This window comes from Adiantum capillus-veneris, chromosome 5, assembly GCF_014529385.1.
Source record: "Adiantum capillus-veneris isolate H3 chromosome 5, ASM1452938v2, whole genome shotgun sequence".
In the NCBI taxonomy this organism is placed as follows: Eukaryota; Viridiplantae; Streptophyta; class Polypodiopsida; order Polypodiales; family Pteridaceae; genus Adiantum; species Adiantum capillus-veneris.
Genome location: NC_140935.1, coordinates 8,880,433 through 8,941,380, shown reverse-complemented (window position 1 = coordinate 8,941,380; position 60,948 = coordinate 8,880,433). Strand labels below are relative to the sequence as shown.

Genomic DNA, 60,948 nt, shown 5'->3' with positions numbered 1-60,948 from the left:
ACCTTGAAGGCATGTGGCATTACACATGAATTCATGATCATATTGTTAGATTCGGGTTGTTCAAAGAAAACGTCGTGCATAGCACCATCTTGGTCGACATGTATCAATAAGTGTGGTGCACTTCATAAAGCACAAAAAATGTGTGAGGAGCCTCCTAACTGGGATGTCGTCTCTTGGAATGCACTAATTGCGGGATATGTCCAACTGGGCAGGGCCAAGAAGCTCTGTGCTATTTTCGACAGATGTACCAAGCGAGGGTGTCTCTCCAGATGCAATCACGTTCGCTTGGATCTTGAAGGAAAACATGGCATGGAAAAGGGGTGTCACAAGCAACTTGATCCTTCGAATTTAGGCCCTTGAAGAAGTACGCACTCCATCCCAATAAACGGAAGCCAGTAGGAATCAAACCTGCACGTGGGCAAATATGAACTGAACATGTATGTTGAGGTAGCTAGCCTAGCCATTTTTTCTTGAGCTACACCTTGCGCATACTTGACTAAACAATGGCCTACATAAGATTATTAGAGGGAGTGTGTGGTCCTCTAGTTAGTGACCCTCTTGTTTTATGACCACCACATCAGAAACAGATCAGACAAAAACTTTGCCATCTTTAACTGTACCGGGTGGCACTAATCAACATGCTAAGAGTCCTAAAGCCTTCTCTAGGCGAAAATTAAGAAACTCAACCTTCAATCTTCCCGTTGTTCAAAATCAAGCCGCAAAGAAAAAAATGCAATTTGAGCACCCGTGACCCCAAGCATTCCTCGTTCCCAAGGGTCTGATGAATTATGTGCTTGTGGGCATTGCTTCTGTGCGTCTCGTTGCTCGCCGCTTCGTCGGAGGGAAGCGTTGGTGATCGAGATGAAAAATTCAGGTGCCTCTCTCTCTCTCTCTCTCTCTCTCTCTCTCTCTCTCTCTCTCACACACACACACACACACACACACACACACACACACACACATTGTAGTTCCAGAAATCAGCTGAAAATTATAGAATCTCTGCAATTATACATACATAGCCCAAGCCTTCTTTCAGCACGTTCAAGGAAGAGGGGAAATCAGAAGAGGGGAAGAGAGTGCTATGCAAGCCTCTCAAAACTCCAGTCTACTTTTAGACCCTCATCACATAGTTCCCAATTATGCAATGTAGAATGGGCAATAAAATTCATGGATCCCTAACAATCAAAGTGGGTGTTTAATGTGCGTCATAGATTAGATGGCTAGAGTATTGATAACTAAAGCTTACATTGTCCATCCCAACAAGTACAGATAATATTTTGTTCTGTCATTGGACGGGTGACTAGAGCATTAAGAAGGAAGTATTCCCTGGATAAGTCCTGGTGCATTATTGGAAGAGCGATATGTGATGAAAATAGTGATGCTGAATGAATGGGGTGTGAGTGTGTGAAATGCTTTTTTAATGTTATTTGATGTTGGAGGTATTGTCTTGTTTGGGGAATACCGGCTTTTTGAAAGAAACTAGCATGGTTATAAGACTAAAACCACTTGCCAATATGGCTGATGCGATTCAAAAAATGTGTGGTGTGCTTGACTGACAAAAGTATTTCAAAATACAAATATGCTAGCTTGGTGGTTTTGTTGGGCTAAGTGACATTGAAAGCTCCCACTGATGGGAGATCTTACATTTTAACTGTGTGGTCGATCAAAACTTACTTACATCAGCAACACGTGGGTGGGTCTGTTGACACCTCTATAACCCATCTGGTCTAACTTTGTGTTCCCCTTTGTTGGGATGGATGCATGTACTAGAACACAAGAAAAAAAGAGAACCCTCATTGGCTGAGCTGTTTTTCAGGACTTGTACAAAACAATGCCAGAACACAGGATGCATCAATTTTACCTGCTTTGAAAGCTGCAAATCTTCTCTAACAAATGATGGGGGTCAGAATTCTACTCAGCAGTTCAGAGTATTGCCCTTGTTTCCTGGTTGGCAGATGTGGGACTGCACTGCTGAATGCAAATATCAGTGCATGGTGCAAAGAGAGCTCGAAAGGCGTGTGGAGGGCCAGCTACCGGTGCAATATCATGGGAAATGGCCTTTCAAACGCTTGTTGAGCCTTCAGGTTTGTAGTACTGCCCTGATGAAGTTTCATTCTTTTATTATGGCCTCCTTTTTTGTATCCCTTGAAAGAATAATCTCTTAACCAGGTATTATTTCTGCATATGCCAAGGGGTTTTGGCTATCCTAGTTGAGGTTCTGCCTGAGGTGTGCCAAGCTGGAGAATTGTGCACACTACATATGCTGTTTTTAGCATGCTTTGAGAATAAGTTGTTCTAGCTGATTATTTAAAGGTGTTTGACTTTGAACATCGTGTCGTATACATTAAGAACCTAGCCTAAGTTGCAACTAGCACCGAACATAGTCAGACATGTTGGACTGACCTGTTCAAACACAGCTATACAAGAGGAAGCACCCTGGACACCAATTTGTCACATTGCCCTCTCAAAGGTAAGTCTATTGTGAGTGGGATGTCTGTATGGGAGGCCTTTCTCTATTTAATGTGGGCGTCCGGTCATTAGAGGTAGTTTATGCATATATCTTGTGGATTACATTACTGCAGAGGGCTGTAAAGGCTGTTAAACAGCAACAAATAGCAAGTAATCTTGCACAAGGGCGTACTGGCCCAAACAAGGCAAGGGTACACTCGAACAAAGAAATAGAGCTGTAGTTGTCAAAGCAACCTGCAGGTGTTAGTTGCACAATGTGATATTTGCGACAACATAATGTTGAAGTGCAAAGAAAAGAGGGAAGGTCTGCTTAAGTACCAGAAATGATGCAACTATAGAGGAAGAATACCAAAACACAGCTGTAGAGGTATAAAATGCTCATGTAATGGGCTGGAGTGAAGGCACCAAGGCTTGCTCTATACCATGCTAAGAGTGCACCAGGGGGAAAGACAATGAGTAGACACAGAGACAGATGAAACTGACAAAACAAAACCAGACCATTACCAAAATGCTGGTAACAATTGTGAGAGCAGGATCGCAAAATGGTGATCATTTATGTAAGGGCTTCTGGCAAGCTTGGGTGGGGATGTGGAATTGTACATTAGTGCTCCCCTAGCATCCATCCCGCTCATGACATTGATACAAGCCCAACCGATACATAACATGTAAGGGATAGACATTTGACTCAGCTCCCAGCCATAGAGCCCAACTAGGTCACCCCCAAGCGTGATATGCTGGGAGCTTGTAGCTACTCCAGCTGTTAAGGAAGGGCAAAACACAGCGCAACAAATAGTGAGTGCTATCCTTCAAGCTCTGAGCAACTCAGGTCCAAGTGGAAGATAGAGAGTACTATCCTCCAAGTAAGGAATCCCCTCCAGTGGAACTACCTGTATACAAGTAGGACAAAATAACGCAGTCCAAGGGCAGGAAAAACCTCAACCTGGGTTGGGACATCAGCCTCCTTTAGGCCCCATACATTCTTTAAGACGGCTAATGGAAACAATGAACGAGTGCTAAGATATGAGGGAAGATCCAACTTACATAGTACTATATTGATCTTTTCAAGATAACTTGGAGCATGTGCTGTTGTGGACTCCTTGGATGTACCCACAAGCGCTTCTAGAGCTCACAATGTTGTTGATGCTGGTTAGCATGAAAAGTGCTCCATTAGAGTTCATCACACTTATAATTAAACAATATTGCAATGAATATGGTGATGGAAAGACATGTCCTTAAGGCGAATAGTCACAACTTTTCAATGAAACATTGGTGGAAAGCCGTTGGCATTCACTACAGTCCTGTCCTTCTAGTGACGAGTCACTCCTTGTCGAGGGTACATGTCCATTGGCTGACGACTCTTTATAACACGTTTAAATAGTCATCAACTAATAATAATACAATCATATTCATGACAGTCTTTTCCATATAAATAAGAGGCTCAGTGAAACAAATGAGTTCTGAACAAAGTTTGGATATGAATAGAATCTTTGGAAGTCTTCAGTCTTTGAGATTATTGAGCATCTTCCTCTTGGCCTTTTGTTTGTGATTGAATTGCTTAGCTTGGATTGTTAAATTGTCAGATGCAGCAGAATTACGAGATTAGATAGAATTGAGCAATCGCACAAGCAAAATTCTTTTGGTTAACCTTATGTTAGTGGATATGACTTTGCGTTACTGATGGTTCCTTTTTTTGAATGAATAGAGAAACAGAGTGTCACAAAAGTGATGATGTGGCAATTAAACCCACCGGCCGAAGACAAAGTAGAGATCGTAGATGATGTGGCACCTCTTACAGATTTGTTGACATGTCATCCGTAAAATGTGGCTGAAAATACTGTTGTTGACATGGTAGTTTTTATGCAAACTGGAAGGCTTTTGGGCGTCAACTATTATGAGCAATTGCTTTTGGAGTTGGTACCAGCTTTTTGACCTGTTGCTTTTTAGCCAAGGGCCTTTAAATATGAGCCTAGGGGGCCACTCGTGCAGAGCAAATTGCAAAATGCGCTACTCTGACAGTTGTACTCTGTGATTGATTAATGTAAAAGAAGTACCGAAAGTGCCAAGACTTTGGGGCCAGTGCATTTGGAAGGAGAACTCTACCGCTTTGTGTCTCGACTATTTTGGGTTTTGAAGTTCAAGTGGTAAAGTCCAATTTTGTTTGTGTGTTGCCGTTTGTTTGTTTTGCAGGTGTATTCGAGGGTGATTACTCTTCTTTTAAAGGGGAGGTATGCCACACAAGTGATCACGTCGCAACTCGCCGGTTGAAGATAGAGCAGAGAGGAAGCTAATGATGATGTGGCAACTCATACTGGTTTGCTAACGTGGAATTTGTAAAACGCGATGGAAAATCCGGGTGTTGACGTAGCAGTTTTTACACAAACTTGAAGGCTTTTTGACGTCAGCTATTGTAAGCAGCTGCTTTTGGAGTTGGTGCCAGCTTTTTAACCTGTTGCTTTTCAGCCAACGGCCTTCAAATATGAGCCTAGGGGGCCACTCTATATCAGCTTGGTTGTAGAGTGCAAAGTGGGCTCCTTTGGCAATTGTACTTTGTGATTGGAAAATATAAAAGAAGGACTGAAAGGGGCGCCAGACTTTGGGGCTAGTGCACTTGGAAGCAAAAACTCCACCCCTTTGTGTCACGACTATTTTGAGTTTTGAAATTCAAGTGTCAAAAATCATTTCTATTCGTTTGCTTTGCAGGCGTATTCAAGGGTGATTACTCTTCTTTTAAGGGGAGTTATGCCACAAAAGTGGCAACCTAACCCGCTGGCTGAAGATAGGACACAGAGAAAAGCAAAGATCGTAACTGATGATGTGGCAACTCGTACAACTTTTTCACTAGTTGCTTTTCGGCAAAAGGTCTTCAAATATGAGTCTAGAGGGCCACGGCTTCATATTAGCTTGGTTGCAAAATGTAGTGCACGCGCCTTCGGTAGTTGTCCTTTGTGATTGAATATAAACGAAGTAACGAAAGGGGCGCTAGACTTTGGGGCCAGCGCATTGAGAAGCGGAACTTTGCTGCTTTGTGTCGCAACCAATTTGAGTTTTGACGTTCAAATGGTGAAGTTCTGTTCTGTTTGTGTGTTGCTATTCGTTTGTTTTGTAGGCATATTTGAGGGCGATTACTCTGCTTTTAAGGGGGCACAAAATTGATGACGTGGCAACTTAACTTGCTGAGGCAATGTCGGCCATTGCTGAATCTCTTACTAAGGAAATTTCTCTAGCCATACAAACTTTGAAGACTACCAATGCTATGTGGTCCAAGCTTGTTGGAATTTTGATCGAGATTCTACAGTGCCCTTCTTGGACAGCTATTTACTATCAGGTTTGCAACCGGAAGTTCCATGAAGTCTTTTCTTATGAAGGCAAGTGTTATTCCTGATCAACTATTGGCTATGAAAAGTGCATTGACTAGTACTCAATTATCTGCTTTGGTACTCACGAAATTGCGCAAGGAGTACGAAATTGTGTCTAAGACACTACACTTACAAATCATGAAGGAAAAGTTGGAATTTCATGATCTCAGCTCTTTTCTCAGTACTCAATGATCTGCTTTTGTACTCACGAAATTGCGCGAGGAGTACGAAACGGTGTCTAAGACACTACACTTAGGAAGGAAAAGTTGGAATTTCATGATCTCAGCTCTTTTCTCAGTACTCAATTATTTGCTTTGGTACTCACGAAATTGCGCAAGGAGTACGAAACTGTGTCTAAGACACTACACTTACAAATCATGAAGGAAAAGTTGGAATTTGATGATCTCAGCTCTTTTCTCAGTACTCAATTATCAGTTTTTGTACTCACGAAATTGCGCGAGGAGTACAAAAACGGTGTCTAAGACACTACACTTAGGAATCATGAAGGAAAAGTCGGAATTTGTCTAAGACACTACACTTAGGAATCACTCAAGGCAAAATTCGAGTCTCTGACAAAGGTGGTGAAGCGCTTGTTGCTTCGGATTCTAGAAAGAAGTCCAATAGCAGTTGTTACAACTGTGGAAAGTGTCGTTATTTGTCTAGAGATTATAGATCCAAAGGCAAAGACAAAAGCTCTACAAAGGACAAAGGCAAAGGAAAGAATGATGAGGAAAGCAGTGATAATGACTCAGGGAAGGATACCAAGGGGTATGCCGGTGTGGTAGAGAATACACTGGCAAGGGCTCTAGCCTTCTAGTTAGGTGGATGCTGTCGCCACTAGCTTTAGCCAGGGAGAGGCTTGTGAGTGGTATTGATGCTCCCTACAAATAATCTTATTCTTCTTGTTTGGACAAGCAGCGAAGTTGAGGTGTCACAAGACGGGCACCACGTGCCAATAGAAAAGAACAGTTTGAACAGAGTTTTAGCACTTCAATAACAACTGAAGCTGAAAGAGAGAGAGCACACGCGACATGGAGTGGCAGAATTCCACCTCAGAGAGTATTGGCCCCAAACCTTTATTAAAGTTTAGGCATCTCAAGTGAACTGCCCAATGTGATCCCATTGATTAGTTTGGCTTTTAAATATTTATTTTACTTATTTGTCAAAGTCTTGGATAAGGCAATTTACTGGGATTGCTATACAAGCAACCCCTTGCCTCCATTGTATACACATTCAATTATTCATTGCCAAGGTTGATTGGTTAGGAGACTCTCTCTCTCTCTCTCTCTCTCTCTCTCTCTCTCTCTCTCTCTCTCTCTCTCTCTCTCTCTCTCTCTCTCTCTCGCTCACTCCCCTTGGTCTCTACGCTTCCGCATCGTCGACTTTGACATGGTATCAGAGCCCTTGGTGGAGCTCCGTGTTTGAAGCCCTTGGCGTGGAGGAGAGAACCCCCTTGGAAAGAAGAACCCCTGTTGGTCGTCGACATCTGTCACAAAGTGATGACGTGGTGGACAACAGAAACCCTAATTTCTGCCAGAAATCCCAAAATTCTTGCAAACCCTAATTTCTGTCAGAAACCCTAATTTTCGAAAATCGCAGAGGCTGAAAATAAATTTAAATAAAAAAACAAAAAAATTGAAAAGCTTTTGGGGCTCTGCTTGTAATCTTTAAATTAGTGGTGAGGGCCTCACTTCTCAGAGCATGTGGACGCAGAGTCTGAGAGTGAAACCCTAGCCACTCTCTTGTACTTTGAATTGATTAATATAAAAAGAAATACCGAAAGGGGCGCCAGTCTTTGGGGCCAATATCTCTAGGCATGGAACTCCGCCGGGCCAGTGCAAATCTATTGTGATCTGTGAATTGTTTTGAAGTGGTTATTTGGTGCTGTCGCGATTGATTTTTGACTTGGAGTGTCCAAGTCTGTTACAGTGGTATCAGAGCACGGCCGATTTCTCTTCTACGGGAAATCCGATCCCCGAATTTTTTTTCCACGGCACCTATGGCTTCAGGCAATGATCAGTTGACTCCCTCTGCATCTGGAGATGCGGGCAGGGATCACAACGAAGATTCCGGTAGAGAGTATGGCCCGCCTTGGCCTACTTAGGCGGAGCGGCGAGAGATGGAGAATTTTTCCACGAAGATGGCAAAATACATGAACCAGACCTCTTTGGAAGAGGTACAGATGGAGTGGCAGAGAACCACAACACCACTCCCGAAACCCGCTCTCAAGAAACCTTCTGCCTCCAAGAAAATATACGGAGAAGGAACTGGAGAACGTGGTTGATGCACGGATTGCTTAGCTTTTTGACGCGCAAAAGAAAGCCAAAAAGCACGGCAAAAAGCAGAAGAAAAGCACTGACTTTCCAGGTTATTTGGGTCGTCAGTCGACTTTTGACAAGGCAAAGAAACAGAAGAAGCGTGTTCGATTTGAAGGAGTACCCAGTTCTTCTTCTTCTTCTTCTTCTGACAGTTCTTCTAGCTCCTCGGATTCGAGCGAAGAAGACAAAAAAGGTAAAAAGCGAAGTAAGAAGCAACGCTTCGGAAAGGGCAAAAGAAGGCAAAGAAGACTAAATCTTGCCCAGAGACTGACAGTTCTACTAAGGACTCGTCTACAGATAACTCAGATTCCAATGACAGAAAGTTTTATGCGAACAAGAAGAATTTTTACAAAGCCAACCAGTATGACTTTCTCGAAGATAAAAGCAAGAAAGTCCGAGAGTTTAAGGAAGGTGGCCACTCGATCAAGCTTGATACTTTTCAGGATACTCAGATGCTTCGAAGGCTTTGTCTTTTATACAGCAGTTTGACATCAATTTCGCGGGAGGAGGCTATTCAGAGCACTCGAAGATTCAGAGAGCTACCTCTTACCTTAAGGGGAATGCTCGTACTTGGTGGTCCACACTTCTTTTTAACAAGAGTGCGCTAGTTAAATGGCTGACATTTAAGAAGCTTTTTATTTCTTCTTGGTTGACACAAGAATATGAACGAGATGTACGAGCTGCTTGGAACCATCTTCGGATGACCAAGAAAGATACAATCAATGCTTATTGTGAAAGATTATGGAGCTCTTTTCTACCCGCCTCTTCATTCAAGAAGATCTCGTTCAGAGAACAGATTGAGCGGTTTACCTTGGGTCTACCAACAGAGATCCGAGATCACTGCTTGGAACAGAAGTCAGCTTCTATTCAGGAGTTGATGAGTCATGCAAAGCGGGGCTTTGCCATTCACTCTGACAGTCTGACCTACCCCATAGATGAGGCCATCACACAACGAGCCGAACAGACTTCTGGGAATGAAAGTAGAAAGAAAAAGAGCAACCCAAAGAAAAATGATGCACGACCCAAGCTTACTCCTGAGGAGAGAGCTCGCTTCATCAGAGAGGGGAAGTGCTTTGGATGCGGGGAACAGGGACATATCTCCGCGAAGTGCCCTAATAAGGCACAGAAAGAATAGGATGATAAAGACGACGACAAGTCTGAGAGGTCGAGAGCAGCTGAGGCATGTGGCAGAAAAGGCAGATAGAAAAGCAGAACTGGTACCACATGGCGTGGGACCTGCACCGAATCTAATGAATGAAAGTACAAACTTTGTCGCTTTTGGGGCAAAGTGAAGGATCAGGAAGCTCTTTTGAAGGAGCCAAGGCCAACTTCTTTTCACTTGGAATTGGCGGCTCGATTTGGAATTACGTCCAACAGACGGACGCCACAGGCAGAGGTAGTTCGACTGGCACCCGGATGGGATGCTGCCATTACATCGAGCATTGGCAAACTTTGTTTGCAATGACAGGGGTGTTCAGGGCACGCGAGTGACGTTCTACTCAGGATCCCTTGGTACCACAAGAACTACGCCGTGGTTGACTACCGGGCCGAGAAAGCGACTTTGATAAATGAAGGGCTTAGAGATTGTACTTGATGAACTTCAGTTTCTTACTCATTCTTTTGGGAGAGAACTGAACACTAGATAAAGGTTGAATATGTTTTGACCTGATCAAAAGAACGCCAAGATTTTTCTCCACACTCATGCCGATTGCTTTTCAGAGGGCCTGAAGATCAAACCATTGATCTGATACCTGGAAGCACACCACCGAATCGGCCACCTTATCGTGTGAGCCGAGTACAGAATGAAAAGATTATGAACCCAGTGAAAGACCTCTTGGAAAAGGGTCTTGTCCAGCCTAGTACTTCACCGTATTGCTCTCCAGTGTTGTTGGTTTTGAAGAAAGACGGATCTTGGAGAATGTGCATCGATTATAGCGCTCTCAACATCAAGAACAGATTTCCGATTCCTAGGATCGATGATATACTTGACAGGTTACAGGGATCCTCATGCTTTAGCAGGATTGACTTGAAGAGTGGATATCATCAGATCAGGATAGCGCCAGGAGATGTCTACAAGACAGCTTTTCGGACGACTTTTTGGGTTATTTGAGTTTTTGGTGATGCCTTTTGGCTTAATCAATGCTCCTGCGACATTTAATCGAATGATGGACAGGAATTTTCGAGAGTACACGCTATTTGTTGGCACTTTCTTTGACGACATCATTGTTTTCTCCAAGAATGAGGCAGAACACAGAGATCATCTGCTTCAAGTCTTTCAGGCATTACGAGATCACACGTTAGTGATTAATGCAAAGAAAAGTGAATTTTTCCTACCAGGGATACACTTTTTGGGACACATTGTGTCAGCAACAGGAGTGCAAATGGACCCGGCCAAGATAGAGACTATGCATGATTGGCCCGATTTGAGGAATGTCCATGAAGTTAGAAGCTTCTTGGGACTGTGTTCGTACTACAGGCTGTTCATACGAAAGTTTGCAGAGGTTGCTTCCCCTTTGCATACCTTGACACAGAAAGGAGTACCTTTTTCGTGGGGACCCACAGAGGTGACTGCCTTTCGGACATTGAAAGAGAAATTGACTACGGGACCTATTTTGACTTTGCCAGACTTGCAGAAGTCATTTGAAGTATATTGTGATGCTTGTGGTCGTAGTCTGGGTGCGGTCTTGATGCAAGAAGGCCATGTCATAGCTTACGAGAGTCGTTTGTTCTCTAGGCCGGAGATGACAGCACAGATCTATGAGAAAGAGCTTTTGGCGGTTATCCATGCTCTTACTCAGTGGCGGCATTATGTACTCGGAGCGGATTTTACTGTCTTTACAGACCATTAGAGTTTGCGCTACTTCTTGTCATAGAAGCAGCTTTCTGAAAAGCAGATGCGGTGGGCGAACATCTTGTCACAATTCCACTTCCAGATTGTCCATGTGCAGAGACAGAAGAATGTGGTGGCAGATGCTTTGTCTCGGAAACCGTTGGTTCTGGCTGTTTCCGCAATACATCATAGGAGCTTTGAGGATATGGTCGATCAGTATGCCACAGATACAGATTTTGCAGATATTTTCACACGGATACGGGATGGGGAGACAATAGCTGGATACTCCCTTCGGGAAGGCTACTTGATGAAAAAGACTATGTTGTGCGTTACACAGCCGTTGAGGGATAAGGTTATGATTGAATGCCACTGTCCACCTTTTATGGGTCACCGCGGCATTGCTACCACCATGAAGGGGGTAGAGAGATACTTCTTTTGGCCGTGACTCAAAAGGACGTGGAAGAGTTGTGCGCAGTATGCCAGAAGGTCAAGTTTGACAGGCATAAGGCACAGGGATTGTTACACCCTTTACCCATACCCACCCGCCCTTGGGAAAGTATTGCAATGGATTTCATTTTTGATCTCCCAAGAACACAGAATGATCACGATGATTTTCCGATTACATGGCACGTCTGAGACGATTGTCTCCGACAGAGACCCCAGATTTATGAGTTTGTTTTGGAAGGCAATTTGGAAGAACATTGGCACGCAGTTGCAGTTCTCGTCATCGTTCCACTTGCAGACTGACGGGCAATTTGAGATTGCCAATTCAGTGATTTTAGATTTATTGAAGTCTTGTATCTCGGATCAGAAGACTCAATGGGAAAAGAACTTACCTTTGGTGGAATTTGCCTACAATAACACGATACACTCTTCGACGGGGAAGACGCCATGTGAGATTGTTGAAAGTGCTGCGAAGGTTCCATCCTTCCTGAGCACGAAAGATTAGATACTTGAAGCGGATGAATATTCGCGAGATTTGGATACGGTTTTTGCCAAGGTTCACGAGACTTTGCAAGAGTCTCAAGAACGACAGAAAAAAAGGCAGCGGATCGCCATCGTCGCGACTTGAAATTGAAGGAGGATGATTGGGTGCTCTTACTTTTGAGAAGGCACGCCTACGAAAGAAAAAGGGAAAGGAGAGGCTTTTTCCAAAGCTTAGTATGCGATACTACGGACCTTTCCAGATCACTGACAAGATAAACTGCCAGATACTTGGAGGATTCATAATGCATTGCATGTGAGTCTCTTGAACCCTGTTAAGGGTGATGTGCCTGATGATGGGGAGCCTGATGAGCAACCCGAAGTGGAAGAAAACGAGGAGATCCTTGTTCTTGAACAGATTTTGGCACATAACGATAGGAAGAAAGGTAACGTCTGAAGGCGGTTCCTGGTTTAGTTCAAGAACTTTCCTGCATTTGATGCGAAGTGGATGGAGGAGGAGGACCTAGCAGATACTCCTCGGATTGTGAAACTTTACCTCGATGTTTTGGTTTAGCATAGTCTACTCCAAACGGAACCCAGAAACTCAGCTTGGCCGAAGATCTGGTGCAGTGGGATGCACAAGAGGGGAGTTACTCCGCTCCTTTGTCAACAGATGCCTCGAATTTGATACTAAAGTCACTGATGTCTCTTTGAGCTTGAGGGATACTGAGAGCTGACAGTACTTTGCTGGATGACTTTATGAAATGGAATTCTTGATAATGATACTGATTTGTTCTTGACTTCTTTTGAGTGCAGGAACTGATAGCCGAAATGACTGTAGCATTTTGGTCTGATTGATCTTGAATAGACATGGTTGCAAAAGGGGTTAGTCAATCGGACATCGATGAGGTCCCGATTGGACCTAGATGTGATTGCTAGCTACATTGCCGATAAATCATGGTTTAAGATCCGAATGAATGTTGAATGTCATGTGATGTCCTGTGATGTGACTGTCGATTTTGTACATGTGCTAGATGTGTGTTCCTAGTACGTAGGTACTAATAGTCAGTGTCTGCTAAGACGGTTTATGGCTTTTGTCGGTTTTGCAGGCGTAATCGCGGTCGATTACAATGCTTTCAAGAGGGGGATATGTCACAAAGTGATGACGTGGTGGACAACAGAAACCCTAATTTCTGCCAGAAACCCTAATTTCCAGAAATTGCGGAGGCTGAAAATAAATTTAAAAAATAAAAAATAAAAATTGAAAATCTTTTGGGGCTCTGCTTTTGGGCATCCCTTGTAATCTTTAAATTAGTGGTGAGGGCCTCACTTCTCAGAGCATCTTGACGCAGAGTCTGAGAGTGAAACCCTAGCCACTCTCTTGTACTTTGAACTGATTAATATAAAAAGAAATACCGAAAGGGGCGCCAGTCTTTGGGGCCAATATCTCTAGGCACGGAACTCCGCCGGGCCAGTGCAAATCTATTATGATATGTGAATTGTTTTGAAGTGGTTATTTGGTGCTGTTGTGATTGATTTTTGACTTGGAGTGTCCAAGTCTGTTACAGCATCACATGCAGTCCATAGCGTTTTAAAACGCTGGGTGTTTTGCTCACTCCCGGCACCGTTGCTGTCCCAAGCGTTTTAAAACGCTGCCATATTTCCCTCGCCAACGTTTTCAAAACGCTGCCCCGCAGCATCTGTTCCCCCCCTCGCCAGCGAGTGTTTTGAAACGCCCCCTGCGACAGAGCTTCCCGCCCCCCTTGTTCCACTAGCTGCGTTTTGAAACGGTGTGCCGGTAGCACTCTACGCCTCTGTGTCAACGAGCACCCTACGCCTCCATGTCAACGAGCGTTCTAAAACGTTGTGCTGTCGTGGTCTTGGTGGCGACGACTCCCTAGAGCTTTCTTGGCATCTCAAAACGCTGCCCCTGTTTGGTTGGGCCCCTCCACCCAAGGTGACAGTTTCCTCCACTTGCGTTGTAAAACGTAGTTCGACAGAGCCCTCCCTCTCCTTGATGGTGACTACCTTGTAGTCTTGTGGTCTCTCCTTTGGCGGTCGACTACCTTGGAGACCTTTTTGACTGTGAATTGTGGAGCGAACCTTCCTCCCCTTTCGCAGAGGGTGTGGAGCGGCGCAGTAGAAGTGGAGATTTGGTGGTCTATGAGAGGCGGATTGTGAAGCAGTTTGGGAGACGGAGAGGTAGACTACGGAGCGGTTTTGTGAAGCAATGAGGAGTGGTTTCGTACCGCGTGGTTTAGTACCCATCATCCGGCTTGGCAGCGGCACCCCCCATGGAGCTTTGGACTCCGAAGAGGGCGGATTTTGCTATGAGGCTTTGGATTTGCAGAGGAGCAGGTTGACATTGGCTTGGACGGAACTCTTAGCCCTTGCTATGCACAGTTTATTGTGGAGCTTTGGATTTGTTCGAAGCCTACCACAGAGCAAACGTGCGAAGCGGCTATCGGTGCCGGAGTTTTGGATTTCAGAGATGGATAGTAGATTGTGCAGAGCCGATTGCGTGTGGAGTTCCCTTTGCGGTGGACTGGAATCGGCTTGGATCTTTTTCGGCTTGGTTTATACTGCCATTTTTTGGAGTGCGAGAAGGTACCCGATTACCAGGTCTTGCAACTTCAAAATGGCCTCCCCTTGCTTGAGAACCCGTGACGACATCGACCAAAACCAACCAAAAGCTATGGATAACGGATCGTCAACCATCCATTTAGCGACCTATACACTAGCACAATTCTCAAGGAACCCGACAAATTATTGGCGCGAGTTTGTGAAGTCAAAAGCAAATGGCGGAGTTCAAGGATGGCAATACCAGTACTCAGTTAGCTGCCTCGGTACCCGGGAGGTACGACCACAGTCATGATTGTGATTCGACACTTTGTTTGGCTCGAGAGTTTGAAGCCAAAGGCAAAAGCAGGAACTCACAGATAGACAAGGACAAAGGCAAGCTGGATAGAGATTACGGTAATAAAGATTTGATAGAGAAGATCGGCGTGGCACTCGTGGCGGTGGCCATAGTGTCCTTGAAGTCAGATTTCTAGTCAAAGGACAGGTGTCACCACTAGCTTCAGCCAGAGAGAGGCTTGTGAGTGGCAGAGAGGGGCAAGCAATGAATGCTCCCTATAATTAATTTGGACCCTTGTGTTGGAGTTCAAGTTATTGGTGTTTGGACCCGTACGTCGGAGTTCAAGACACATGCATCTAGCAGGGAACCAATCAGACGTCTAAAACACTATGGATGGGCGCGCCAATTCATTGTTGTTGGTCAAATTTTGGACAGGATGTATTTCAACAGTTCATTATCTTGGAGTTTTATATTTTTAACGTGATGTGTTCACAGTTAACGAATGGGGATTATTGGACGTAGTGTGGTCTACAGTTCAAAGTTTCTACAAAGGCAACCGATGCTCAAGATGGCGTTACTTTCAGGAACAAAGTTGAGGAGAGCCACACCGAGGTGTATCTAGTATCTCGGACGGTGCTAGGGTGACCATGGTAGCTTCTTTATCGACTTGGTCTCACTATTGATGTCCACTATGAGTTGCAGAGAGGGTGTTAAATTTTAGGCATCTCAAGTAAACTGCCCAATGTGATCCCTTTATTTAGTTTGGCTTTTAAATATTTATTTTACTTATTTGTCAAGTCTTGGGTAGGGCAATTTACTGGGATTGCTATATAAGCAACCCCTTGCCTCCATTGTATACAAACTTTTGAAGGTATATAGATTTGGACACATGTGTTGGAGTTCAAGTAATGGGTGTTTGAGCCCATGGGTTGGAGCTCGAGGCAAATGCATATGGCAAGGAACCAATGTGATGTCTACAAAACACTATGGATGTGCTTTAGACAATCCATTGTTGTTGGTTGGATTATGGACAGGATGTGTTTTAAAGTTTATTATTTGGGAAAGTTTAGACGTGATGTGTTCATAGTTCACGAATGGGGATACTTGGACGTAGTGGGGTAAAACAATTAATTTTCTATGAGGCAATTGGTGCTCAAGATCGCATTCTTCTTAGGTGACACATTGATAATAGCATATTCGAGGTGTATTTAGCATGACAACTGTTGCTGGAGTGTCATGGTAGCTTCCTCATCGACTTGGTCTCTCTACTTATGTCCATTAGGAGTTGCACATAGGGTGTTAAAGTTTTTTAGCACCTCAAGCGAATAGCCCAACATTGGATCCAATATTTGTTTTGGCTTCAAATACTTATTTTACTTATTTGTCAAAGTCTTGAGTAGGGCAATTTGCTTACGAGAACACTTATGGCCCCCAAGGCTAGTAAATAAGCACCCAAGGCTCCCATTGTAAATCACCAATTCATTGCCAAGGTTGGTTGGCTCAAAAGTCTCTCTCTCTCTCTCTCTCTCTCTCTCTCTCTCTCTCTCTCTCTCTCCTCCCCCCCCCCCCCCCCTTGGTTCACTGCTTTCGCATCATCAACCTTGACACGGAGTTGGTGCCAACTTTTTGACTTGTGCTTTTTGGCCAAGGACCCTTAAATACGAGCCTAGAGGGCCACTCCTTCATATCATCTTAGTAGTAGAGTGCAGAGTGCACTCCAACAATTGTACTGTGTGATTGAATAACATAAAAGAAGTACTAAAACAGAGGCCACACTTTGGGGCTAGTGCATTTGGGAGCGAAACTTTTCCGCTTCGTGTCGCAACTATTATGAGTGAATCTGGTAGCGGAATCCCTAACGTGTGAGGTTAGTGTAAACATGGCTGGGGAGGAGGGTAGTCTTAAGGGGATGGAGCCTCGAGAAGAAGTGGTCCAACAAGCCTTAGCTAATAATGCAGAGGTAAAGCAAGGAAAATGCTATGTTGGAGGAGGGGGGGGGGGGGGGGGGGGGGGGAGGGGTCTGCGGCTAAGTGTCCAAAGGAAGACGAAAGTCAAGTGGACGACTACTCGGAGCGGTTTTTACTGTCTTCACAGACCATCAGAGTTTACGCTACTTCTTGTCATAGAAGCAGCTATCGGAAAAGCAGATGCGGTGGGCGAACATCTTGTCACAGTTTCACTTCCAGATTGTCCACGTGCAGGGACACAAGAACTTGGTGGCAGAGGCTTTGTCTCGAAAGCCGTTGGTTCTGGCTATTTCTGCGATTCACCATAGGAGCTTCGAGGATATGGTCGATCGGTATGCCACAGATACAGATTTTGCAGCTATATGGAATGGGGAGATAGTAGCGGGATATTCCATTCGGGATGGCTACTTGATGAGGAAACGATGTTGTGCGTTACACAACGGTTGAGGGAAAAGGTTCTAACCGAATGCCACTGTCCACCTTTTACGGGTCACCGCGGCATAGCTACCACTTTGAAAGGTATAGAGAGATACTTCTTTTGGTTGGGACTCAAGAAGGATGTGGACGATTTTGTACGCAGTTGCTTGGTATGCCTGAAGGTCAAGTTTGGCAGGCATAAAGCACAGGGATTGTTACAGCCTTTACCCAGACCCACCCGCCCCTGGAAAAGTATTGCAATGGATTTCAATTTTTATCTCCCAAAAACACAGCGTGGGCACGATTGTTTATTGCCCAGATTTTCAGATTCCATGGCATGCCGGAGACGATTGTTTCCGACAGAGACCCCAGATTCACAAGTTTGTTTTGGAAGGCTATTTGGGAGAACATTGGCACGCAGTTGCAGTTCTAGTCATCATTCCACTTGCAGACTGACGAGCAAATAAAAATTGCTAATTCAGTGGTACTGGATTTGTTGAAGTCTTCTTCTTTGAATTTGAAGACTTCATGGAAAAAAGGGTTTTTACCTTTGGTGGAATATGCCTACAGAAACACGATTAACTCTTTGATGGGGAAGGTGCCATTTGAGATTATTGAATTTGCTACGAAGGTTTCACCCTTCCTTAGCACGAAAGATAAGATTATTGAAGTCGACGAGTACACACGTGACTTGGACACGGCTTTTGCCAAGGTCTGCGAGGCTTTGCCGAAATCAAGAAAGACAGAAAAAGGCAGCAGATCGTAATCGACGCGTTTTGAAATTGAAGGAGAACGATTGGGTGCTCTTACGTTTTGAGAAGGCACACCTGAGAAAGAAAAAGGGAAAGGAGAGGCTTTTTCTAAAGCTTAGTATGCGATACTACGGACCTTTCGAGGTTTGCTAAAAGATAAATGATGTTTCCTTAGACTGAAGTTGCCCGATACTTGGAGGATGTCTCCTGATAAAGACGATGTGCCTGAAGATGGGGAGCCTGATGTGCAACCCGAAGTGGAAGAAAACGAGGAGATCGTTGTTCTAGAACAGATATTGACACATAAAGACAGAAAGATTAATGGTAAAGTGATAAGGCGGTTCTTGGTTAAATTCAAGAATTATCGTGCATTGGATGCGAAGTGGATGGAGGAGGAGGACCTACAAGATACTCCTCAGATTGTGAATCTTTACCTTGAAGCATTTGGTTTAGCATAGTCTATTCTAAATGGAACCCTGAACTCAGCTTGGGTGGAATTTGGTGTAGCGGGTATGCACAAGAGGGGAGTCACTCCGTTCCTTTGTCAACAGATTGCCTCGACTTTTGATACTAAAGTCACTGATGTCTCTTTGAGTTTTAGGGATACTGTGAGCTGACAGTATTCTGCTGTATGACTTTATGAATAGGAATTTCCGATAATATGATATTAATTTTGTTCTTGACTTGTTTGAGTGCAAGAACGGATAGACGAAATGCTGCAGTCATTTCGGTTTGAACTATCTCAATAGACATGGTTGCAATAAGGATTAGTCAATCGGATCTAGATGCGATTGCTAAATATGTTGCCGATAAATCACGGTCTGAGATCCGAATGAATGTTGAATGTGATTTGTCATGTGATGTCAAGTGATGTCCTGTGATGTTCGGTGATGTGACTTTCGATTTGTACATGTGCTAGATGTGTGTTCCTAGTGCGTCAGTACTAATAGTTAGTGTCTGCTAAGACAGTTTATGGCCTCTGTCTGTTTTGCAGGCTTAATCGAGGGCGATTACAATGCTTTCAAGAGGGGGGTATGTCACAAACTGGTGACGTGGCTGCCCTGTGCACACCCCCCCCCCCCCCCCCCCCCCGGGAAAGCAGGCAGTGTATGGACACGTCCGCAGATTGCGCAAAATGCGGAGCCTGTATGGAACTGATGATGTGGCAGTAGCGTACGGAATTTCCAGCTTTTGGGCTTGCTTTATTCTATGCAATTTAGCAAGAGAGAGAGAGCTTTAATTGGCTTGCTTTATTTTTATCAAGCAAGACTTGAGAGTCAAAGGGGCTTTATTTTTGAAGGCTTTTGATTTTGAAGTTTTTGGGGCTCTGCTTTTAGCAACCCTTGTAACCTTTATAAGTGTGGCCCCGGAGGGCAGGGCTCCCACTTCTGCAGAGCATCTGGACGCAGAGTCTGAGAGTGAGACCCTCCCACTTGTACTTTGAGTTGCAGATTAATACAAAAAGAAATACCGAAAGGGGCGCCAGTCTTTGGGGCCAATATCTCTAGGCACGGAACTCCGCCGGGCCGTGTCGAATCAATTGTGAACTGTGAGCTTTTTTGAAGTGTCCCTGTCTTGTCGCGGTAGAATCTTGACTTGGAGTGTCCAATTTTGTTACATAGTATCATAATCTATCTGCCTTTGTTGGGCATAGAGGGGTAGATGCGACACTCAAGGCAATTGAGGGTTATCTCTGTTAACCTTAGCTCATGAATGACGTGGATGATTTTGTGCATACTTGTTTAGTATGTTAGAAAGTGAAGTACGAGAGGCTGAAATGGACATGATTCCTACAACCTTTACTGATTTCAAATAGACTGTGGTAGGATATTGCTATGAACTTTATCTTCGATCTCTTGAGGACGAAGGGTGATCACGATGGTATCTAGTATTGTGGATAGATTCAGTAAGCAGGCTCACTTTATACTAATGAAGCCTGATCATATGGCTAAGCCTTAGATTGCATAGATCTTCTGGATTCATGGGATGCCTAAGTCTATTGAGTCAAACAGACCTAGGTTCACTAGTTTGTTTTGGAGACCAATGTGTGAGAATTGGATAACTTAAGTTCTCTTCGTCGTTTCATCCATAGACCGATGGTAGTTAGAGATTACCAACTCAATGGTAGTAGGTTGAAGTGTTTTATCTCTGATAATAAGTCTGAATGGGTGAAGTGTCAGAGTGGCAATGGAGTGGAAGTAGAAAAAAGAAGGGAGAGCTCTCAGGAGAGAGCCGAGTTTTGGTAGCAGATTGTGAATGTATTGTTTACTGTGGATTTGTAGATTGTTGGAGGTGATTTCAACAATGTAGAGACCCCTGAGGACTGGCGAGCCATTCAGCCTCCTTCTTTACCATTTGTAGCACCATGTGAGAGAGATGCTTGGGACAAATTGACAAATTCCTTTTTGCAGTTTCAAGTATAGATGGTTGGCATATCTAGTCTTTGCAGTTTTCATGGTGTTTCGGAAGGCAGCATCTCATGGTGGGATAGTTACGATTTGGCTTGTTGTAGTGCTCTTTGATCATGCCCTTGTTTCTTTGTGTTTGAGATTCGAGACTCCTCTAGCCTAGACGAGGAGCGCACATACTTGACTTGGTGTTACAGGATGCTTCATTGTCCCAGATGTTTCAAGATGTTTGGACATATATTGGTTCTACATATCCTATGTCAATGCATGACGCAATTGTTGGCCTAGATGGTGCATCTTGTCCTGGAGAGGATGGGTCGACTTGACAGTTTTTCTTGCAGTTTTGGGATGTACTCAGTCCGGTTATGCTTTTTGGCTTACAACACATATTTGACACAAGAGAGATTCTTGCCTCTATGTTCAGGACTCATTTCTCTTTTATCTGTCTCCCTCCGATGGTGGAGACAGATTATTCTCATGTCTTCCGTGTATCAGAGTTTTGCTCGCATGATTAGTGTGCGTTTGAAACCCTTCATCTCATCCATGCTTCACAAAGAGGTTTTGTGCAGGATTGATGAATTTTGGATAAAATCTTCACATTCTATGAGGCAATTGAGTCGGCTCGTAAGACGAAACAGCAATAGCTGTCATGCTTCTTGAATTTGAGAAGGTTTATGATAAGAGTAGAGGATAGGTTTCTCCTTGTAGTGGATCAAAGGTGTATCTGCATTTACCAAAGTGCTTCCAGAGCTGTCTTGGACAGCGGTTTCCTCTGTCTCGTTCAGTTCGATAGGGATGTCCCCCGGCAGCCATCTCCTTACTGTTTTTTGCTGAGGCCATGTCTCTCTTCTTGTGTCGCAGGACACCACATTTGAGAGGTCTTGCTATGCCTTTGAATGGATCACTAGATTTGTTGGATCAGGAGTATGTAGATACACTTTGCCTTTGTATGCTATGACACTCCCACCTTGGACTTTGACACTCCCACCTTTGACAAGCAATAGGATACTCTGGCTATCTTTTGCTTGGCCAGTGGTCTCATCAATTTGCACAAGTTCTTTGGTTTTCTTGTAGGAGTTGATGAGGATTGTCAGTGAGGTGCGCATGATAACTTCACTTGGCTACCTAGAGGATAGACTTGTAGATATTCTTAGCACCATTGCCTGTACCCGCAATACCTCAGCAACGCTAGCGTTTTTGCTAGCAGTTCCACCATCAGCACCCGTGGCGCTTTGCACCATCAGCCCGCAGTACGAGATCAGCCCTAGCGTTTTCAGCCCAATCCTAAGATCAGCCAGCGTTTTCAGTTTTCAGCCCAAGACATTAAATCAGCCAATGTTTTCAGATTTAGCCCTCAGATCAGCCAGCGTTTTTCAGTTGCAGCCCATCGCCGACATCGGCGATGCAGATCAGCCCATAGCCTCGTCGTAGTTGCAGATTCCATTCAACATCCCTGCCCTTAGCCCTGCAAATCAACGCACCTATGGCAATATCCCATCAGCATCTCAGCATCTAGGACCATTGTATCAATATTTGTGCAATCTAAAGAAAATACCTCTCTAGAGAGGGGACCCTTGGAAGGGGGTTTGACACCCCATCTGGTGTTAGTCTTCTCTCTCTCTCTCTCTCTCTCTCTCAAGGGGACAAAGTTTTGGATCAACGAGGAATTGACTGCAAATCAACTCAAGCGTAAAGCAAACGAGCTCAAAAAGATGCATGAAGCTCGTAAACAAGGTAAATGGGCAGTCTACCGTGGTGGTAAAGCCATCATTCAGGAGTTTCGAACTCCCAAGCGAGCTCCCCCTCCACATGACCCCCATTAGGTTTTGTTTTGTTTTGTTCTTATCCTTTCCTTTTCCCCCTTTTTCCTTTACCCCTGCTGGACCCTCAATCCGTAACTGATATGTATCTAACGCTTCAACCCCGAAAGAACATATGTAATGCTTTGGTTTTGGTCCCATGGGTCATATCTGACCTCCGTGGACGATAATTAAATCCATCTATCTCTCTCTCTCTCTCTCTCTCTCTCTCTCTCTATATATATATATATATATGTATAGAGAGAGAGAGAGAGAGAGAGAGAGAGAGAGAGAGAGAGAGAGAGAGAGAGAGAGATTTAATTATCGTCCACGTTACATGTTGAGTTGGACTGGGACCGTGGTGAATGGGAGTGGCCTTTCTTGCGCGATGATGGAGCCCTGCTCTTTTTTTTTTTGAGTACATTGTATCCCTTGGAAGGAGGCTTCTATTGCAGATGGGACACACATCTAACCTTCCACGCCAGTCAGAGGTATTGCAGAATCAACGCATTTTCCTTGGTTTCCAGTGACAGTTTTGGTCATGCATCCAGACCCTCCAGATCAACCATAGGATATTTTATTTCATGTGGATGATAGTGCACGTAGGATTGTTGTTACCATATATATGTGATAGTGATGTGTGTGAACACGCTTAGGACAATCAAGGCATTTTTTCTTTGACTACGAGGGTTTTTTCCTTCGTGCCTTGCATATACGTCCATCATTCTAGGGCTAACTTATCTTTCCATTTAGCACTAAGCGATATACTCGTTGTCGTGTGCCTTGAGCTTCTTCATCTTCTACAAGCTGTGTGTTTCCATGCAACCCTAGTTGCAACAATTGATATCAGAGCAGGTTGCGTCCTCGCGTGCTTAGTCGCCAGCATTGCCAACACCCGCCTACTCACTTTCTCCAATTTAGGTGAGGCTTAGTGAGCGTTAGGAGGTCCACAAATACTTCGGGTTTGGTTTGTTCAGAATTTTGATTTGGGCTCATTTAAGCCTTTGTTTTCACTACAGGTGGTACTACGCAGACAATATTCGTCCTTTTGGGCAAATTTTTTATCAATGTGTTTTTTTGTAGAACAAGTCCTTACAGTCCTCTTTGGTTGTGCTATATAGCACGTGTTAGTCCTTCTTCATTTTTCCTCTTTCCGGGCAGCTTTCACATCAGGTGCAGTCACTCACCATGGCTGACAACAACACAAAATATCTTCAAGATGTTTGCTGCTGAGGATAAGCTAGATGGGGAAACTACCCAATGTGGGCTTACATGACGACACGTGTTGTGTTAAAGGGCGTTTGGAATGTTGTGCATGGCATTGATGTGCGTTCGTCTTCTGTGGACACAATCTTTGTTGAGGATGTTGCAGGTTCTAGCAAATTTGTTACTGCTAGAGTTGTTTTGCCTACGGCTGAGCAGTCTCGATGGGATGTTAGAGATGCGCAAGCTCATGCATTGATTGCATTATCTGTGAAGCGCACTATTAAACAAAAACAAGCTTGGGTAATTTTGACTGGTCTTTATGCAAGTTGCAATGAGGCTAAAATTATATTATTGTGTAAAGAGCTGGAGTCGAAGATTATGCAAGAGGAAGATGACACACACTTTTCTTGCTGGTATAAAGGATATTAATGAGCAACTTATTTCTGCAGGTGAAGTCATCTCGCACAGTTTACTTGTGCAGACTGCTCTCAATGCATTGCCAGAGTACTTGGAGACTTATGACCCAAGGAAACCCTCAAGCCATCAAGTTTGATGCATTATGCACATCGTTGTTGCAAGAGTCACTTTCAAGGAAGAACAGGGCTGAACAACGTGCAGTTGAGAAAGCTTTTGTTGCTGCTTAAAGAAAATGTGGTAACAACAATGTAGCCACTTCTCATGGTTCTTTGGTGAGTAGCAAATCATCTGCTGCTAATGCTTCCGCTGGCATCAGAATTCTAGTGAAAAAGGCAAGAAGAAGATGCGTTGCTATTATTGCAAGGCTAATGATCACTTGATTAAGCAATGTCCTAAGTTGAAGGCAAAAGAGGCCAAAGAGAAAGAGGCTGGTTTCACTACATTTGCAACTATTATAGATTCTTCCGGGAATGGAGATTGCGATGTAGTGGGGGCATTTAGTGCAGAGTGTATTCATGATCTTTCTGTCCATGATGCATGTATGTCAGCTGCTGCAGATTCACATGTGTGGTACTTTGATAGTGATGCCACAAAGCACATTACTTCAAATCGTGACTTGTTTACCTCTCTCGAGGCTGTCCCTCATGGGAATACGGTCACTTGTGTCAACAATGCCTCTTTTTCGGTCAAGAGAGTTAGAAAGATTGTGCTAACTGCTGCGAATGGCAGTTTCTTTTGTGGATGATAGATGTACAGTTCATAGTCTCAATTTTGGAATGACGAAATAGTTGCATTTGGCATTTTGTGCCATGGGCTATATAAGCTCACTTTGTATGACGAGTGTGGGCAGAACTTTGCAAATGCAGTTGTGGATTTAAAGGTTGTTTTAGATGCAAAACTTTGGCATGCATGTTTTGGGTATCTGAATTTTTCCAGTTTGATGTGTTTCAGAAATCCGATGTGGTTGTTTCTTTGCTGCCTCTTGAAGCACTTTCTAAGCATGTTTGTGAAGGCTGTATTTTGAGTAAAATGCAGTGTTTGAAATTTGCAAAGGATGGTTCAATAAGGGCTACATGCAGGTTGCAACTTGTGCATAGTGATGTTTGTGGACCTTCGCAAACTCAATCCTTAGGCAATTACTTATACTTTGTGACTTTCATTGATGATTACTCTAGACATGTATGGGTGTATCCGCTTAAAACTAAGTCCGAAGTGTTCTTCTGCTTCAAGCGATTTTTGGCTATGGTTGAAAATGTGTCTAAATGTACTATGGGCACCCTCTGCTTAGATCAAGGGGGGGAATATATGTCTCATGAGTTTAATGCATTTCTGGCTGATCGTGGGATAAAACACCAATGTAGAGTGCCATATACACCTCAACAAAATGTTGCTGAAAGAAAAAACAAGTCGCTTATGGAGATAGCACGATATATGGTCAAGCTTTGCCACATTCGTTTTGGCTCGAGGCTATTATGTGTGCTACTTATATACTTAACAGGTGTTTTACCAAAGCCTTGCAGTCTATAACTTCTTATTAAACACGACATGATAAAAAGCCATCTATTAATCACATGAGCGTTTTTGGTTGTTTAGCTTATGCTTTGGTGTCACAAACACAACGCAGAAAATTGGATGATAAGGCTGTTAAATGCATTTTTGTTGGTTACAGTACTGAAAGCAAAGGTTATAGGTTATACCATCCACAAACAAAACGTATTTTGGCTTCATGAGATAGTGTATTTGTGGAAGATTCTGTTCAGCCTTCGTTATCATGTACCAGAGACAGTAATGTAAGCTCACATGACATTTATGACACTTTGTTGTCTCTTTTAATGGGGGAAACTTGAATGTAATTCCAATGAGGCAAATGTACAGCCTTTGGGGGCTTTTGAAAATGCTACGGATCAACCTGACACTGATGCAGATGTACATGATGTACGATGGGCCGAGAATTAAGGAGGCTAAAGGTATGCCAAAATGGTTGGTGCATACTTTGTGTGACAGTAAATTGGATGCACCAATGTCTAGTTGTAATCCTTCAGGTTCTCGCCATGCATCTTATGCGTCAGATTGTTATGATTTGGCTGTTTCTAGTTTATGAGATGAGGAAGATGCTCTTTCTTTTGATGAAGCAGAGAATTTAGAAAATTGGATGGCTGTCATGCAATCAGAATATGTCACACTTATAGAAACTGACACATGGACTTTATGTGATTTGCCTCTTCGCAAAAAGGCCATTGGTACAAAGTGGATTTACAAGTTGAAACGCAAGCCGGACGGTGATTTTGATCACTATAAAGCTAGACTTGTTGCAAAAGGTTATGCACAACAAAAAAGCATTGACTATGAAGAGACCTTTGCTGCCACTTATCATATGATTACTGTTCGTTTTCTATGTGCATTGGTAGCTCATTTTGGATGGAATGTACATCAATCAGACATTGTTACTGCTTTCTTGGATATGCAATGCAGCCTCGCGGTTTTGTCAAGAAAGGACAAGAAGATAAAGCGCGCAAACGTGAGAAAGCTTTGTGTGGGTTGAAGTAGTCTCCTCGTGCTTGGTATGAGACAGCTGACACTCATTTGGTTAAACGAGGCTTTCGTAATAGTCCAACAGGAAGTACTTTGTATGTCAAGCATGAGGGTGATGTATTTCTTATCGTCATTCTATACGTTGATGATTTGCTGATTATTGGTTTGAATGAGACACACATTGCTGAATTCAAGGCTGATTTAAAGGCTACTTTCAAGATGAAAGACTAGGGGCTTTTGCATCATTATTTGGGCATAAAGTTCAAGCAGTGTGATGGAGGTATTTATTGCCTTGTGTCAAACAAGCTACATACAAACATTACTATGTAAGTTTTGATTTGAGGACTGCAAGCCTATTGCTACTCCAATGGAAACAGGTTGGAAATGATGTTGGTGATCCTACCGATGTCACTCTTTATCAGATGATTATTGGATGCCTTAATTATGTATGCAATACAAGGCCAGATGTTTAGTTTGCAATCTCACAAGTTAGTAGATTTATGCATAGCCTAGGGTTTTAGCATTGACAGGTTGTCAAGAGGATCTTTTGCTACTTGAGTGGCACTTTACATTTTGGGTTGTTTTATCCCAAGGGGGGATCATTGTAGCCAGATTTACATGCTTTTTCGAACTTAGATTGAGCTGGTTGTTATGACACGCGAGTCCACAAGTGGTTTTTATTTCATGCTCGGTAGTTCATGCATATCATGGTTGAGCAAGAAGCAACCTACTGTGGCCACTTCCAGTTGTGAAGCTGAGTACAGGGCAGTCTTCATAGCTATGGTTGAGTGTGCATGGCTCAGAGACCTCGTGGCTGATTTGGGTGTTGGACAGGACACTACCAACATTATCCACACTGACAGTTAGTGTAACAAACTGTTGATGTGTCAAAGCCCTAAAGAATGGAGTCAACTTGCAGATGCCAGTCGAGGGGCCTAAACCCTAAGAGAACAAGTAACAGAAGAAGAAGTCCTACCAACTTATGGGGTCCCCGTCCGATAGGACCCTAGTGACATAAAGGATTAAAATAAAGCAGGACCCGCACACACACACGTGGCAGATTTTCGAAAATTGCACTGGCATGATGACGTGGCAGGTTGTACGGATTTCCGTGTTTTGTGTTGGTTGATGATGTGGCAGCTGTACGGATTTCTGTAAATTACGCTGGCAGCTTTTGGCATTGCTTTTGGGACCAGAAGCTTTTGAGTTTTGAAGGCTTTTCACTGTAACTGCTTTTCAGCCAACTGCCTTTAAATATAAGGTTAGGACTCATTCTCTGGTATGCTTCCTGGAGAAGGTGCAGAGTCTAGAGTATTGGCTTGTACTGAATTGATTCAATATAAAGAAATACGAAAGGGGTGCCAAGGTTTAGGGACAATACTCTCTGGGGTGGAATTCCGCCACTCCGAGTCGCATGTCGTCTCTCTCTCTCTCTCTCTCAGTTCAGTTATTGAAGTGCTAAAAGTCTGTTTACTCTGTTCTTTTCTATTGGCACGTGGTGCCCGTCTTGTGACAGTGGTATCAGAGCATCAGGCGTGTGCTTTTCTCAAAGCATACCGGTCCCACAAAAGAGCAGACAAAGCAAATCAAAGACTTCTCGAATTTATTCGAGGTATCTTCGCCCTCCAACCCGGACTTATTAGCCACTCCCACTCTTACTTCATCGCGCATCGGGCGCGCTCCCGTCTTCACCGCTCATGTCTTACATGGCATAAGCCATTAAGATCACTTGCAAAAGAAGGATCCAAGATTTGTTTCAAGTCACTGTTTTTCTCAGAGGCAGTGCCATCCAGATGTGGATAGCTACCAAGCAGCATACTCCAAGTACTTGGCAAGCTATCAAGAAAATAATTTTGCCCGAAGTTATATGGTTTTTAACATCTTCCTCGGAGTGCAACTTCTGGCAGAGTGGGGTATCCTGAAATGCTTGCCATGGAAACCCTAGCAGATTATATCTTGAAATTTCTCGACATCTCTCAATAGATGTCTCTCTTGAATTGATAATCTTGGAGGTTCGATGTGATTGCTATGTCTTGGGACTACCATCGCTGTCAGACGAACAGAGTTTGTCCAAGAGCTGATGGACCATGCTGTGGTTGTCTACGACCTTACGGAAGGAACCTAACCCTAATTTTTGATGCAGGTTTTAGGATGGAAAGTCAGTCGACTTTTCGAGCTCGACTGATGTCGAGATTGCTTTTTAAGTTTGAGTTCTGTTTGATCTTGTTTGGTGATCCTGTTTGGAATTTGTTTGAAATGGATGGTATCTGCTTTGAACCTGTTTTGGTGCCGATTTGAATTGTTTGACTCTGGTTTGATACTGGTTTCATACTGGTTTCAATGATTGGTGATTTTACTCCTGGGTGGAGAAGTGAGAAATATTGTTTTGGTAGTGTTTGAACTTCGGAACGACGCAGGCTGATGCCTTGGGAGCGTTTCGTTGTATGTTTGAAAACCTCCGAACGACGCAAGCCGATGCTTGGGGAGTGTTTGGTTGTATGCTTGTAAAATAATTGTTGTTGTGACTCTCGGCCCGGACCTGGATGGTTATGCAGGAGGAGGATTAAGCAGTGGTTACTCTCAGAACCTCCAAACGACGGAGGCTGCGGTCTGGGGAGCGTTTGGTTGTAAAAGGCCTCTATATCTCCCGGCCCGGACCTTTTTAGGTTATGTGGGAGGAGTGATGAGGAATATCTCCCGGCCCGGACCTTGTTATGTTATGTGAGAGGAGTGCTCATCGGTGGCTTTATGTTTCTATGTCTTGTAACATGCATATGTGAGCATTTGTGTTGCATTGTGATTCCTAATTGGATGAGATTGCCTGGATATGCAATTTTAGTGCATCAAGACACCGGTGGAAGATCAATACGGTCGGGGTGTGATGGCTAATTTTACTACGTCGAAATATCAAGAGTTTCAATCTGGAAAGGAGAAGCTAACTCCTTGATGAAAAGAGCAAGCTAACTCCTTAACAAAAAGAGCAAATTGATTGTTCCTAAGAATGACCCTCAGAAAGTTTTGAGCTAACTTGAGTTGTTTTGCAGATATGATGTAATCGCGGACGAATACTCTCCATCAAGAAGGGGAGATGTAACAAACTGTTGACGTGTCAAAGCCCTGAAGAATGGAGTCAACTTGCAGATGCCTACCGAGGGGCCTAAACCCTAAGAGAACGAGTATCAAAAGAAGAAGTCTACCAACTTATGGGGACCCCGTTCGATGGGGCCCTAGTGACATAAAGGATTAAAGTAAAGTAGGACCCGCGCGCACACACACAAACTGATGACGCGGCAGATTTCTGAGAATTGCGCTGGCATGATGATGTGGCAGGCTGTACGGATTTTCACGTTTTGTGCTAGCTGATGATGTGGCAGCTGTACGATTTTCGTAAATTACGCTGGTAGCTTTTGGCATTGCTTTTGGGACCAGAAGCTTTTGAGTTTTGAAGACTTTTGATTGTAACTGCTTTTCAGGCCAAGGGCCTTTAAATACGAGGTTAGGGCTCATTCTCTGGTATGCTTCCTGGAGAAGGTGCAAAGTCTGGAGTATCGGCTTGTACTGAGTTGATTCAATATAAAGAAATACCGAAAGGGGCGCCAAGGTTTGGGGCCAATACTCTCTCGGGTGGAATTCTGCCACTTCGTGTCACGTGTCGTCTCTCTCTCTCTCTCTCTCTCTCTCTCTCTCTCTCTCAGTTCAGTTGTTATTGAAGTGCTAAAAGTCTGTTCAGTCTGTTCTTTCTATTGGCAAGTGGTGCCCGTCTTGTGACAGTTAGAGCGCATTGGAAGTTGCGAGGAGCCCAGTTTTTGACACTCGCACAAAGCACATTGAGGTGCATTATCACTGTGTTAGAGAGAGACTCTCAGCGAGAGAGGTTAGCTTGGCTTATGTGCCGACATAGGACAACCTTGCAGATCAGTTCACAAAGGCATTGCTTTGTGAGAAGTTCGAAGCTTTCCGCAAAGCTTTGGGCTTGCTTCCCTTTGTGGATCGATCATGTCCGTAGGGCATGGCACTTCCATATGCACTATTTGCCAGCTCTCGCTCCTTGCATCACTCCCAGGGGAGATTTGTTACCATATGGCATATATATGCGGTCGTGATGTGTGTGAACACGGTTCGGACCGCCGGGGTATTTTTTCCCTCACTAGGAGGTTTTTTCCCCGTGCATTGTATATACGTCCATCATTCTCGGGCTAATTTATGTTTCCATTTTGTACTAAGCAATATACTCTCTGTTGTGTGCCTTGAGCTTCTTCATCTTCTCCAAAGCGTGCGTGTATCCTTGCAACCCTATTTCCAACAATTGCTCGTTGGCACTTGGGCTGCCATCACTGGTCATGATCCAACTTGTCAGAGATGCACTTAGAGCTTGAGTCCTTGAGGCACTATTTCTGGGTTTGTCCATATGTGAAGCTGAAACCGGTCCGTAGACTCGCTAGAGGGTGGTACACTTCAGCTTTCACCTTTTGACAAACTTTACTTGAACTTTACGACACAAAGGAACTCACGTGTGCAAGGAATTCAACACTTCAAACAAACCATGGCGTGGCAGCTAGAGTGCTTCCAAGCAGACAGTGTGTAAGGTGCAACGGAAGTGAATGTTGAACTTTGCTCAAGATGAGTGCTCCGAACTGTGCTCAAGGGTTCCTTTTACTTACGGAAGGGAGAGTCTTCCATTCCTTTAGTGAGAGAGTGCAAATGATCACAAACAAAGTGGAAAAACATTGTGAATGAAGGTGTTGAGATTGAGATATAGAGAGAGAAGAGAATACGACATCAGAATGTTGTCAAACCCTCCTCCAAGGGCCCCACTCTCTCTGGCGAGAGAGGTGTATGCTATTGATTGCACAATCCTCGGACAATGGTCATAATTCAATGGACTTGCCGACGATGATGACGACGACGAGACAGGCTGAAAACTTAAAACGCTACTGCAATGGAGGTTCTTATCGCCGGGAATCTGCAAAATGCTAGCATGAACTGCAACTTGCAAAAACGGTAGGCATGATCTGCTGCTTGCAAAAACGCAAGGGCTGATCTGCATCTACTGGAAACGCTAGGCTCAATCTGATGCCAAAACACTGGTCTTGATTTGCTATTGGCTGGAAACGCTAGGCCTCCTACCTGTCTTGCTGAGACGGTGCCCGTGAGTTTGTGGACTCCTGTTGCCTCTTCTGCCAGAGAGTGCTAGCGCTAGCTTTCTTATATATTTCCTTAGCCAAATTGCCCTACCCAGTTTCCCAACAAAGTCACTTAATAATAATAAGTGAAAAATGGCTAAAATAGGAAAAATGGGTTCTATGCATTGTAAAATGCTCCTGATGGGTACTGATTGTAATTTGATGATCATGCTATGTGCAACCATAGGAAATGCAATGCACGGTCTGCGAACAGACTCACAAGGGTGCTAGAACACTTCCTAAGCTAACTGAACCCTTGTCATGAAGTAGCTTGTCCACATGCACATAGGGTTAGTTGTGCACGTGACATCCCCTCTTTTTTAAAGTGAGGTATTGGTACCGAACTGTATGGCGTCGAGAGAGATCGCCAACAACGTCTGGATGAATCCTAGGAAGGACTCTTTGCCGGCCACACTTTGATGTGTGGGTCGTGCGATACTTGAACTTCATAAAGGTTTGCAACGCTTGCTTCTTTGGGCTGCGCCGAAAGAGAGTCATCTGTGGCTGCGTCCAAGCTCCAACTTCGGCTATAGTCGTGGATCTACCTTCTTCAAGAATCTCCGAGGAGGAAAATTCCTGAAACCACTTCCAACACAAAAACATGAACATATCCATTCCATGTAAAGTGGTTGGAAAAATTCTAGTCTTCTTTAAAGACTGTGCATGCAATCTAGATGAAATCTAGATGAACAAAGAGACGCAGTGCCAAACGGTTCATCAAACACACACAAAAATTGGAATCGAAACTTGTCTTTTTGATCTAAATCTATCAACTGTGGCAAATCACAATGGAAATGCCGATGCTTGATGCTCAGTCCGATACTGTGTCATGCCAAGGAAGAGACATGGAATGTGAATTCCTTGAATGCAAACATTTCATCTTTTCATGAGTAATCCGCATACATCCGTGCTCATTCATGAGTGAATCGTGTTCATCGTACAATATGGCATGACTTTAAAAAGGGAACACATAAAGATGGTGACTAAAATACAGGAAACCGTCACGAATGAAACACTCAAACAATGTGTACTGACTAATTATGTGCATACATAATACTTCCTGTGGGTGTTCCTTAGATCTTGACTCGAGAGCCAAGAATGGTTCTTCATGATTGATCGAATCTGCAATGAGGTTAGCTTCACTAGAAAAAGCATCAACTAAACCATCATCCTTGTGAACAATCACATCTTTATCTTGCAAATTGTCATGCTTGTGAATAATCACATCTTTATTTTGCAAATCATGTGAGTCGTGCTTTGGAGAAGAAAAGACAGAGAGTGTCCTTCTCCTGATTCTTTTCAAGCTTCGCCTGCACATTAGAAATGAGAGATGAAGAATGAACTACTTCTTCCCCACGAATGACAATGAGAGAGTCACTTTTGGCATTGAAAGTGAAAGTATTTTCCGCCCAGTCAATGAGAGGATTATGCTCATGAAACCATCGAATGCCTAAAAGCATATCACATCCTGAAAGAGGAGTCACTACAAATTTTTTGTGGAAGGACGCTTGTTGAACAGTGAACAACACATCAAGGCACTCTCGGGTAATGAGAGAGTCCATACCGGGAGTGAAGCCCGACATGTGCAAAGGAGATGTCTTGCTAACCTCTAAGGGGGCTCTTTCGACAAGAGAGTTACTTATCACATCATGCATACTACCTGGATCAAATAGTATGACAAAACGTTGACCCTTCACATGACCATAACACTTAATGAGAGACTCATCAATGGAAGGATCATGAGAAACTCGGGTCACATTCGTGTTCCCATTTATGGCATTAAGAGAGGATGTGGGTTTTGTGGGTTCTTTAGATTCGCTAGATTCAATCTTAGGACATGTTTTCTTTATATGACCCTGATGTGACAATGATAACATCGACCTTTCTTAGAATAAATGCTTTGTTCTTCTGACGTGATGTATCCTCCTAAAATTCCTTGTGCTGCTTTTTCATATGGAGTGAGCTTAGGTTTAGCAATTGTGTTAGCTTTACCCTTAGATTCATTGTGTGAGTTCTTTCCTGAGAGATTAGAGGAAGATTGGTTAGAAGAGTTACCATTCTTACCATTCTGAGGGTTCAGAGGAGTCTGAGAGGTACTTTGAGAAGTCTTGTTCTTCTTCGGCTTTCCCTTATTGTGCTTCATCTCCTGCGCGAGAGTAATCGCTACCGCCTTGTTGAGATCTACGGGGTCGAGGACTTCGACATCACACCTGATATAGTCGTCCAACCCGAAAATGAAAGCCTCGCGCTCATCATCCGGTTTGCGTAATTGTGTGCCGAGCTGCAAAACACGATTAGAGAAAACATAACTGGCATACTATTTTGCTTGAGATTGCGCCAATCGTCTTTCAACCGTTCTAGGTACTGTTGTGGCATAAACCGCGCCTTGAGCTTGTCTTGGAAGTCGGCCCAATTGAAGGAAAGGGGCACGCCTTCATCGGCTTCCTCTAGGTGCGCGGTCAACTGTGCCTTTTGCCAAGCGTGGTACCAATTGATGGCATCACCGGCAAGGTACATGGTTGCCGTCAAAACCTTGCTATTTCCTGTCTTCTTAGTTGTCGCAAAATAAGCATTAAATTGATGCAACCAAGAATGAATAACACTAGCATCCATCTTACCGTCATACTTACTGAACGTGATCTTCTATGTGACGGGGTTGTTGGAGTTCGAGTCTCTGCTACTTGATGAACTACCAACATCTTTGACCGGCTCGGGTTTCGAGTTAAGTACCTGTAGGACCAACTCTTGCATGCGTCTCACGCTCTAACGCCGAGGCCGCTCGTCTTTCTTCGGCCGCCAAGCGAGCTTGCTCGCGCTCACGCTCCAAGGCGAACTGTCTTTCTTCGGCCACCAAGCGCGCTTGCTCATGCCCACCCTCCGAGGCTAACTGGCGTTCTTCGCGCTCGCGCTCCAAGGTAGCGCGTTGCGCCTCTTGTTGTAGCATCATGTCCGTCATCGACTTGACCAAAGCCTCCATAGGATTTGGTGCAATCCTTGGCGTAGATGGGGAGGGGGGAGGATCGGAAAAACCTCGTGGTGGGGAAAATTCTTCTTCTCCACCTCCATGCTCATCACCTTCACGCAAAGTATCCATTCCGCTTCAGGTGATGACCATACACTGAGATCTTGGGTTCTTAAGTTCACGAGGAACTTGGGGTCTTGAGGTTCTTGAGGTCTTCCTTTAGCTTGCAATCTGTGTTAGAGAAGGATCTTCTCTTCCGAGCTCAACTCTTCCCTGTGGGCGCACCCCTTGGCGGCCTTGCGCTCACACCAAGGTTGCTTTTTCCCACCTCACCTCGATTGGCCGGCCACTAAGTGCACGGTCCGCTCTCAATGAGTAAAAAGAGAAACAAGGGGAGGCTGGACAAGCTCTTCTTTCTTGGGTTTCCTGTCACTCTTCAAAAACACGATTAGGAATTGACACGCCTAAGTGAACTTGGGTTACGTGCGACCGCAACAAGCAAAAAAAGTTCTTGTGGTTCTTTCCTTGAGTGATACAGAACACTGCCAAAGCTCTTATACCAATGTAAGGTGCAACAGAAGTGAATGTTAAACTTTGCTCAAGATGAGTCTTTGTCCTCAAGGGTTCCTTTTACTTATGGAAGGGAGAGCCTTCCGTTCCTTTAGTGAGAGAGTGCAAATGATCACAAACAAAGTGGAAAAACACTGTGAATGAAGGTGCTAAGACTGAGATATAGAGAGAGAAGAGAATACGACACCAGAATATTGTCAAACCCTCCTCCAAGGGCCCCACTCTCTGTGGCGAGAGAGGTCTATGCTATTGATTGCACAATCCTTGTACAATGGTCATAATGCAATGGACTTGCCGACGATGTCGACGACGATGATGACGACGACGAGACGGGTTGAAAACTGAAAACGCTACTGCAATGGAGGTTCTTATCGCTGGGAATCTGCAAAACGCTATCATGAACTGCAACTTGCAAAAATGCTAGGCCATCTGTTGCTTGCAAAAATGTCAGGGCTGATCTGCATCTGCTGGAAACACTAGGCTCAATCTGATGCCAAAACACTCGTCTTGATATGTTGTTGGCTAGAAACGCTAGGCCTCCTGTCGGTCTTGCTGAGAAGGTGCCTGTGAGTTTGTGGACTCTTGCTGCCTCTTTTGCCAGAAAGTGCTAGCGCTAGCTTTCTTATATATTTCCTTAGCCAAATTGCCCTATCCAGTTTCCCAACAAAGTCACTTAATAATAATAAGTGAAAAATGGCAAAAATAGGGAAAATGGGTTCTATGCACTGTAAAATGCTCCTGATGGTTACTGACTGTTATCTAATGATCATGCTGTGTGCAACCAGAGGAAATGCAACTACTGTCTGGACATGCACAGTCTACGAACAGACTCACAAAGGTGCCAGAACACTTCCTAAGCTAACTAAACCCTTGTCATGAAGTAGCTTGTCCACATGCACATAGGGTTAGATGTACACGTGACACAATGACACCCCAAAGGTCGGCGCCCCTTTCGGTAATTCTTTATCTAATTAAACTTTGGAAAAAACCTGTAAATTCCTATGAGCCGTCCCACTCTTATTAGGCTGAAAATAACCTACTCTAGCCCGATTTTGGCAGCATAACCGCATTGGGAGGCTTCACAGACAAAATCCCCAAGCAAAAGGTGACTTTCCAGGTGCATTTGAGCACTTTCTCAAACCTGACGAGAAATTACAGTACGCTGAATTATCTGTTTTCTGCCCCTAAAATGCACGAGAACACCTGTACAACGATCCCTAGCTTCCCCAAAGCTCCTCGGGGTCATAGGGATTAAAAAGGGTCAAAACTCTAAACGTGCAAAAGTACATAGGCTGTAATTTCCTGTTTCGAGCTCCATTTCGCGTGCCAGTCGCACCCGTAGCAAGTCCTTGATCTCTTGCACCTACAGGGCTACTTGCCCTTTGAATCGGACGAGATTTCTCGCGTGAAATCTCTCCAAATTCACCTGTACTTGCGGGGGATTAGCAACTAGCTAATCTTGTACCTGTGCAAGAGGCTCTTGCCTCTGCAAAGGAGCATGAATCCACACAACTGTACATACAGATGAAAAGCCCTTGAGCTGGGCATTACGTTTCTGTATTCAAACTTCAAAGGGGAAGAGAGGTGCACAAGAGCGGAGTCATTGTACTACATAGAATTGGGGAGAAGGCAAGCTTTCTATTAAAGCTGGGATCACCTGCACCCACTACTCACACACACTGGAGTTCACAATGAGTCAAAACCAGCCCCTCCACTCTCCTTGATCGATTTTGGGCGCTCCCCTCTTCATGTTGAGTTTGCAATGGAACCGCCATGTGTCCCATTTGCTCTTTTGAGTTAAATTCCTAGTACCCACCAACAACTTATAAAGTGTCACGTGCGGCCTAAATGACTTTGAACCGAGCCTAGACATCCTTTTATTGCTTGGATTTCAGTGCCGATTGGCCCGTCCAACTCGTGGTGACCTGACCTTCACTACTGCGAGTGAAACTCGGCCATTGGCCGTTTCACAGTGGCCATACTATGTCCGGCCATTTGTGACTTCAAAAAGTGGGTCCCAAAAATTTAAAAAAAATCAAGGGAAAGAAACCAACAACTAAGGTTAGTGGTTGCCACTACCTCATGACAGAAGCCAATGTGAATGGCAATTTTTTGTTTGTTGATTAGAATGGACATACATGATGGGTTTGTGACATGGTGGGCAGTTGCATGGCTTAAGCAATTTTCAGGGTCACGTCCCTTTTTTTAGGGCTTGCTAACATGTCCAATCTTCATGCTTACTTCCTCAGGATATAGACCGGGCACTCTACATATGATCACATATGCAGGTTGCCAATTTGGACTTCTACTAGCGAGAGACAATTTTCACTACGATATGCAACATCACTCTTTGGACTTTGTGGAACTACAGTGGAAGGCTCGATGTGCTCACATGCGAGGCTCATAGTCTTCCCCTACATCCAGCATTTGACAACCATTTGGATTGAGCTATTGCATACTCTTCGTAGTCAGTGGGAGACTTCAACAGACTCCTCCAGGGCAAGGGACCAGCGTGGATGTGCCTTTCTTCACACATGGACGAGATCGTCATTTCTTTTCAGTCGGGACCATGCCCACATCAGATAGCGATTATGCACCTACCCCGTCGTTCATTTTACACTTATCATACATGCCACCTTGACGTTTACATAGCCTTCACATTGTTACCTTGCTTTTGTACTCCCTCAGGCGATAGACCGTTAAACATCTCCAGAGGTTTCTTTTGTACACAGAAGCGGAAGAGGAACAAAGGAGACTGTGTGGGCCTTACACGTAAGGATATGTGGCCTCAGAGACCAAGATAATGTGGATGAAGAGGTGAAAGAACTCATGACTCTGGTGGGGGTTAACGACCAGACGCATATGAGGGCTTGGAGAGTGGGCAATAAGAAAAGTGGGAGCAACGGAGAAACCTTGAAAGAAAGGGCACTCATCCTCCGTTTCCCCTCCATGGAAGCGAAGGAGGACTTCTTGAAGAAGAGACCGACTCTAAAGAAGACAGGCATCTTTCTGAGATGACCTCACCCTCTCGTAGATTGCTCATATGCAAGAAGTAATGCCGGAAATTAGAGCAGCAAGGGAGAAAGGGAAGATTGCTTTTTACAGGGATGGAAGGGTGGTGATATTGGAGCGACGCTCCGCATGACGGTGTGAGACCTATTGGACCACACTAAAGATGGCTACCTGGAATTGTAATGGGTCACTCCGTCTTGATGTAGGTGCCTTTGAAGATAGTTTCATTGGGAGAGACATCATTTTCTACTCTAAGACGCATCAAGCCCCTTGGGCAATCCATGCCACAGGTGAGCAGATATAGATGGTAGACAGCCTGCAGATAGGAGACCAGATTGGAGCATCGAGGATGGGGCTCAGGGGTAGTACAAGTTCTATTCAGGGAGGAGGTGCAGCCATTGATATATATAGTGTGCAAGGATGAACAAGCTAGGTACATGTGGGTGAGGCTCAGGGCAGAGATGGGCAGATACCTCTACATTGCTATTTGTTACTTTCCTCCTAGTACGTCAGTATATGCATCACCTAGAGGAGAGTCTCCCTTTGCTATTTTGGATAATGACATATGGGAGTTTTCCAAGGATGGTGACATTATCATACTAGGGGACTTCAATGCTAGGACTGCCCATCACCAGACAATACTTCATGATACTTCCAAGGAGATGCTTAGGGAGCTGGACGTTACAAAGATGGGCCTATCCAGACTATCGCAAGATGAGGAGTACACTGAGTATGGTAGATACTTCTTTTGGAGTAGAAATGGGTGCTCCACAATGCCTATCACCTGTACATTGAGCCGCCTTGCTTGCCTCATTTTCTCCTCCTCAAGTGAGAATTTGAAGATGCTACAGCAGGAGGCAAAATCTATCCTCTCATCACCTTCAAACTCAGGGTTTCAGCAGCAAATTAGGGTGTGCGTTTTGAAAATTTAGCGTATGTTTAATTTCAATTTCTTCATGCGCGTGCTTTGAAGCATCTCATAGTGGAGATTCTTGGTTTCAACAGCTCGATTTAAAGGATTTTTGCATTTTGGAAGCATTTGATCATTGCTTCAATGACGAGGAAAGTATATCATGCCGTGGATATAAAGATCAAAGAAGATACGTTTAATCTTTTGGATGAAGTAGTTATGTTTTTCTTTTCAATAAGAAAAAAAAAAAGTTTGTGGCTGATACAAAGCAGATAGGATTGATGTATCTGTGTTATACATCATAAAGGCATAGCTTGTCAAGGTACTTGTGTTGGATATACTACGGGGCTATGTAGTGCAAACCAATAATATATTGGTGTACTAGGTAAAACGAGGCCAGCCACTTCAGTATCAGCTATGGGATTCTTAACATTTTAAGCTATATGCTCATCTTGTCAGTTAGCCTTTCCTCTTCCACTTTCCTTCGGTGTCTCAAGAGTTGCGTGGAGTGTGACATAAGTTGTGCTTGAGTGAGGGGATGCACATATGGTGTTATTTTTGTAGTACCTAGTCTCATGACAAAAATATGTGTGTCCATAATGTTCGTCCTCGTTCTTGTCATGTGTGTGTCTTCATTGTCTAAATACAGAAGCTCAACAGTTTCTGAAACATAGGAACATTGATCTTGTGGGCAGGAACCTGCTTCTGTAGTCTTTTCGATTGCAAATTTGGTCATGCATCTCGAAGGGTTGCTGTCTTTTTTAAGCTTGGTTTTGAACAAGTTACCTCAAAGGTGTCAAGGGAAAAGGAGCCCATACTATGAATACAGCACCCTATGGATTATCTACAGCCTGTTGGCCATAAATTCATGGTTTTGGAGTGCCATATTTCATGCAAGGTAAATTAGTGTTACTGCTTGCTTCCCTACAGCATTGACCTTTTTATTTGGGCTTAAAATCGTTTTTGTTTTGTTTCCGGTTTTTGTGTAAAGGGACATTGTCTTAACGGAAAGAATGGACTACTTGTCAGCAGTTTCTGTCATTGGCTATACTCTTATTGTTGCAATTCTCAGAACGATGAATGACAAAGCTGAAGCGACACGGGTGATGGTGGTCTCTCCAATTATTGCATTTCTGGCTACCCACATGTTGTACCTTACTTTGATGAAGTTTGATTATGGTAAGTTTCAAATGCTTTGTTACTGACCAACTTAAAAGGTACACTGTGTAACAGTAGAAGCTAACATATTATCAGAGGTAGCTACCATGCTGAGGGTGATAGCTACCTAAGCTGCAAAAGAGTCGCTTTTTTGTTAGGCGGTAGTTCTGGTGTAATTTCTGAACAGAGAAGTCAAAGAGCAAGATGTTGTGTTGGATGAAGGATGGGTCTTTTCACTTGGAACAATTAGTGAGACATGGTTGGCCGTTGTGCTTTTGCTTTAAGGTTTGATTGAGTGTTTGATCCCTTTCTTTTGCCAAGAACAAACCAAATATTTTGGACCACTAGTGTGATTAACATTAGTCACAGTGCTATCAGGTTTATTTGCGACTGCCTTATTTGTTGCGTCTTTGATGGTATGATTTTGTGAGCTTTTATTAGGAAATAGAGATTTACTTGCATACTTGTCCTTGGGAAGATCGTCTGGCAATGCGCAATCACATTCATCGGTATCTGCATGACTAATGATCAAAAGAAGCCCTGATGGAGACTTTTACCCACCCCTATTGAGTTTGATGTTACCTTCTAGGAAGGGATTCTTGGTTGCTGTCACGCCTTAATTGTGCATAGTGGAAGCTTCTTCTAGGACAATGCTCGAAGGAAGTGGAATAAGCCTTTCTCCAAGGTAGTTAGGGTGGTACCAAAAGTCAGGAGTCCTCTTCTAGGTGTGAGCTAGAAGGAAGGCCCCCGTCCTGCTGCCTAATGAAAAGAAAAAAAAGAAGTAAAGTTGTAAGTGCACAACAAGAAAAGTTTTGTTTTTGAATTCAACCTAACAGCTGTTGTTGATAATGGCAGGTTTGAACATGAAGATCTGTTTAATCATGGGAGTACTTCAGCTTCTTATTTGGACCGTCTGGGGCTGGTTCGTTCATCATCCAGCCAGGTTCAAATTATGGTTTGTGGTTCTGGGTGGTGCGGCGGCTATGCTCTTAGAGATATTCGACTTTCCTCCTCTCTGGGGTCTCTTTGATGCACATTCCCTCTGGCATGCTGTCACTGTTCCTCTCACATACTTTTGGTGGGGATTTATTAAAGATGATGCAGTTTTTAGAACAAACTACCTCACCAATGCAGTGAAGGTTAATAAAGGTCGCAAGAAGGTTAGGTAGTTGGAAAGCACGTTTGTCTACCTTCTCCATCTTACCATTCTTTTGTCCATGTCCATGTGTGGTATGCGAATCTAGCTTGACAACCCAAGCTAGAATTGCCATATATCTCCTAATAGTTAAGGTCGATCTGTGCTTTTTCATATGGATGTATCGATCATATGAATTTCTTTAAAGATTTGCAATCAATGCTTGCCTAATTATATGTTGCATTGAATGTAAAGTTTTGTATGCTTGTGAATTTGAGTTTGATAGAGAACTTAATGACAATTAAGACATTTACTGATGGAGGAAGCATTAAAACATGATAAGTTTTGAGATAGTATTAAGGGTTGAATGGGCATTTTGTTGTGATCAAAAAATTCTATTAGATTGCAACCATCGTTTTCTATTGTAAGTGAAGTTTTTCCGCTAAATCTCTCGAACTGTGTGTTCTACCTCCATGAATGTAATCAATATGTAGTGGAACCAGATCAATACAACTATGAAACATGATTTGTCAATTCCTTTTTTGCTGAAGTGCTTACCGGTGCATAACTAGCAATGCTACAGGTGCACTCTACATCCCAATTTGCCTATTCAAGCATCAAACCATGATACACAGCTGTATCTTATTTAAATGTTTAAGGTTAAATGCTTAGGCAAATCTCTTGTATTGGCTCTACAAAGTAACTTGATCGAGCAAAGACCTTGTGCACAGCCTACAGTATTGATGATTGCCTTTGTAGGAGACTATGTAGTCACTTCATAGTCTTGCCTTTTTCTCAAAAGGAAAAGAATATCTCTTTGTTAGGGCTATTTCCATGTTTATTAGTGAAGTTATAATGTTATGGTTCACAACAATATTTGATATAGTTAAAGATTTGCCTCCATAAATAACTATGAAAAGTTAACAGAAAAGTGATAAGGATAGAAACCTCTAGGACTTTGATAAATTTCTATCGGATTCTCTAAGTTTCCCAACTCAAAATTAACAATCTACACTATGAAAACAATAATTTTCGACTGACATATTAGTTGTTTGAAGTTTACAAATGATTTTGGCTTAGAATTATTCTAGAATTATAGTTACACACAATGGTTGCCTTCCTTATTCTACTTAGCTTTGTATCCAAAGAGAGTGCAAAGTGTATGGTTAAAGATATGGGTAACAATACAAATGTGGGCCTTTGGAGCGCATAATTGATGTGCTTAAATTGCTAAAGATAAACCCCTACAAGACACTTTGATGCTCCATAGATTTTATATTGTCCAGGCACCCTATTAGGGCTTTTATCCCATCTTATGCTGGGTTGTTGGGTAGTTATGAGGCCGGCTGACTTGGCACTGTAGGTGCTAGATAGGTGGCCACGTCGCCCTGCCTTTCAGTATGTTGTGTATGTCATAGGGTGCACCCTTTTATGGTCACATTCGGGCTAGAAGAGTTTTTTCTTCTCCATTGTCCATTCTCTCTCGCTTCTGCTGGTCACTTTGAGAATGGAATACTCTAGCCTTAAAAAAACTTACTAGTGATGGAGTAGGAAAAGGAAAAGTGGTAATCAATGAGGTATAGTCTTGCCGTTTAAAAATTGACTAGTGATACGTTAGGGAAAGGAAGAGGGGTAAGTTTGCAGTTTAATGGATGAGAGAATGAGAGATAAATAGGTGCTAACTAATTATGTGTGTGTGTGTGAGAGAGAGAGAGAGAGAGAGAGAGAGAGAGCTTCTTTTGAGAAGGTTCTTGTCCTATCGTAGTCTTGCATGCAACTAAGTATGCAAGACTACGATAGGTGCTAACTATTTATGTGTGTGTGTGTGTGTGAGTGAGTGAGAGAGAGAGAGAGAGAGAGAGAGAGAGAGAGAGAGAGAGAGAGAGCGCTTCTTTGAGAAGGTTCTTGTCCTATCGTAGTCTTGCATGCAACTAAGTATGCTCAAAGTCTCCATTTTATTTTTTTGCTCCCAAATTCTTCTAATGATGTATGGATAGATCACGACAAAGTGGGGTCACATGGTGAACACTTCCAACTTATAACCTAATTTGGATAGAGGGATAACCCCAACAACATGGTCAGAGGGTGGGGTTACATGGTGAATACTTCCAACTTATAACCTAATTTGGATAGAGGGATAACACCAACAACATGGTCAGAGGGTGGGGTCACATGGTGAATACTTCCAACCTATAACCTAATTTGGATAGAGGGATAATCCCAACAAGAAGGTCTTTAGTACTAATCTGGTCTAGACATGGGGGGTGGCATCCCCTTATCTATTCTATTCAACAAAAATCTATCGACTTGTTTTCGTTAAGGCCAACCCGTACTAGTAAAGAGAAAAATAGGTCTAGAGACAAAGCAACTACCAAAAAATACAATTAAAACCAACTTTAGTCCAAGAAAAATTCTACCATGGTAACTCACACACTTATAAAGTTCCTTGCTAATGGTTGATTGCCACAATAACTTTTGTCCTTCAACTAACACCATCAATCTCACCCACACCATGGATTCCAAAAGTAGAGATTTTGGGAATCAAATTGAGCCAGAAAGCAATGAAATTTATTGTGCCTTGCCAAAGAATGGTGCTGCTTAGTCAACAAAACATCTTAATGCAGCATAATCAAACCATGAGGGACTAGCATCGATACCACTCGATGGCTATGGTGGGAAGACCAAAGTGGCATTTGTCACTTACGCATAATGGAGATTAGAAACATAATACACACTTAATTAATGAATGCACAGAGAGAGAGAGAGAGAGAGAGAGAGAGAGAGAGAGAGAGAGAGAGAGAGAGAGAGAGAGAGAGAGAGAGAGAGAGAGAGAGAGAGAGCGAGCTGATGATTGAATCAAATGAAATTCTTTAGGATAACACTTTTAGTATGGCTAGAGAAGGTAGTACAAGTCCAAGAACTCTCCTAAATCAACCCCAAGAATGTAGGGTCAACCTAGACGAGGAAGGCTCAAATATACTCCACCTAGCCTCTAGTACATGACTTCATGCCAGCTTGGATCCAAGTAAACTGAAAGTGGTACACACTGAGAAGCATACAACATAGGCTGAAGCTTACATAACCTAACAACTCTCCCCATAGGGTTTGAGCTATAATAAGTGACATAATGAAAAAGCACACTCTCTAATCTAAGAGAAAAATAACATTTTTAATCCAGGAGACAAGAAAAATCTCTAATCCAAGAGAGAATCTGCACATCTCTAATCCAAGAGACAATCTAGAAGATACATCTCCTCAAACATATATATACAAGACCAAAACTATGCCACTTCAAGCAATCTTCAACAATAGTACACTACAAGAGTAAAAAAAGATAAAGATTTTTATCACTTTTATAACCGCAAGAAACATGATTGTTGCTACCAATATCTTCTTCTTGGTACTCTTCTACTACATGAACCATCCTTCGGACTTTTGACTGTTAATGGTACTATCTTTTTGCTTCTTGAAGCCCTCGGAAGAAGGATGGCCATCCTTCCACAAATGGTTCAAGCTTTGGATATGAAGCAAAAATCCTTGGCTAGGTGTCATTTTTTGCCACACTTAAAACATACTTAATTACTAGAAGTAATTGCGAATGCACCTCCCCTTGATGGTTGAGTGCAAGTTTCGAGCGACCATTGTGAGTGAGCTCCAGAGTGAGCTTTTACTTTCATGTACCATGTTGTTTGCTCTTTAAAATGTGACTTCCTAGATTGTTTTACACACATCATATGTAAACACCACTCAAACATGTCTATCACCACGTACACACCTTTACAAGAGCATGAACTCACTACAAAACATGTCTATCACCACATATACACCTTTACAAGAGCATGAAATACGTTGTTTGCTCTCCCAGAAAAACTCACTCCAAAATCTCACTTCCTAAGATTACGACTTAATTACTAGATTGTTTTACGTGCATTATACGTAAACACCACACAAACATGTCTATCACCACATATACACCTTTACAAGAGCATGAACTCATAACAAAAACATGCAAAACATACATCGTATCGATTTAGACAAATATACACAAAGAAATATTCTTCTTGACATTGCTATAAGCATTATAGTAGGCAAAAGATTATAGGGCAATGAATCGAGCGAGTTCAAGCAGTTTTTTAGTAACCCACTACAAGAGCATGAGCTCGCTACAAAAACATGCAAAGCATACATAGCATCGGTTTATACAAATATCCACAAAAGTTGGAAGGTACATCTTCTTCTTGACATTACTATAAGCATTATACTAGGCAAAAGATTACAGGGCAACAAATTGATTGAGTTCAGGCATTTTTTTTAGTAACACTATATAAGCTATAAATTATGAACATGACTACATGGCCAAAAAATGACCGCTATTCAAACTTTTACCAATAACTTTTTGACATTGCTACAAGCATTACAATATGAACTTGATTAATTTCTATAAGAAAATAATTGACTGCTTTCAAACAATTTACTTGAACCACAATTGCCATTACTCTTTGCTAAAAAAAAAACTATATTGAATAATCCAAAAAAATACGAGCAATATCATTTTATTTACACTACTAAAAGAAAAAAACCCAGAACATGGCTATATGGTAAGGCATTGACCATGCATAAACAATTCCTAGCACCACGATAGCTCCTATAGCTCTAGACACCATCAAATTATTTGAGAAAAAGTACAATAATAAAGAAAGTCACAAATTACAAAGAGAATTGGTCTCTTTTGAAATGTCTTTTTTACGTCTCTAATTCTTTTGCAACCTATAATGTGCAACAAGCATTGAATACTTATGCAAGGTTTTCATTTGTTAGCTTACATTGATGGATAGACATGTTGTAAATTAGATCTAGTCCAAAGATACACAAGAAGAGTAGTGGATGTGTTTGCATGCAAGATATGGCCCCCCCCGTATGTTGCTCAATTAGCAAAGTCTTTGCATGTGCACATTGGGTTTATTACAATGTGCACTTCATACACTTCACACACACTTGCAAATTTGACATCCCCCTCATAAACGTCTTATAAATTTTTCGAATTATCTCACGACATGCCTCTTAATCTTTGCCTCCATAGATTTTGCAAAGTATATTTGTTTAGCAACATTGGCAAAGACACCTAAATGATACCACATGCTTGTCACTTCAGACACCAAATGCTTTTGAGCTTTAAATCCTCCTTTCTCCAACATCTTTAAATCACCTCATGACAAATTTGTCCCTTTCTCCGCATCCCATGTGTTTGGCAGTCTCCCCGAACATTGGACAATTGTATTGAAATTTTTTTACGTGTGGTTCATGCTGTCATTGCAAATTAGATTTTATCTCTCGTTGCTACCCTCCCTCATTTTCATTGTTTTCAATTCTAATACCCAAAAATGATGGTGCTAGGTGCTTGTACCCGTATTTTTAATATTCTTTTTGCATTTTTCACCTTGTCAACCCAACCACGCTTGGTACTCTACTACCTTTAGATGCTATTTAAATTTCCCACATTGTTTGTGAATCCCATATTCTTCAGTGATCATCTCATCATTGTTGTCTTCCTCCAAGATTATTGGCTGTGCTTGAGGTGTATTTCTTTTTTTCTTTGGAACATTTTGAGTTACATATTCTAGCATGTGTGAAGCATTTTCCTCTTCTTGTGTCACGAGATCTGTTGTTCTTTACTTATGTGCAATTGTGACATTTTTCCTTCTACATTAGGACGTTCATAAATTGGGGTTCCTCCAATAGCTTGGTCTACTTCTCTAGTAAGCATTGCAATAGTAAGAGCATGCCTTGCGACATTTGTCTTGCATGTTTCTATGCAGAAGATCTAGTCCGTGGTATCTACCCTCCAAAAAATTGGGGTTCCTCCAATAGCCTGGTCTACTTCTCTAGTATGCATTGAATAGTAAGAGCATGCCTTGCAACATTTGTCTTGCGAGTTTCTACGCAGAAGATCCAATCCATGGTATCTACCCTCTGTAAATGCAAGCATTTTCACACTTTGCACCAATGCGTTTGAGAGATCTGACACACTTGGATCATACAAGTTGAGCATCTTTTATTTCCTTCTCTAGCTAGTTAATTGGCGTGCTTTGTCTCCAAGTTTGTAATGGGGAAGCATGATATGTCATTTGGCTCTTGTAGTAATATATCTAATTTATTCTCATGCAAACCAAGTTAAAAAATTGGGAAATGAATATAAACTAAATATGTACTTATTGTTACAAGATACTTTCTCTAGCGTAGATATTGAATATGCCATCAATTCATTCAATAGTCCATTTGCCAAATATGTATATTTGGCATCTTGTGAGTGGTCCACCATGCACACATATATATAGTTGTGGCTTCTTTTTATTGAGAGCACAATGTCACATTTCACATAGCCATTTGTGTTTTTCTTGAAAGCTTTTGTTTACAAATTGGGTAGTATGAATATTAAATCTTTTTATTGAGATCACAATGCCACATTTCACATAGCCATTTTTGTTCTCCTTGAAAGATTTTGTTTACAAATTGCCTATTATGAATATTCAATCTTTTTCCTCAGTGAAACAAACACGAGTGCTCTCTTCCATCCATAACATCTAGTGGACCTCCGTTAAAAATGGTGTGAATTTCCCTTTAATTTGTAACGGTTATGTCAACCCCACGAACCCTCAAAAATTTGTTTGGAGATGGCCCTTATTTACCATGACTGCATTCATCATCTCCCAAAACATGACCTAGGTCTCTGTATCCTTTTATTTCATCTCGTATATTACAATAGTTTGCATTTCTTAAACACTATAACAAACATGAAAGAAATTTTATTTTATGCAATCATTAAGTAACATGGTTTCATCACAATAACTTATGTTGAATTGTGCACATGTGCTGCCATGGTTGTCCCCAACCCGAACATGACATGTACAGAGTACGATTACTCAAGGGATCCTAGATTTGGAATAAACAAGAACATTTTTGTAAATGTTGAATTCAACACAAAGTGAAATTCATTGCCTATCATGACACCATCTCTTACTCATACTTGAATCTCTCCTTCACGAGTAGACACAATTGCAAACACCTCAATGTTGCTCGACCGCCCATGACCTTTGGGATATCATATCTCAATGGAGAATCAACAACAATGGAGAAGTGAAATTCATTGCCTATTATATGACACCATCTCTTACTCAAATTTGAATCTCTCCTTCACGAGTAGACACAAGTGCAAACACCTCAATGTTGTTCGATCCCCCATGATCTTTGGGATATCATATCTTAATGGAGAAAAAACTCACCTTGTTAGAAGATCCATAACATTGAACTTGACGATTAAACTGTACATTTAGGTACAATTATCACTATATTTATAGAAGAGCTAGAGGATTATTACTAGACAACACAAGATCGTCTCATTATCCCGTGAACATGGCATCTACACTTTGCATCCTATTGAGCATCTCAAATCTTGACATGCAAACATTGTAGGGTTGCAACTCCATGACCTTTTAAGCATTGGTCATTGTGATGACCTCTAGCCCTAGAGTGTTTTATGATACTAGCATCCAATTGTACATTGATTAATAATAGAGATTTTTTAAAGGAAGGATTTAATTCAATTTCATCAATAGCAAGGAAATGTGTACTCATGATGATTACAAAATAAATGTAGTTAAACAATGTGTGCAATAGTCTTTAAGGGACATGTTGGATTTTGTGAATATAAATGTACCTGGTGCCTTTGATAAGTGGCTTATTGTGTTTTTTATTAAAGAATTGATATCATGTAGCGTTAAAGCCATCATATATGGATTTGACCATTGCACTTATTAGAATAAATGTAATCCTTTTGATGATTCCTTCATGGAACCTTTTATGCTTGCATACAAACTCCCATCACACCACAATTACTTTTAAATAATGATAGAGTTTTTCTTAGACACAACTAATGTGGCCTATATGGTTAAATTCTATTTTGCTAATAGCAATGAAATGTGCACAAATGATTTTCAAAAATTAGTGTACCGTATAAATGCGTGTGGAAGATTTCTAGAATATGTTTGGATTTTGCGGATAGATTATTACATGGTGTCCTTGATACATAACCTTTTTGTGTTATTATGATAGAAATTGAAACCATGTTGTTTTAGTGCAATCATATATGTCTTTCCAAAGGCACAAATAAGAATGATGAAATCCTTGTGATGCCTCCCTCAATGGATGTTCTATGCTCTTAATGCAAATCCCCACCATACCACACTAATTTCAAATAATGGTAGAGCTATGTCTTACACACATCAAATTTGGCAGGTAATGATTAATTTTATTTTGTCAATAACATGAAAAAGTCACTCATATATGGGCTTATGATGTTTTTATGATGAATACATGAGTTAATATTCGTACAAGCACTTATAAGAATAATGAGAACCTTGCGATGCCTCCTTCAAAGGATCTTCTGTGCTCGAAGTGTAAAATCCCACCATAGCGCCCTATGTTGTAGTGTAGGCTCGTGTGGATATTTGAAGGAGGATGTTTTTTTATGGAGGATGTTCTTGGGTGCCCTACCTAGTGAGAAGCTTTGAAGGAGGAAAAGAACTAATAACCACAAATGTTTATGAGGTAAATGTGCTACAACATAAATGCTATGAGATCTGGGTTGTCTAGCACCCTAGGTTGCCTCAAACCATGGTCAAATAGGTTGAATTTGACATTGAGCAAACATGCTTGCCCAACTAGCAGTGCCAAACTATTTGGCATGTATAAAGTTTATCAAAGGAAGAAAAAGTATTCTGAAAATTATGAAATTCCTAGTGATTTGGTTGCCAACAATAACCACTATTGCTAAAGAGTGCCTCCTAGGTTGCCTAGCACCCCAAGTTTCAAGGGTTGTCTAAATCATAAATCATAAATGCTATCTATAACTTGTTTCCTAGTGCCCCAGTTTGCCAAGAGCATAGGGGCCCATGGCTTGTTGAAGCCTAGAAACAAGGTAGTTAACAAGCATAGGGGCATCATTAGTAGCTTGCTCATTAGCAAAATCAAAGCTATCAATATTAATTTCACTCTCTTTACTATTGTCAACCATTCTAACAACTTTTAGGTGTAGATTTTTTAATGTGTACTTTGGCACTTCATGCCCTAGTTGCTACTCCTCTTTACTCCTTTAGAAAAAGCACTCAAGCTACTGTACCCGTGGCTCGTATACCATTAATTGCAAGGAATAGAAGAGAGGTTCTTTCAGAACCAAAACAACACCGACTCTTGTCAAGCTTCTAAGAGCTCAATAGTGGTTAAGCCGTAGGCAAGCCCCGTAGGACTCCACTATTATAACCATAGCTCTCGACGGTGATGCCCCGTTATCTGCACAAAGGTAGGCACACTGCAAGGCTGAAAACTCCCTATTCTACTTACTCAATTGCAATTAATAATACCAACCATTTATAGCTAGCTTGAGGACCTCCCTTCTTGATGAGCAAGAAAAGAGAAACCTTATGCTCTGATACCAATGTAACATTTAATGGCCTAGTAACTTGTGTATAGCAGACATTAGCATAGACATTGTGAGCATTTCATTAGAATAGATTCCTAATGAAAATAGCAAGAGTGCTTGGATGGAGAGAGCAACAAAAAGCATAACACCTAGTTAGATAGGCATGAACAATACTTCAAAAGAGAGAGAAATTAAGCTATTGACAACAGTTGAGGACCGGATTTATATGGAGCCGGTCCCCCCTCCAAAAGGCTTTGTATTATAGGTTTCCCCCATCAAGGGAGACATTTTACGATACAATTCTTCGTGTTCCTTCAATAACTAGCTAGTGCAATGAAGATGGAAGCTTCAAGCACTAGTAGACACTTTAAAACACAACATCAATTCCCTTACAATCTTAGACCCAAGACCTCGAAGATGGTGAGAGCTAGCCGGGTATGAGAGTAGATTGAGAGGAAGAAGGAGTAGTCTTACAAGAAAGAAGTACATTTCCTCACATAATCACTCATATTAGCATAGCATAGCTTAGTAATTAGCATAGTAAAGGAGATGAGCATGCATTGAAGCTTGGCTCTTGGTTGGATTTTCATCACAAAGCCAAGAGTTGTTGGTGTAGGCCTCCCTTCTCACAAGCTTGGAGTAGGTGATAAGCTTTCCATTAAAGCTTGAGAAGGAGAGAGAGAGTCTTCTTGCTTCACACATGAGGTTGTGTGAGTGTGTAAGTGATAATGCCTTCAAAAATTCAGCCCCCTCTCTCTCTTGGTCGACCCCTCTTCCATTTTACTCATGCAGGCACCCCATTGGCCCATGCCAGGCTTAGCCAGTAAGAATTAAGTAGCATAAGTGATAGCCTTCAGACATGTGTCCCCGTTTCCCCTTTTGTGAGAGATTTAGGTAATTAAATAATGCAACTAAAATCTCATTGGACCCCTTTGTCTTCTGGCCAATAGGAATCAGGCAAGCCATTGGGCTGCTGAATGCTCATTGGACCCTTGGGAGACTGTCCAATAGTCTTCTAGAGAGATTAATTCTTGTTGGTTCTTTTATCAAGTGTTTTTAAATGAATTAAACTAGATTTACTCTAGCCTAATTCTCATTGGTCCACCTCCATGGCCATCCAATAGGATTTGAGTGCACCTTGTGGGCAATTGTCCTAGGGAGCTGACATGTGTCCATTATGCCCTTTGTGTAAGGGAGCTTGTGAGTGTGTGTGTGTGTGTGTGTGTGTGTGTGTGTGTTTCTCTCTCATCCCCTACTTGCAAGGCTCGCCCCCTCCTTTGTAGGAGTTTTGAAGAAATTTTGGTACACACACCAAGCATCCAATTTCCCTAGTGTTTGACCTTTGGACACAACCTTTGAATTTTGGAACCTTAGCATTTTGGAAGTCTTAATGGGCTGAACCTTAGGGTCTTTAAAGCCCATTGTTGCACATTACTCTTTTGTAGATGGCTCCCCCTTTGGATCTCTATTTTCCCTCTTGTGGATCCCTACTGTGGCCGGTCTGCTAGCTTAATCAATATTCTAGCTTTTTCTCCCATGGTACTTCCCCATATTAAATGATCAGTTTAACATGAGAAAATCATTTATGAGAATTAAATATTAGTTATTATGACACATATCTGTCAGTTCCGTTGTTATTTGAAGTGCTTAAAGTTGTTTAGTCTGTTCTATTTCTTTGGCACGTGGTGCCCGTCTCCCGTGACAATGGTATCAGAGCTTTAGCCGTGTGCTTTTCTAAAAGCATACCAATACTAGGGTAAACCACACAGTTTAAGGACCTTCAAGAAGGAGCCCGTCGTGTTTCGTGGGTGCTGCATTAATTTGGGATGTGTTTTGTGCAAACAGTACGTGGAAAGAGGTGTTGCTTGCAGAAACAATCTCGAGAACAACGGCGCCTCTGCCTTTGCGTGCAACTGTACACATTTTTTTGCATGTAAAATTTTGGGATTCCAATAACTAGTCGAAAAGGGGAGGGATCAAAGATGCAGGTGCATGCAGGGATTGAGCATAAGTCCTACAAATGACAATACTAAGTATCGCCTCGTTTTCGCTCCACCTCCCAAGCCATCTTATCCCAAAATTGGAGCTTTGTGCGCATTTGTCGCATGTGTCAATGCAAGGAACTTGCCGATACACTGTGTGCGAGCCACAAATGGCTCCGAGCACACAACAAGCCTAAACTAGTAAGCTCAAAGATGGCGATGGTGTGTCACTCACCGCTCTATACTTGCTGTCATGGAGGATTCCTCGCCGCGAAGAAGAGGGAGACGCCGCTATGCCGTGCTCAACCACCTCGCCGCCGTCGTGCCGCGGCAATGCTCGATCGCACACACTCTCCCTCTCTCTCTCTCTCACGCATACACACACACAAGGAGATGAAGAAGAAGAAGATGGAGATGGAGCAAGAGCACTCTTCAATTGCAAAAATGAGAGAATGAGTGAATTTTAGGTTTAGTTGACTTTTATATGAGCTCACCCCATTCACACTTGGACGCCCATGCTTAGCCAACTAATCCCTTGAATGTTCCAGTTAGAGTGCGCCTCTCATCGGCGATCACTCTTACCCTTTTCCTATTGGACCGACAAGCCCGGTACTTGACTCTACCAAATAGATAATACAATGTCTGTCGTAGGTGATAGGAATGTGCGTGACATGCCCCCCTTCCTGATGTAGATTCCGTCCTCGGAAGCTATTGAGTTGAAGCTCGTTCGTTGAGGTGAAAGAGCATTTGAGATAAATATCCTTAGCCTTCTTCAGTCTTCAAAATCAAACAACATTGGCACAGTAATTGCATTCTCATATACAATTAAAAAGCATATGCAGTTTTAGACAGACAAATTGATTGGTAGCATAATTTTAAACCATTTTTTACAATAAATATTAAATTATAATATAATCAAATGCATAAACAATTGTAAAGGTAAAAAATTAAACAACTCTGGGGTCGCTAATTTAACGATCGAAAGGCACTAAAGATCGGCTATTAATACCATGGGTAAGCTTCTTAATTTCTCTGGTCAATTAAGTTGTTTAATCGCGAGAGCCAAGTATTTCATGTTCAAGGACTGACTATAGGCTATACCTAGAAGACCTTGTAGTTAACCTATGATAAACGAAATTTCTGATGAAATCATCGCCTGATTGATTACCTTTTCTTTGACCCCCCAAAGTCTTTTCACAGTGATTCAATTTTGATGTGTGTGCTTATTTTGTATGCCTTGGGTTTTTTGCTTTTCAAGGAAAAGCGCCCACACTGGGAACCTCTAGGGCTCTAGTACCATAGGCGATACATGTGAATGAAGTACCCAATCAAGCTGAGATTTCTCTTCCAGCTTAAGATTTTACATTGTGGCACTTTGATTATTTTTTCGTTTTCAGCATTTTAATTTTGTAACTTTGGGGGGCCATATAACACTGTTACACCTCCCCAGGCTCATCACACTAGTAAACTCCCTTTATAATACTTAAGCTAAAGGTCAATAGGGTCAAGCCCACTAGAAAGCCCTAGTACATTTCACACAATGCTGCCTAAATCGGATTAAGAACCTAAGTAACCATTGATTATTAGGAAGGCATTCCCTATGGTATTAAGAGAAGATCTCTAATGCTTAGCTTGGTCAAACTAACTTAGTCGGACTGATTGATTTTTAAACCTAGACAAGTGATTATGACAAAAATTACATTGAATTTAATGTTTGATACTCAACAAAGGCATTGAATATTATGCTACCAATCACAATCAAAGCAGACAAACATGGATGCAAAAAAGATAATGGACAATGCTAATGGACAAGAAACACCTGTTCGTGTTGATGGTCGCGCTTGATTTGAAGTGTGAACGAGAGAAAGATTCCATAAAGGTCCAAATCCTAACAACAACAACACGTTCTTGTACACATTAGAAAACACAAAGAATACCTCTAGGAGGCACATTAGTGGGAAGAAAGAACTTTGCTAATCACTCAACTCTAAAATAGAAACACTCCTATTGTAATAATCCTACCTACCCTCCATCACTCGAGTGATGAGGATCAAAGGTGTTTTATGGCATAGGTTTCTGTTTCAGTGTACCGGATGCGAATCTGTAGGTCTGAGTCAATGTTTTGACTTTTATTGTGCATACTCGTTTGCTAATTGCTCTTGCTCTTTATTTTTTTTGTTTTTTGTGAGTATAAGGCTTTATATATACATTCCTTAAGATTGGGAGATTTAGAGGCCAGGGAGGAAGGTTGAGAGGGGAGTGAGTGAATGATGACTGTCAGCAAACACTCCCCCCTTCCTTGGGTAGATCATATCGTTTGAAATGTGCTCATCACCCTTTGAAACGAATTGTTCCAGTTGGTAATAGGTGAGGATTTTTGCCAGTAGTTTTCTATTACCTTAGGTGCCTCGTCGAGTTGCAAGGGTGATAAGGTACTCTCCCAGGATCGAACTTAAAGTGGTTCATCAGGTGATCCTTGAACAATGGGAGGTGTGGATTGCTTTGTAGCTTCATGGAGGTCCACTATTGGAGGTGGAGGCTGTGGAGAAGCTTTTACCTCTATGGATGCATTACATGAGGAGCTAGAAGCTTTATTCGTTTTTTCTATGGTTGAGTTGAGCAAAACAAGCCTTTCTCCCTTGAAAACCCATACTAGTTCTGGATCCGGTGTATAGTGTTCTGTGATTTTTTTCTTTCCGCAATCGTTGATTCGTTTTGGAGCTACAAGATTGGGCTCACATGGGTCAGGTGACAAGTAAAAACACAATCTACGTTTTGACACCCAGATTTGATCATTTCCTTCATAGTAGCCTTGGGCTTCCAATAGTCGTTTAGGAATCCAACGCCATGTTTCCTTACATTTCTTGGGACGAGTGGGATGTTTCTTACAAGGCTTCTGTTTTTTAGCATCAACCATGGTCTCTAAAGAAAATTTAATGACCCACTTGTATGTTTTCTTTGTTATATGAGGATGAGTCTTGTCAGAAGCTATATACATTGCTTCTAGCATATTTAAAGGTACGAGTGGTGGCATTTCATCGCCCTCAGGTGTTACCCAGGTTGTCCCCCTATTTTTTCAAGTGTCTATGGTTTCTGCTAGGTGGACCCAATCCACATTGTCCGACTCAGTCATCCCAGTTAGTAAATCCATATAATGAGAATCTTCCCCAACATCAGTGTCCGCTTTACACGTGTAACAATACTGCAATGGGGCCGAGTGAACTGGGGTGTCAGATCTATGATCAATTATAAACATGTTTCCTAGAGGATGTGCTCGACCAGTTACAAGATCCACTCGAATGACAAAATCTTGGAACTGCAAGTAGACATGGTTTTTAGACCAGTCATGCACCATTTTTGCTTCCCTCATGAAAGGACGTCCTAAGATCATCTCTGATGCCATAGTGTGCTTGGAGAAATCCATAACAATGAAGGTAACTCTTATTTTATGTCCAAAGACCTTGATCTTGAGATCTTCTAGCATCCCAATAGGTTTAACAATAGACCCATTGGCCATCTTCACTACTATGGTTGTGGTCGCAAGGTGAGGTCTTCCCATAGTTTCCCAACAATTTTTAGTCACAATGCTAACCCCAGCGCCACCATCAAGGATTCCCTTCACAGTTAATTCCTTAGTAATGATTGGTATGGTCGCATTGGATTCATCACCCTCAAAATATTGTCCCAACTTGTTAACAGGTATTTCTATAACAAGGTTCTCATCTAGGTTGGGTTGTGGATCTAAGTGTTCCTCTGCTATTGGCATCTCCCCACCTCCATCCATCTGTGCAAATTGTGGTAGCCCAAACTTTAGTTCTCCATTGAGGAAGGCTCAAAGTGCTGAGACTAGCTCAGGGTCTTTATATAGTTTGGACATGATGGTGGTTCTAACTTCTCAAGACATGAAATCCATCAATTTGGCAATGTTTAACGACACCTTTTGGACTTCAGTCCCTTGACGTGGGGAAGATAGGATCTCCATTTCTTTGATAGGATCAGGTAGTCCCTCTGTAAACATTCTTTCTATCAAGAATTGAGTACGCCCACTTTTCCATGACTTTAAGTCACTTTCTTCTTGGATGACACTAGGTATGGCTAAGGGTCTATGGACTTGGTGAGGTTGTTGCTGCGTAGGAAACACGGTGTTTGTAATCTGGATCTGCCTAGGTGTTGGTTCTAGATCCCTTTGGGTATCTTCTACCAAACTCCTTAATTGCTTGACTCGCTCAATCTCCTATGTAGGGTTTGGATAAGTTCCTATCTTCTTCTTGGATCCTAGTCATTGTGGCTCATGAAGATCTTCCTTGTTGGTTTCTATCCTAGTGGTCGTTTTGGTCTCCATGGTTTCACCTGAATCAGAATCCTCTTCAACGTCGTTCATATATACGGGGTCGTCACCAGTCCCTATGTTGGTCTTTGAACTGGGGTCTGACTTCGATGCTTTTTGCAATCTCTTCCTTCGTGTTTTCTTCTTTTTCTGATATTGGGTAATTGATGCCATGTCTCTTTTCTCAAGAATATAATTTTGTTTTTGGAGCATCGATCGCGTGATTACGTTTACTGGTACCACAGGTGTACTTTGTGATGGCTCCTTGGTAACTTCAATCAAGTTTAATGGTGTGATCTTCGGTGAATTTGGATTATTTGGACATTGGACAATCAAATGATCTATGCCACATCGATTACACATGAGTATCGGCATTGTAGACGTGCTCGCTTGATTGGTTTGCATTAGTGTGGCGTTCTTTCTATTCTAATAGGACACTCTGCTACACGATGTGAACCTCTACACTCACAGCATTGAAGAGGTGGTCTCTTAGCAGTGTAATTGATATTTTGGCCTCTTGCCCCAAGAGCAGCTACTTGATATAGAGGTTTGACTTGTCCCCAATAGTCCTCCATGTAGAATTGTGGACTTTCTTCAAGCACATCCATCCTATAGGCAATATTAGGGTCCATATCTTCCTCGCATCCTTCCAAACAAGCAATAGATGACTCGCAACCTACTTGATTCACAGAAGTGATTCTCGATGTGGTGGTTGCGGTCCTAGGACTGGAGGTGCTAAAGGTGTTGTTTGAACAACATTTTGGGCCCTAGGGACCATGTCTTGTGCTGTTTATTCAAGAGGTGGGACTGGCATCAATGCAGGCACTCGAGGTGTGTCTATCCATGCTAAGGTTGGTCTATTGTCCATCGCGCACTTAAATACTATGTAATCTTTAGATTGATGACCATACCTCCCACAGGCATTGCAGTTCCCATTGAATTTTACTCTAGAAGTAGGGCATTCAGTGGTACTATGCGGTCCATAGCATGCTGAGCACCATTGTTGGTCCCTTCTTGGATACATATGATTGTTTTGCAGAGCACGATTATCTCTAAGACTCTCTTGAATAGCCTTGGTGAGATCTGATAAAGTCATCTCAGATATCTTTGGCTCCTTAGCAATAGGCTTTAGGGTCATTGGTTGATGCCTAGATGCTTGCAAGCTAATAGATTTAGACTCAACAGACACTCTTTCGCCTTGAATCATTAAATTATCCTCCAATTGGATCGCATTGGTGGTGACTGCTTCCCAAGTGGTGATACCTCTAATGACTAAGCCATTGTAGATATCCTCAAGTCGTAATCCCCTAATGAATCTATCAAGCAATTGATTATTATTGAAGCGCTCATTTGGATTACAAGGAGAATTCAAATGCTTCAAGCGACTAATAAAGTCTCTCATCGACTCTCCTTCCTCTCGTTGGGCTTTCTGGAGCTTAGAGGCTACACCTCAAAGTACTCCCTCTCGTATGTATTCTTTCAAGAACAGTCTCCTAAGAGTAGGGTAAATTGTTTTTTCTTCCACCCTTAGGGTTCTATACCAATTCCCTACCTTCCCACTTAAGGTTAGGCTTAAAGCATTAATCTTATGCAGGGCATTGTGTTCTCCTAGAGAATCGCATATTTGTTCAAACACTTCGATATGATTTCTCACATCCCCGTCTCCACTAAATTTTTGTGTGAGCTTGGCTATTTGTACTGCCTTACTTCTAGTCTCTCTATCAGGCGTGTTACGCATATTGTCAGCAATAGATTGACAAATAGCTTGAGCAAATGTTGCAAAGTCACCTAAGTGAGCAGGAACCGTGGGTGGAGGTGCTCCAGAGACTACATGTGGAGTAGGTATTGGCATTGGGCTTGGCGCATAGGAAGCCCTTGAGTTCCACGTTTGGTACGGTGTTGTGCCATGTGGCAGCCCAAAGTTTATATGTGTGGCCCTAGGCATAACAGACGTCGGATGTGAGATGCTAATGCTAGCCGGTATAGTCCCATGGAAATAAGAGCTTGGGTGTTGTGGTTGTGGAGTATAGGTTGTTGAAACAATGGGAGGGGTAGGGACTACATGAGTGCGATGACCCATAGGTGCATACGATTGGTACACACTTGTAGATACTGTTGCAAGCATTGAGCTACCATGTAGTGGTGCTTTACTAACAAATAAGGTCCATGGCGTGTTTCTCAGCATGCCCATCATTGGGGTAGGCATGGTAGCCATGGTGTCATCAAGGGAGAGATGAGCTACACTTGAAAAAGTAAAGCTATTACTTGTGGGCTCAGATTGCACTGAGACCCTTGGAGAAACAACATATGGAGGATCCATCGGACTTACCGAGGGAGTCTCCATTTGCGATAAGGTCGGTTGTTTAGTCTTCCCTGTATCCAAGAATCTCATGAGACCCGTTGAAGGCATGTGGATCCCTTGGTTCTGTCTCTCTAACTCAATCACCCTATGGATGATCTCACAAACTCTTTGTTGTTGATCCTCCACACTAGTAGCACCCAATGTGGATTGTAGGACATCTAATCAGACCACGTGATAGGTGTGACCCGTGTATAGGTCAGTCAGAGTTTTCGTTTGTAGTTCGTACTCCTGTTAACCCTCACGGCTCACGGACTCCTGTTAACCCTCACGGCTCACGGACACACTATCACCTACGACAGACGTTGTATTATTTACTTGGTAGAGTCACGTACCGAGCTTGTCGGTCCAATAGGAAAAGGGTCACGTACCGAGCTTGTCGGTCCAATAGGAAAAGGGTAAGAGTGATCGCCGATGAGAGGCGCACTCTAATTGGAACATTCAAGGGATTAGTTGGCTTAGCATGGGTGTCCAAGTGTGAATGGGGCGAGCTCATTTAAAAGTCAACTAAACCTAAAATTCACTCATTCTCTCATTTGTGCAATTGAATAGTGCTCTTGCTCCATCTCCATCTTCTTCTTCTTCCTCTCCTTGTGTGTGTGTGTATGTGAGAGAGAGAGAGAGAGAGAGAGAGAGAGAGAGAGAGAGAGAGAGAGAGAGAGAGAGAGAGAGAGAGAGAGAAAGAGCATTGCGTCGGCACGACGGCAGCGAGGGGGTTGAATGTGGCGTAGTGGCGTCTCCCTCTTCTTTGCGACAAGGAATCCTCCACGACAGCAAGCGTAGAGCGGTGAGTGACACACCATCCCCACCTTTGAGCTTACTAGTTTAGGCTTGTTGTGTGCTTGGAGCCATTTGTGGCTCGCACACAGTGTATCTGCAAGATCCTTGCATTGACAAGTGCGACAAACGCGCACATTTTTGGCGCCGTTGTTGCCGGGGAATACCATACACTAAGTTTCAATGGCACTCTGTACTTCTTTTGTGGTGTAATTTCAATTGTAGGAAGGGTAGGGAAGGAAGGTGTGTGTGTTGAGAAGAAGGTTTTTGTGTTGCTACTATGTATTTCTTTGTTAATAAAGTTTTGAAAGGTTACTGTGTTTTCTCTGTGCTAAGGTATTAGTATTAAGGTTGTTAGTTCTATGTAATGTAAAGTACAGTAAGTAGGAAGTAGATCTGTGAGAGCTAATGAAGTGTGTTAGTGTGTAACAATAGGTGTATTAGTTGTAAGTAGGTAGGTAGAGTGTGTATGTGCTCACGCACAAGCCGCGGCGACCTTATCCCAAAAATAATAATAACAATAATAATTAAAAAATAAATATTTTTAAAAAAAATTAAAATTTTAAAGACAGGTCCGGGATCGAGAATATCTCCTAGACCCAAGCCCAAGCTTATGCTCAGGCTCAGGCCTCAGTCGCCCTTTAAAATTACGTATTTTAGCTTCACACGTAGCTAAAAATCGACTTTTTTGAGGACCAATGGAGCTTCAGGTGACGGAACGTTGTGTTGTAAAGCACACCGTGACCCTCTGAGTGATACGCTCGTTTTGAGCTATCACACACTTTAATAAAAAAATCGATCATTAAAAAACGAGTGAAAACGGACGCCTAAAAAAGTAAGCGGTTA

General features: G+C 42.5%; 1 protein-coding gene across 1 annotated transcript; it reads left to right on the top strand.

Moving 5' to 3' along the window:
• The first annotated feature begins 684 nt into the window (after window positions 1-684).
• On the top strand, window positions 685-41,499 carry LOC147456853 (uncharacterized). The gene is made up of 5 exons (XM_086511971.1): window positions 685-874; window positions 1,817-2,084; window positions 39,585-39,787; window positions 39,881-40,068; window positions 40,903-41,499. Exons 1-5 carry the CDS (start codon window positions 789-791, stop codon window positions 41,214-41,216), a joined length of 1,059 nt encoding a protein of 352 aa, XP_086368097.1. The 5' UTR covers window positions 685-788; the 3' UTR covers window positions 41,217-41,499.
• The last annotated feature ends 19,449 nt before the right edge of the window (window positions 41,500-60,948 follow it).

Coding starts and splice junctions, on each gene's coding strand:
- LOC147456853 (XM_086511971.1), top strand. CDS start 789: ATGTGCTTGTGGGCATTGCTTCTGTGCGTCTCGTTGCTCGCCGCTTCG. Junction 875..1,816: donor GATCGAGATGAAAAATTCAG/GTGCCTCTCTCT, acceptor GCTGTTTTTCAG/GACTTGTACAAAACAATGCC. Junction 39,788..39,880: donor AGTGCCATATTTCATGCAAG/GTAAATTAGTGT, acceptor TTTTGTGTAAAG/GGACATTGTCTTAACGGAAA.